General features: G+C 44.4%; 1 protein-coding gene across 1 annotated transcript; it reads right to left on the reverse strand.

The window, feature by feature from the left end:
* Positions 1 to 608: 608 nt before the first annotated feature.
* On the reverse strand, positions 609 to 8,958 carry RFXAP (regulatory factor X associated protein). Its single transcript, XM_069758956.1, has 3 exons — positions 8,446 to 8,958; positions 6,351 to 6,458; positions 609 to 4,746 (listed from the first exon to the last, which is right to left on the reverse strand). The coding sequence occupies exons 1-3, from the start codon at positions 8,872 to 8,874 to the stop codon at positions 4,639 to 4,641; spliced, it is 645 nt and encodes a 214-aa protein (XP_069615057.1). The 5' UTR covers positions 8,875 to 8,958; the 3' UTR covers positions 609 to 4,638.
* Between the last annotated feature and the right edge of the window lie 63,131 nt (positions 8,959 to 72,089).

The following is a 72,089-nucleotide window of genomic DNA, read 5'->3' on the forward strand; positions in this document are numbered from 1 at the left end:
GAATTATCTGGACATGTGAAACCGGCCTAAGGCAGGACTGCAATGATGTTGAAATGTGTTTTGGGGGTTAAAGTTCATTTTCTGGGCAAATATTGACTTTGCAAGTACAGTAATTGCTGTTAAGCTGATCACTCTGACATTCAGGAGTTTATGCAAATTGCCATTAGAAAAAATGAAGCAGTAGACTTTGGAAAAATTAATATTTGTCTCATTCTCAAAATTTTTGTCCATGACTGTACATTGTATATTGAAAGCTACAAATCAGTGGGGTTGGACTATGAGGCACAAGACAGCTAGTCTTTTAGTGATAATCTTCTGCTGACAAAACACATTTATGGAAATAGCAAAACACAGCCCAGTAAGTGATACACGGCTGGAATCAGGATCTCTGTCCCTACATTAAGCTGATCTCAGATTACAAAGAAAAACCTGCTAACCTGATTCCCTTAATCACCTGGAAAATGCTGGATTTATTTTTATAATTTAAAAGCAATACTTTTGTCTACACTTGTAGGACGCATATGCTAAATATGGAGCGAAAATGAGATGTGAATAGCGTCTAAGGTATATAACACAATAATAATATCAGTCAATAAATACACAAAATAAAAGGTACGTATGACTCTTTAATTCACTGTACAAAACTTATAAAATGTATGAAACGCGTCAAAATGTACAAAACCATAAAAAAATGGCAAAATGCCTCAGTGCAATCACAGCACTACAAAGTGAAGTCTTTACGGTAAATGGGCAGTGCGAGGCCGCGGTGAACAGGCTTCATTACTTGTGCGTAAAACTGCATAAACACATATATACACAACACATCACATATAATAATACAAGGAAGCACACTGTAGGGTGGATCATCAATACGATCGCATCAAAACAGTTTTGCTTTAGCCTGTGTCATGTGATTACGATCAGCGCTTCCATTTATGAAGGGATCCCCAATGTACTCCTCTTACGCGCAGTTATTATCATGTACACCAGAGTTCTTCCTCAACTTGTTCCTAAACCCACATCCTGGGCGCCACAGTCACTGAGCCCAAAACGCAACGTCATGATGTCACAGCGCCCAGTACGCAGCCAGGACGCCGGGCACAGGAGTGAGGACCGGCTGCACGAGAATGGATGCCAGATTACGGCAATACCGATCGCTCCTTTCTAGGAGTGACAACTAAAGAGGTAAGGCTACGTTCACATTAGTCTTGCGGTGGTGCGTCGGGCGCCACCGCGGCGACGCATGCGTCATGCGCCCTTATATTTAACATGGGGGCACATGGACATGCGTTTGCATGTGTTTTGCGATGCATGCATCTTTTTTTGCCGCGTTAGGGCGCAGAGGACGCAGCAAGATGCATTTTTTTTGCGTCCAAAATCCGGCAAAAAAAGAACGCATGCGTCGCAAAACTATGCGTTTTACATGCGTTCTTGTTTGCGTTGTGCGTTGCGTCGCCGACACAGCAGCGCACAACGCAAATGTGAACGTAGCCTGATTTTGGATGGTTTAAAAAAAAAAAAAAACGGAGCGGTGAATATCTCCTTATAATGAGGCACTTTAGGACTGACTGATGCAAAAATGTATTATACTAGACTGTATTTTTTGGCCCCGATTCATCACTGCCTGCTGTTTTTTTTGTCTAGTTTTCTATGTTTTATGCCTTTTATTTGTTAGCACTCAATTCATTATTGTATTTGCACATTTTTAAATGTATTTTCTATGTGCTGTCGCCTGTTTTTTTATTCAACTTTGCGGGTGAAATGTAAAGATCCCTGATGATTTCATCTGATTCATAAGCTGTCACTTTTTAAAAAGTCGCAAACTTTGCCGGAACTCTCCTCCAGTCCCCTGATGTAGTTTTATGCAAGTTTTTCAAAAGTTGCATCTTTTTGGTAAAGATGTTGACTTAGGCTACTACTTTCACACTTGCGTCGGTACTCGGCCGTCACAAAGCGTTGGCGCGACGTACCGCCAGAAGTGTGTCCGTTCACATTTCCATCTGTAGTCCCGAGAGGAAAGAGACAGATTTCCTTCCGGGCATGCGCAGTCAGAAAAACAGGATACAACGCACAGAAAAACGTTTCCTTGAATGTTTTTTCCCCCCCGACGGCGGGCTGCCAAATTCCGACGCAACCAGTGGACGATGGACAAAACGTGTGGCCATACGTCACGATGCGTCACTAATGCAAGTCTATGGGAAAAAAGCGCATCCTGCTGGAAAATTTGCAGGATGCCTTTTTTTCACAAAACGACGCATTGTGACGGGGAGTGCCCGACGTAAATGTGAAAGTAGCCTTAATCATCCTGCATGGACACACAGGGTAAAGTGACATCTTTTGTAGCCTCTTGAGCCATTTTATTCCACCATAATGCAAATACTTGTGAGATTCTTCCGTGGAATATAATGTGGCCACAGATCAGTACAATAGTACAGTTCTGACCATACTGGATTTCCTCCCACCAGCCGGGTCTTGTATACTTACACCCACAGCGACATACTGCTTCTATAGACGCCACAGCTCACATTCTTGGATGCCACCGCGGTGACCTTACTAGACTATATAAGGTTTTCTGTAAACCTGAAAAAATGCGTTAAGTGGAAGTTGTCAGCAGCTTTTTGCTATTTAACCTGAGAGCAACATAATGTAGGGGTGGAGAGCCTGATTCCAGCAATGTGTCAATTACTGGGCTATGTTTTGTGATTTAAATACAATTATTATTATTTATGATTATAGTGCAATTTATTCCATGGTGCTTTACATGTGAGGAGGGGTATACATAATAAAAACGAGTACAGTAATCTTAAAAAATACAAGTCACTAATTTGTGCAGGAGGAGAGAAGACCCTGTCCCGAGGGCTCACAATCTGCAATCAGTGTTATCGGCAGATTATCACTGCTGGACTTGGTGTCTCGTGCCTGATGGTCCAACTACATCCCCACCGACTAGCAGCTTTCTATCTATACACTATACACAGAGAGCTGTCAATCAGTGGTGTGGGCGGGTGATACACAGCTCAGCTGCAACCAGTAAACTGACATCGCTGGAGTCAGAGTCTCTGCTCCTACATCATGCTGCTTTCAGATTAGAAAAAAACCTGCTGACATATTCCTCTTAAAGGGGTTATCCAGGACCATATTTTTCACTATGGGCCTAAGAACTATCAGGTACGTAGTTGCTAACTACCTGCCTGTTCTGCGCCGATCTCTGCCAGAACAGGGCAGTGACAGTGCACTTCTAACAATTATGTGGCTTCCACTAAAGTCATGACAGAGCAGTGGCTTCTCTTCCTCTCTGCTCTGTTGACGGGGCGTGACTACCTCACTGCAGAGGGACGACCATCAATCAGTCTGTCGTCAGTAGTCACACCCCGCTGTCAGGGAAGCCTGGAATAAGATTGGCTCTGTTGACATGGAGCAGCTTAATCGTCGGCAGGAACAGTCAGTGATCGCTCGGAACCGGCACCGGACAGAACAGGCAGGAAGTTAGCAACCATCTTCCTGTTAGTTTTTGGCTCATATTAAAAAAAATACTATAGTCCTGGATAACCCCTTTAAAGAGAATCTGTCACCACATTTGACGTATATAAACTATCAATATGGGCACACGGGTTATAGGCTGCTGAAAAAAAGTCCTACCTGTGTGTCTCATATCAGATGTGCTGTTGCTGAGAAATCCTCTTTTATCACTTTACATAAATGGGGAGGATGGTGCCTGGAGATAACTCTGCCTCCAGAGATTATTATACAAGAAGGGGAGATACCAGTGTGATGTGTAATGGCCGCTCACTGCAGAGCTGTGTGTGATTATACCGGACACATCTGCAGGTTCCTCTCGGCTTCCATTTTGGCAGACAGGGCTGTAATATTATTACAGTACAGCAGAGATGAGAGAGAAGCAAAAATGTATTTGGAAGAAGGCAAAGTTAATTTCTCCTGTTCTGTGTTAGATACTTGTCTCACACTGGTAACTCTTTCATGTAAAACAAGCTCTGGAGGCAGAGTTATCTTCCAGGCGGGGAGGACTTTTTTCAGGAGTCTATAGCCTGTATGCCCATATTAATAGTTTAGGTAAGTAAAATGTGGTGACAGATTCCCTTTAAGGACAGGGTCACACTTGCGAGTGAAATGTGAGAAACTCGCGCCAGTCTCTCGCATCAATACCTGGCACTACGGCTGGAACTCTGGACCGGAGCGTTCAGGTGCGCGGAAATCCATGCAGCCGCACCCTCTGGTCCCGAGTGCTGGCAGCAGTGCCGCTATTGAGGCGAGAGACTTTCGCGAGTTTCTCGCATTGCACTTGCAAGTGTGACCCCGGCCTAAGAGTGCAACTTCCATAAGACTGTATGTAGAGGATAGACAGACATAAACCATTCTTACATTAAATGACTGAGGCAATGAACATTTCTGCTTGGTACAAAGTCAATCTAACTGTGTAGTGAAAACACAATGGACGCCACATATAATAAATAGAGCTCGGAGAGACTTCTATCGGAGCAGGATTCTTGTACGCGACACACATCTTGCTTCGTTTCCCTTCTCTTCAGGCCTCTCTATTATTCTCATCTTGTAATAAATATATAAAAATGGATGCCGGCACATTAAATGACAACTAATTCATCCTACAGGGAAATCTGGTCAAAGTGAAGCTCCTTGAAAAGACTGCCGCTGTTCAAAGGCCTGGCGACTGAGGAGCTGCTGCTGAGTCTGAAGAAACTTCACGACTTCTGGACTCCTCAACAGAGACTGAAGAATGAAGAGAGACACGAGGCACAGTCAGGAAGCGAATAGGAAGTGTAAAAAGTATAATAAAAGGGTTGTATATAAGGTCTATAGTAAGACCACACACACAGATATCCTGAACCTACACGGGAGCAGAACGGGTGTCTGTTTTTATTTGGGACCCATGTACGGTAATTACATCTTTAACTCATCATAAACATGACTGCAGCTCTCATGTACACCCCTCCCCACACATTGCCATGTAATGACTGACAGCCTGCTCTCCTCACTGGTCTCCCTGCAGTGCTGTGTGATTACAAAGTGCTGGGAGCAGAGCAGACATAATTACCAACACTTCTTTAGCTTTCATCCCCCAGCAGTCAGTAATGTGTAAATCACACACAACTCTGCTGTGAGATCAGGGCTGTCTGTTATTACATGTATCACACAGGAACAAGCCTCTTCTAGAGCATTCAGAGAAGAGAAAAAAAAAAAAAGCAACTTTTTTTCAACTCTGCAGCCAATACTTTATGATGGGGCCAGTTGAACATGCTCAAACTGTTGAAAGATCCGCTTTAAAACTGTCATATTTTGGCAATTTTTTTGTTCTTACATATCACTAAATTTATTAAAAATAAAAAGCTTGCAATTTTTACACTGGCCACTGGGGCCCACTTAGTCTCCAAGTTCCTATTGTTTCAAGAAACAACACATGTACATAGCCACAATCCTATCTTTGTATTGAAGCATCTAATGAGCTTGTGAAAAGGCATTGTTAAATGAATGGGAAGGAAGGTGTTATCAGTGGTGTGCAAGAGCGTTATCTGTCACGATAATCCTGCCTCTGAAAACTCTACCTATAATAGTGTAACAGCCCCAGTAGCTACAGTGAAAATTGCAAGATTACCAATTTTGTTTTTATTAATAAAAATCGTTATATGAGGGGAAAAAAACTGGTTACAACGTGTAACACAAAACCCTGATTTTAAACCATAGTTCATTTTCGGATGAGTTTCCCTTTGAATAGAAAAATAAAACAAAAAGGCACCTATGGCGCCACTTATCCTACAGGGTTGTCCAAAAGTGTAAAAATCAAACTCTGAGGGGAACGCATAAAATAATAATAAAAAAAAATAAACAGTACCTGCCCGTTGAATCCAGTGCTGATGCCCTGGTGGTCCCTACAGCAATATATACGAACGTGGCCACTGCAGTCGATAACTGGGCTAGATGACAAGTGTCGTTCATTCTAGCGCTACCGCTGTGAAAGTGACTGGCTGCAGCGGTCATGTGGACGTATTGTATAAAACTCTCCCCAGGAAAATAAAGTCTGGAGGGTACCAGAGGAGCATCAATGCTGGAGCAGCGGAGTGAAACGATAAATCTTGCTTGTTGGTTTTTTAAAGAGCAATTGCTGCAGCTCTTGTCACCTCTTTAACTCTTAGTCAACGCCTTTAACGATGGCGAATGCTGCGGACGGTCAGGTCATCCCCAAAGACATCAGTGTAATGTATGACAGAACCCAGGCCGCTGGGTGGGCTGACCTGCCCCCCGTCAGGATGAACTAGGAGGTGATGTAAAGTCGGAGTACTGCAGTCTATTACACTATACACAGCACAGACACGTACCAGTCTTTTCTGGTTCAGCACTTGTTCCAGTAACGTGGGGCGAGGGGGCCGGTCCCCCACCGATCCAGTCCTTTGTTTTGTAAGAGACACTGAACACTCGGCAGTTTCCTACACAGAAAGAAGAAGAATCTCATGATCAGAAGATACGTGCGGATACACAGTGTATAATACATGATGCCGGCTACTGCTCACACATACAGAGGTGGGACTGCGGTAGAGGACCAGACCCTGGACCACCAAAAATGGGACCCTCAGCAACACATGTGCTCCGTACAAGGGGTCATTTCGCTATACAAACACACTTCAGTGCTGCAGAATTAACCCTTTCACCATCTTGAGTTTCTGTTTTTGATCCCCTTCTTCCCAGAGCCATAACTTTTTTTATTTTTCAGTCAATATGGCCACGTGAGGGCTGGCTTTTTTGCAGGAGATTTTGTACTTTTGCACTACACCATTAGTTTTTACATATCGTGTACTGGAAAATGGGGAAAAATTCCAAGTGCGATGCAAATTGCAAAAAAAGTGCAATCCCACAACTGCTTTTTTACCATGTTCACTAAATGCTAAAACTGAGCTGCCTTTATGATTCTCCAGATCATTACGAGGTCGTAGATACCAAACATGTCTAGGTTCTTTTTTTATTTAAGTTTGTCATGCCAACGCAATGGCGATCCACGGTCATGTGACACGGTCGCCAATGGGCACGATTAGTGATGTGCTATCGGCGCGACCATTTGAAATGACGCTGTCAGAGATTGACAGAGGCATTTAACATGTTAACAGCTGCGGGTGGATCGCAATTCCACCCGCGGCTGTTAAGGGCGCACATCAGCTAAAGAAATCCGCTGACATGTGTCGGAAAAGTCTTAAAGGGACTCTGTCACCTGAATTTGGAGGAAACAATTTTCAGCCATAGGGGCGGGGTTTTCGGGTGTTTGATTCACCCTTTCTTTACCCGCTGGCTGCAATATTGGATTGAAGTTCATTTTCTGTCCTCCATAGTACACGCCTGCGCTGTGCAATCTTGCCTTGTGCAGGCATGTACTACGGAGGACAGAGAATGAACTTCAATCCAATATTGCAGCCAGCGGGTAAGGAAAGGGTGAATCAAACACCCGAAAATCCCGCCCCTATGGCTGAAAATTGTTCCCTCCAAATTCAGGTGACAGAGTCCCTTTAAGTCTAAGGTTGAAAAGGGGTTAAACATGGACTATGAACCAGGGCAACGGTCTTTTCTCTGATAGGACTTGTGCACACATTGCAGATTTTTTGCTTTTTTTAAATATGCGGATTTGTCCTATTTTTTCCTTGTATATTTGGAGCTGATTGAATTCTGCAGGTTGTCAGTTCTTTCAGTGTTTCCGCTGCAGATTTCATCCATACTAAGGAGTGGGGGGGAAATCTGCACCAAAACTCTCCTCTTTTACACAGTGTTTTTCCTGCCAAGAGATGCAGAAATTTCTCCACCAAATACTTCACGTGTGCACACACCCCTATTCCTCCTGGAAATGGATTAACTGATTTAATGGGGTTGTCCGGTCCAAATCGATAAGTGTGCAGGTTAATCTGATCACAATATGAGATGTCACAGCTCACCTCCTCCCCCTCCCTTCACAATGTCCCATGCCAAGATTGGAGGCCGTATCCTGAAGGTTATAGTGACCGGGGAGAGCTGGACCCACTATAACACTGCTGGGGCCTCCTCCACTAAGAACCAGATGCCACCAGGGGCGCCCGCCTCTGCCCTGTGCCTGTGTGCAGCATGGCTGCCAACCTGAGCTGTATATTTCTCTGGAGAACGCAGGGAGCAGTTGCCCATCGCAACCACTCAGATGACATCTTCCAAATGCAAGAGGAGTTGTTGCCCATAGCAACCAATCAGATGACTGCATTCAAATGCAGGGGGCAGTAGAAATTGCTCATAAATACCAATCAGATGACACCTCTCAAATGCAAGGAGTAACCACATTAGCTTTCATGTATCAGGGAAGGGGCGCAGTTGCCCGCGGAGACCAATCCAGTGGCAGCTTTCATCTGCCCCCGTGTGTGTGTATGAGAGCTGCCCTGGCATTGGCCGCTGCCCTGGCGCACACACCTCCAGCTTGCTGGTGCAGGACATGGCCTGGTCGCTCTTCTTCTTGTTCTTGTACTTGTCCTTGTACATCTTGTTGCGGTGCTTCTTGCACATCCAGGGCTTGCGCTGCTTGGCCACCTGGCTGGTGCTCTCCTGGCAGCCCTGGTACGTGCACATCTTGGTCACCACGTTGTCATTGTCGCCAGAGTTGTCGTCGTCCTCCAGTTCCTCGGGGCTGGCCGTGCTGTCCCGGGGGTCGGAGGTGTCCAGCGCTTCTCCGCTCTCGTCCTCGGGTTCTGCAGGCATCATGGTGTAATACACCACCCGCGTGTCCCCGTCCGCCGAGTACTGGCCGTACTGCAGCTCCTGCCCGCTGCCGCCTTCTCTTTCCGGCGGCTCCGCGGCTAAATCCTCTTCATCTTCCTCCCGGGACACGGACGGCGGCTCCATGGTAACGGATTACCGGGACCGTCTGCAGCAGCGCTTTGTTTACTTCCGCCTGTGCCGCAATGCTTCCTGCGCATGCGCTTCTCTGCCACACGTCACCTGATCCATCCAGTCAGGACTGCAGTGCTGACATCTAGTGGTCAACTTCATAACTGCAACATGATAGTTGAGGTTCTTATTCTTCATATTATTTGAGTTATTTTTTATTATTATTATTTTTTATTTATATAGTTAAAGGGATTGACCATCCTGGTTGTTTATTTTATCTAGCAGGGGCTGGCTGGAAAATTTTAGCCTGGGGGGGGGGCAAACACAAAGCAGTGACACATGATTAGCAACCTATCCTTATTGGCTCTGATTCATTAAAGGGGATGTCTGGAACTAAACTTTAGTGAATGCACAGGTCGCTTATTTTTTCCTAGCAGATTCAAACGTGATCGACAATATTGAAGTCGTTTGAAGTTTGTTTCCCAGCCACTTTACAGCAGCTGAGGAAGAATGATGGGCACAGAAGGATCACTAGTAGATCAATCTGTCCCCATACGGTATCATGTTATCAGCAGCACATCTGCAGTTTACACCGGCGATGTGCTGCTGAGATCAAGGATTCTTGTTCCGGGATAAAAAATCCAGTCACTAGATGAATAGATAGCATTTTGCTTGTTTAGTACTGTATAATACACCCCATAGTCCTCCATATAATAAAATACACTCCTTAGTCCTCCATAAAAATTGCATTAAAAAAAATTCTACTCACCTTTCTTTCTCTCCCTTGAAGCAATGTGTCCTGTGCTGATGCCAGCAGCTGATTTCAACGTGTAACAGAACAAGACATCACTGCCATGCGCCCTCACAGGCAGAGATTAGCTGCTGGAATATTCGCTATTCAGGGACTGTGGGCATAGGGAGAAGTGACATGCATATTCTAGAACACCCGATGCGTTAGAATCGGGCCACAATCTAGTATAATGTAATGCACCCCATAGTCCTCCATATAATATAATGCACCCCATAGTCCTCCATATAATATAATGCACCCCATAGTCCTCCATATAATATAATGCACCCCATAGTCCTCCATATAATATAATGCACCCCATAGTCCTCAATATAATGTAATGCACCCCATAGTCCTCCATATAATGTAATGCACCCCATAGTCATAGTAACATAGTAACATAGTTAGTAAGGCCGAAAAAAGACATTTGTCCATCCAGTTCAGCCTATATTCCATCATAATAAATCCCCAGATCTACGTCCTTCTACAGAACCTAATAATTGTATGATACAATATTGTTCTGCTCCAGGAAGACATGCAGGCCTCTCTTGAACCCCTCGACTGAGTTCGCCATCACCACCTCCTCAGGCAAGCAATTCCAGATTCTCACTGCCCTAACAGTAAAGAATCCTCTTCTATGTTGGTGGAAAAACCTTCTCTCCTCCAGACGCAAAGAATGCCCCCTTGTGCCCGTCACCTTCCTTGGTATAAACAGATCCTCAGCGAGATATTTGTATTGTCCCCTTATATACTTATACATGGTTATTAGATCGCCCCTCAGTCGTCTTTTTTCTAGACTAAATAATCCTAATTTCGCTAATCTATCTGGGTATTGTAGTTCTCCCATCCCCTTTATTAATTTTGTTGCCCTCCTTTGTACTCTTTCTAGTTCCATTATATCCTTCCTGAGCACCGGTGCCCAAAACTGGACACAGTACTCCATGTGCGGTCTAACTAGGGATTTGTACAGAGGCAGTATAATGCTCTCATCATGTGTATCCAGACCTCTTTTAATGCACCCCATGATCCTGTTTGCCTTGGCAGCTGCTGCCTGGCACTGGCTGCTCCAGGTAAGTTTATCATTAACTAGGATCCCCAAGTCCTTCTCCCTGTCAGATTTACCCAGTGGTTTCCCGTTCAGTGTGTAATGGTGATATTGATTCCTTCTTCCCATGTGTATAACCTTACATTTATCATTGTTAAACCTCATCTGCCACCTTTCAGCCCAAGTTTCTAACTTATCCAGATCCATCTGTAGCAGAATACTATCTTCTCTTGTATTAACTGCTTTACATAGTTTTGTATCATCTGCAAATATCGATATTTTACTGTGTAAACCTTCTACCAGATCATTAATGAATATGTTGAAGAGAACAGGTCCCAATACCGACCCCTGCGGTACCCCACTGGTCACAGCGACCCAGTTAGAGACTATACCATTTATAACCACCCTCTGCTTTCTATCACTAAGCCAGTTACTAACCCATTTACACACATTTTCCCCCAGACCAAGCATTCTCATTTTGTGTACCAACCTCTTGTGCGGGATAGGTACAACCATAGCCAGTATATGGATGGAAGTAAGATATAACACCAGACAGGAAGTATATATAAAACGCCTTTATTAAATACAGATGGCAAATAAATGTATATTTTAAATACTCATAAAAAGTGCGCACAAGGACAAAAATTTATATTTACCGAGAATAACAACAATTATTATAAAAATTTATTTAAAAGAATATGTAAAAAAAATGGAAAAAATAGAAAAAATAGCTGACCCCAACAGTATCTTCATATAAGACCGAGGGTGTGGCTCCCACACAATGTATATAACTAAACAAAAATCTATATATATTTTATAGCAAAACAACAAATTATGATGAAAGTGCAGAGTAAAATAAGCGACACAGAAAATCCGTGTATAATTAAACACAACCACCGATACACCACTTCACTATATAATTATATCTATGTCACAATGGAAATATATACTTGTGAAATTTAAAAGTGACCAGTGCTCCGTGGAAGAAAAGAATGTGGACTACAACCACACTATAAGGACAAGAACACCCACAACCAAAATATAGACCAATACCAGGTAAAACGCCTAGGCAGAGAATAGATATAAAATGCCTTTATTATGTATAACTGGCAATTAAATATATTTTAATAATACATAATTTGTGCGCAAAAAAACAAAGGAATTATTAATCAATAAAAACATATAAAATCAATATATATATACAATACAAGGTAAGATACTACAGCGGACTGACCCAAGAAAAATTTCTAATTAGTGCAATATTGTTAATGGGAAATGTAAGAACACCCACTGAAAGTGGCCATATATCAAAGAAATGTACATAGGATGACAAATGGATATCAGGAAATGACAAAAAACTATATATAAAAAAATAATAATTAAAGAAGTAAAAAAGTAAAGAAATAATCTATATATATATATATATATATATATATATATAAAATATATAATGTGAAAAAAAGCCACAATAAATACTAAGAAATTGGGTAAAAAAATCCCCAAAAGAGGTATATGAGGAGCAGCTGTACTACTAAAGTGCTCAGTGGTAAAAAATATCTATGTATATATAAGCAATATTCAATAATAAGGTGCAATCTAGACAAAAGAAATTTTTTTTTAAAAAAATGACAGTGCATAAGTACCATATATAACCATTTAGCTCCAAGATGTATGGAATATACCCGAATAGACAGCTATAACAGATAAAAGCTGTAAAGGGATGCAATCACTTGTGCAATACTGGGCTCTAAATCGGGAATTATATACTAAATACCAGAAGAGAGGATTACACCAAACGTGTACCACACTAAACTAAGTGAATAAAGTGCTGTACTATAAACAAAAAACGAGACTTATCATTCCTGAAATCAAATATGGCCAAGGTATATGTGGCTCTTACTGACAAGCTCCTCTGGATTAGCACACACTCCTACAGACTCACTCCCGCAGGTGTCCCACTACAAGATGCTAATAAGTATAAGTGGTATCAAGCGCACCGTACCTTATCCAAAAGGGGTCAGGGTCAGTCCGGTCCTTTGTGTAAGCGCACCCCGACGCGCGTTTCGGATTAAATCCTTCGTCAGGGGGTGACTTATAGAGCGCCTGAGCGCTATATATATAGTATGTCCCCAAACTAGCATCATCGGCCCGGGTGTGGGTGGCGCATTCGCAGTCCTTTCGTTTCCGGAATCCGGACCGCCCACATCATGCAGCCGGATGTACGGGGGCAGAGTACCCGACATCACCATAACTACAGAGACGCAGGGCGGCCGAATCCCTTCACGCCGACCACGCATGCGCACCACCGAAGAGCCGTGTCTAGAATAGGTAGGAGCCGAAGCAGGACAACGTCAGCCACAACGACTGTAATACAAGGCAGATAGGGTTAGCTAAGGACAGGCCAGGTATATATCTAAACCACGGAATCTCCTTGCTGCACTGTATATAGAAATATAAGTAGAGAGTAACCAAATTACTCATAGTCCATATATAGAAACAATGCAATAATTGATGGATGTCACTCTAAACCCAGCCAGTATATAATAGCGGGTTATTACACCACCACACAATATCCTAGCTACATAGTATGAAGATAAAGGACCACGTGTAAAGGTGGTTACTCCGTGGTAATCCTGTCAATCTGCATAAAACAATAGGTTGTTTACCACACAAATAATAAAGAATAGCCAAGGAAGTTTATGATGCCAATAGAAATTAAGTTAATGGTAAAAAAGTTCCAAATCGAAAACTAGATTTTACGGCTCAATTGTAGAAAATTAATAAATATGAAAAAATCTGAAATTTTTTTTTCCTACAATGATGCATAGAGCTCTCTATAGTTCAGGGAGAAACCAAATAAGTATCCCAGTGTATAGGGGGGGGCTAAGGTCACGCAAATTAAAAAAATATATTTTTTTATATATATATGTGTATAAATGTCATATATAAACACAAGGTATATTCAACAGTGTCATAACCTCCTGTATGTGTAAAAAGATGTACAATACAATATAAGGACAAGTATAATATATTCCATTTTCCATAGATGTCTGGCTTGACTCAGAGCAGAATCATCACCCTCATCCGAAGCACACCCACATAGAGTCTTCCTGAACCACAGATCCCCTGATGACAAGGAACCAAGAAAAATTGACCTGCAGGTAAGTAGATCTAAAATGAATTAAAACATAGGGTTAAAATATAATCAACATAATCTAATAAAGATTAGAATGGGAACAAAACATAAAAATTACAATGATAAAAAGACATAAGTCAAGAAAACAAGATAAAAGAGTATATAAAACTGATGGTTATTTATATGTAAGGAGCAAAGCTCAAATTTTCATTTAGTCCCTTAGGTGACACCGTATCCAGCAGCCAAATCCACTTGGTCTCCTTTTTTGCGAGGGGCACACCAATTTCGCCTCCACGTTCATTCAATGTAACCGTATCTATCCCTATAAATTTTAAACCAGACGGGTCACAGTTATGATGGATCCTAAAATGTTTTGGAAGGGTTTTTAATTCAGATATATCTTCCATGTCTCTAGCAGCCTGTATACCACGGACGTGTTCACGAATGCGCACCTTGAACTGTCTTGTTGTCATCCCCACGTATATCAATGAGCATGGGCATACGGCATAATAGATGACAGCTTTAGTGCCGCATGTAATGGCATGTTTAATTTTGAAAGTGCGATTGCCGCTTGAATCAGTAAATGTATGGGCCCTTGCCACATTCGGGCAGGCTACACATTTACCACATGCTTTACATCCATTTAGGCGACTCACATTGTCCAGAAAGGTAGGGATTGTTGGTTTAAAGTCATAATGGCTCTTCACCAAACAATCACCCAAATTTCGAGATCTGCGATATGTGATATTAGGTCTATCACCTACATATTGGGAAAGAATGGGGTCCGCTTGTAATATCCCCCATGATTTAGAAAGTTGGGATCTCATCATTTCAGTCTGACCACTATATTGTGTGATAAATCTAACTTTTTGGTTAGTTTTTTGTGGTCTACTCCCATAAAGTGCCTGATGTCGGGTGATATTTTTGGCTCTATTATAGCCCCTCTTGATTGATCGCCGGCTGTAGCCCCGCTCAATAAATCTCTCTTTTAATGCCACTGATTGTTCCTCAAAATCTGTATCACTGGAACATATTCTCCGCAATCTTAAAAATTGGCCAATGGGGATAGCATTAACCATCGGGGGAGGATGAGAGGATGTTGCATGTAGCAATGAATTGACCGCTGTAGTTTTACGAAAAACCTTTGTAGCAAGACAGTCATCCTCATTTCTATATATCTGCACATCCAAAAATTCCATCTCATTTGGATCAACTTTATATGTCAGATGCAGATTCCGTGAATTGTGGTTCAGCTGTTTCATAAATTCCTGTAATAAATCCACTAGACCCTGCCATATAAAAAATATGTCATCGATGAACCGCACCCACAAAGGGATGCGGTCCACCGAAGGCATAAGTCCAGACATAGTTTTGTATCATCTGCAAATATCGATATTTTACCGTGTAAACCTTCTACCAGATCATTAATGAATATGTTGAAGAGAACAGGTCCCAATACCGACCCCTGCGGTACCCCACTGGTCACAGCGACCCAGTTAGAGACTATACCATTTATAACCACCCTCTGCTTTCTATCACTAAGCCAGTTACTAACCCATTTACACACATTTTCCCCCAGACCAAGCATTCTCATTTTGTGTACCAACCTCTTGTGCGGGATAGGTACAACCATAGCCAGTATATGGATGGAAGTAAGATATAACACCAGACAGGAAGTATATATAAAACGCCTTTATTAAATACAGATGGCAAATAAATGTATATTTTAAATACTCATAAAAAGTGCGCACAAGGACAAAAATTTATATTTACCGAGAATAACAACAATTATTATAAAAATTTATTTAAAAGAATATGTAAAAAAAATGGAAAAAATAGAAAAAATAGCTGACCCCAACAGTATCTTCATATAAGACCGAGGGTGTGGCTCCCACACAATGTATATAACTAAACAAAAATCTATATATATTTTATAGCAAAACAACAAATTATGATGAAAGTGCAGAGTAAAATAAGCGACACAGAAAATCCGTGTATATATATGCCAGACTGCACAGACCAAAGTGCAACGTGCCAAAATATATAAATGAGAAAAAAATGGGGGTAAAAACACCAATATATCATGTGGTGAACAATACTAAAGTGCAAAATAGGTGTGCAAAAATTATTTCCAAGACAGGTGATAAAACAATCACACAGAGATGGTCTATCTGGTCTAACTACCTGCTACGGTGTAAGCAAATAAGACAATGAAAGTGCCAAAGTGCAATATAGCCAAATATGGCAGAGAAGGTGCGTGGTATGATATTATATCTAATTAATTCGAGCAAAAATGCTGCTGACTCTCTATTCAGGTGGGGGCAATAGAAGCCACTCAAGTCCGCAGATGGCCAAGAGAACTGCAGCAGCCTGAATAATCCTAACGTGGAAAATAACAACAAGGGGAGCACACTATACCTCAATTAAATAGACCGGGTCAGCGGGGTCAGCCCAGTCCTCATACGAACGCGCCCCGACACGCGTTTCGGATAGCGTTTGCGGCACGGTATCAAACGCTTTGGAAAAATCAAGATATACCACGTCCAATGACTCACCGTGGTCCAGCCTATAGCTTACCTCTTCATAAAAACTGATTAAATTGGTTTGACAGGAGCGATTTCTCATAAACCCATGCTGATATGGAGTTAAACAGTTATTCTCATTGAGATAATCCAGAATAACATCCCTCAGAAACCCTTCAAATATTTTACCAACAATAGAGGTTAGACTTACTGGCCTATAATTTCCAGGTTCACTTTTAGAGCCCTTTTTGAATATTGGCACCACATTTGCTATGCGCCAGTCCTGCGGAACAGACCCCGTCGCTATAGAGTCCCTAAAAATAAGAAATAATGGTTTATCTATTACATTACTTAGTTCTCTTAGTACTCGTGGGTGTATGCCATCCGGACCCGGAGATTTATCTATTTTAATCTTATTTAGCCGGTTTCGCACCTCTTCTTGGGTTAGATTGGTGACCCTTAATATAGGGTTTTATTTTTTTACTATTGATATAGTTGAAGAACAGTTTGGGATTAAGGCCCCTTCACATTTAGCGACGCTGCAGCGATACCGACAACGATCCGGATCGCTGCAGCGTCGCTGTTTGGTCGCTGGAGAGCTGTCACACAGACCGCTCTCCAGCGACCAACGATGCCGGTAACCAGGGTAAACATCGGGTAACTAAGCGCAGGGCCGCACTTAGTAACCCGATGTTTACCCTGGTTACCATCCTAAAAGTAAAAAAAAACAAACAGTACATACTTACCTACCGCTGTCTGTCCCCGGCGCTGTGCTCTGCACTCCTCCTGTACTGTCTGTGTGAGCACAGCGGCCGGAAAGCAGAGCGGTGACGTCACCGCTCTGCTTTCCGGCTGACCGACACTCACAGCCAGTGCAGGAGGAGAGCAGAGCACAGCGCTGGGGACAGACAGCGGTAGGTAAGTATGTACTGTTTGTTTTTTTACTTTTAGGATGGTAACCAGGGTAAACATCGGGTTACTAAGCGCGGCCCTGCGCTTAGTTACCCGATGTTTACCCTGGTTACCAGTGAAGACATCGCTGGATCGGTGTCACACACGCCGATCCAGCGATGTCCACGGGAGATCCAGCGACGAAATAAAGTTCTGGACTTTGTTCAGCGACCAACGATCTCCCAGCAGGGGCCTTATCGTTGGTCGCTGTCACACATAACGATTTCATTAACGATATCGTTACTACGTCACAAAATGCAACGATATCGTTAACAATATCGTTATGTGTGAAGGTACCTTTAGTTTTACTCTCCTTAGCAATGTGCTTCTCTGTTTCCTTTTTGGCAGCTTTAATTAGTTTTTTAGATAAAATATTTTTCTCCCTATAGTTTTTTAGAGCTTCAATGGTGCCATCCTGCTTTAGTAGTGCAAATGCTTTCTTTTTACTGTTAATTGCCTGTCTTACTTCTTTGTTTAGCCACATTGGGTTTTTCCTATTTCTAGTCCTTTTATTCCCACAAGGTATAAACCGCTTACACTGCCTATTTAGGATGTTCTTAAACATTTTCCATTTATTATCTGTATTCTTATTTCTGAGGATATTGTCCCAGTCTACCAGATTAAGGGCATCTCTAAGCTGGTCAAACTTTGCCTTCCTAAAGTTCAGTGTTTTTGTGACTCCCTGACAAGTCTCCCTAGTGAAAGACAGGTGAAACTGTACAATATTGTGGTCGCTATTTCCTAGATGCCCGACCACCTGCAGAGTCCTCCATATAATATAAGTCCTCCATATAATTATAGTCCTCCATATAATTATATTATAATTATAATTATTATAATTAATTATATTTAATTATAATTATAATATACATTTATTTAATATATATTAATATATATTTAATTATAATTATAATTAATTATTATAATTAATCCATTATAGTCCTCCATATAATATAATGCACCCCATAGTCCTCCATATAATATAATACACCCCATAGTCCTCCATATAATATAATGCACCCCATAGTCCTCAATATAATATAATGCACCCCATAGTCCTCCATATAATATAATGCACCCCATAGTCCTCCATATAATATAATGCACCCCATAGTCCTCCATATAATATAATGCACACTCCATAGTCCTCAATATAGTATAATGCACACTCCATAGTCCTCAATATAGTATAATGCACACTCCACAGTCCTCAATATAGTATAATGCACACTCCATAGTCCTCAATATAGTATAATGCACACTCCATAGTCCTCAATATAGTATAATGCACACTCCATAGTCTTCAATATAGTATAATGCACACTCCATAGTCCTCAATATAGTATAATGCACACTCCATAGTCCTCAATATAGTATAATGCACACTCCATAGTACTCCATATTGTATAATGTACTTTCTATAGCCATAGATCTCAATATAGTTTAATGCACTCCCCATAGCCCTTCATATAGTATGATGCACTCCCCATAGTCCTCCATATAGCATGACACACTCCCCATAGTCTGATGCATGCCCCATAGTCCTCCATATATGGTGCACTCCCTATAGTCCTTCATATAGTATAACGCACTCCCCATAGTCCTCCATATAGTATAACACACTCCCCATAGTCCTCCATATAGTATAACGCACTCCCCATAGTCCCCCATATAGTATAACACACTCCCCATAGTGCTCCATATAATAAAATACACTCCTCAGTCCTCCATATAGTATAATACACTCCCCATAGTCCTCCATATAATAAAATACACTCCTTAGTCCTCCATAAAAATTGCATTAAAAAAAATTCTACTCACCTTTCTTTCTCTCCCTTGAAGCAATGTGTCCTGTGCTGATGCTAACAGCTGATTTCAACGTGTAACAGAACAAGACATCACTGCCATGCGCCCTCACAGGCAGAGATTAGCTGCTGGAATATTCGCTATTCAGGGACTGTGGGCATAGGGAGAAGTGAATATTCATTATGTTTAATAGCGGGCACACGTGATCGCCCAGCAGCAGCAGGAAGCCAGCGGCTGCTGCTAACATTGTGCCCGCTATTAAATAATAATAATAATAATTTTATTTATATAGCGCCAACATATTCCGCAGCGCTTTACAAATTATAGAGGGGACTTGTACAGACAATAGACATTACAGCATAACAGAAATCACAGTTCAAAATAGATACCAATAGGAATGAGGGCCCTGCTCGCAAGCTTACAATCTATGAGGAAAAGGGGAGACACGAGAGGTGTATGGTAACAATTGCTTTAGTTATTCGGACCAGCCATAGTGTAAGGCTCGGGTGTTCATGTAAAGCTGCATGAACCAGTTAACTGCCCAAGTATGTAGCAGTACAGACACACAGGGCTAATAACTGCATAAAGTGTATGAGAACATAATGCGAGGAACCTGATTATGTTTTTTGTTTTTTTTGTTTTTGTTTTTTTGAATGGGCCACACAGGGATAGTTAGGTTAATGCGTTGAGGCGGTAGGCCAGTCTGAACAAATGCGTTTTTAAGGCACGCTTAAAACTGTGGGGATTGGGGATTAATCGTATTAACCTAGGTAGTGCATTCCAAAGAATCGGTGCAGCACGTGTAAAGTCTTGGAGACGGGAGTGGGAGGTTCTGATTATTGAGGATGCTAACCTGAGGTCATTAGCGGAGCGGAGGGCACGGGTAGGGTGGTAGACTGAGACCAGAGAGGAGATGTAGGGTGGTGCTGAGCCATGGAGTGCTTTGTGGATGAGGGTAGTAGGGGTAGTAGTTTTGCACTGGATTCTGGAGTGGATGGGCAGCCAGTGTAATGACTGGCATAAGGTAGAGGCATTGGAGTAATGGTTGGTGAGGAATATGATCCTGGCTGCAGCATTCAGGACAGATTGGAGCGGGGAGAGTTTGGTAAGAGGGAGGTCGATTAGTAGAGGGTTACAATAGTCCAGACAAGAATGAATGAGTGAAACAGTAAGAGTTTTTGCAGAGTCGAAAGTAAGAAAAGGGCGAATTCTAGAAATGTTTTTGAGATGCAGGTAAGAAGAGCAAGCCAGTGATCGGATGTGGGGGGTGAATGAAAGGTCAGAATCAAGTATGACCCCAAGGCAGCGGGCATGTTGCTTTGGAGTAATGGTGGAACCGCACACGGAGATGGCAATGTCAGGCAAAGGTAGGTTAGTAGAGGGAGAGAACACGAGGAGTTCAGTTTTTGACAGGTTCAGTTTCAGATAGAGGGAGGACATGATGTTAGAGACAGCGGTAAGACAATCACTAGTGTTTTCTAAAAAGGCAGGTGTGATATCAGGAGAAGTGTATAATTGGGTGTTGTCAGCATAGAGATGGTACTGGAAACCAAATCTACTGATTGTTTGTCCAATAGGGGCAGTATACAACGAGAAGAGGAGGGGGCCTAGGACTGATCCTTGAGGAACCCCAACAGTAAGGGGAAGGTGAGAGGAGGAGGAACCAGCAAAAGATACAGTGAAGGATCGGTCAGAGAGATAGGAGGAGAACCAGGAGAGAACGGTGTCCTTGAGGCCGATGGATCGGAGCATATTGAGGAGGAGCTGATGATCCACAGTATCGAATGCTGCAGAGAGATCCAAGAGAATTAGCATGGAGTAGTGACCATTAGATTTAGCTGCTAGTAGGTCATTAGAGACTTTAGTGAGGGCAGTTTCAGTAGAGTGTAAAGAGCGGAAGCCAGATTGAAGAGGGTCGAGAAGAGAGTTATCTGAGAGATAGCGGGTAAGACGGGAGTGGACCAGGCGTTCAAGGAGTTTAGAGATGAAGGGAAGATTAGAGACAGGTCTGTAATTAGCGGAACAGTTTTAGTCGAGGGATGGTTTTTTAAGTAATGGATGTATGATGGCATGCTTAAATGAGGAAGGAAAAATACCGGACGTGAGAGAAAGGTTGAATATTTTTGCTAGGTGAGAGGTGACAGCCGGGGAAAGGGACTGGAGGAGATGTGACGGAATGGGGTCACTGGTGCAAGTCGTTGGGCGAGAAGATGCAAGGATCCTGATTATTTCTTCTTCTGTAACTGGTTCAAAGTCAGAGAGTGAACTAGATGCAGTGGGGGAGGGAGGACAGTGCATGGTATGAAGAGATTGGGAGATGATTTCCTGTTGAATGTGGTCAATTTTTTCTTTGAAGTAATTGGCCAGATCCTCAGCGCGGAGATCCGTGGTTGGGGCCTGCACTCTTGGGTTGAGTAGGGACTGGAAAGTGTCAAAGATTATGAATATTCACTGCACCCCATTTCTCCCACCTCTCGGTGCTGGCTTCAGTGCATAGAGGTGAGAGGGACTATGGGGGTGGGGAGCAGTAAATATTAATTTTCTTTACCAGCGGCACACATGTAAGACGCAGCAGCCGCTCCTGCTTCTTGTGAGCCGCTGCCGCCTCCCCATCCACAGCCAGAATAGGTACATATATAAGACACCTAGCCCCCCCCCCCCCCCCACACTCACTCACTTTCTTCTAAATTTTGGAAATAAATACATCTTATAGTCCAAGAAATAGGGTAAATCTAATTACCACACTGTTTGGTCACTGGATATACAGCATAAAGGAAGTCACTTGCTAATTGTTAGGCATCAGGATTAAAGGTGCGCAGCCACCAGAATCGCATCGATGCCACATGTAACTCACACCGCTGACCATGTATGTCCTCTTTGAGAACTTTATGTGACTAAAGTATTCATGATTCGCTGAGCTGGATCTTTCTACTTTGTGACTCTTCACTAATATCACTCCGAGATTTATAACTATAGAAAATAAAATTCAGCCCCTCGTTCTCAAACAGTTTTATTAAAATACATATGTAAATAATGCTAACAAAAAGGAGAAAGATATAAATATATTTATACATGCAAATGTAGAACAATGAACTTTACAAACAATATTTAGAATTAAGTCGCGTTGGAGATTAGTGCCAATGAAAACAAAAACTTTTTGTACCAGAGTCCTCAGCGCATTAGTTGTAAACATTTTTTAAAACTCGGATTTCTCTATTTACCATGAATTTCTTTCTGGTTGAATACATTGGAGGACACAAGAGTGTGAGTATATGCCCTGCCACTAGAGGGCACTCTATCTTATAGCTACACCAGGATTAGGGAGGTGGTGTCCACGTGAGCCATCTAGACCTCCCGGAAGGAGAGATGTCCCCCCAAGCTGAAAAGATGAAGTGACTACAGCAGCTGCCTGTGGGGCTCCCAGCAAGATAACAAGGTGACTGGAAAAAATTAAGAGGCCAAAAGGAGCAAAGGTGCAGGAGCTGTGAAACCATGCTGCATGCCCAAATGGCGATGCTGACAGAAGGTTCCTGGGTCTTCTGTCTAGATATTTGCCAAGGAAAAAAGTAGTGCCAGAACAGGGAAAAAGAGGCAGCAAGGGCGGCGGAAGCAGTGGAAACACCGGCTGGAGCCCAGGAGAACGAGGCAGGAAGGGGAGCTGGCAACAGTGCACACATCGGCTGGAAAGACTGGAAAAGTGAGGACAGGGAGTCGGGAAAGGTGAGGACAGTGGGGGGAAAGAGGAAAGGAGAGGAGGAGGGAAAGGGGAGGATGGGGAAAGACAGGAAAGGAGAGGAGGGGAGAAAGACGGGAAAGGAGAGGAGGGAAAAGACGGGAAAGAGGAGGAGGGGGAAAGACAGGAAAGAGAAGGGGGAAAGACGGGAAAGGGGAGAAGGGGGAAAAGATGGCAAAGGAGAGGAGGAAAAAGACAGGAAAGGAGAGGAGGGGGAAAGACGGGGAAGGGGAGGAGGGGAAAAATGAGAATGGGGAGGAGGAGGGAAAGATGAGAAAGGGGAGGAGGGGAAAGACGGGGAAGAGGAAGAGGGGGAAAGAGGAGGAGGGGAAAGACAGGAAAGAGGAGGAGGGGGAAAGATGGGAAAGAGGACGAGGGGGAAGATGGGAAAGAAGAGGAGGGGAAAGACAGGAAAGAGGAAGAGGGGAAAAGATGAGAAAGAGGACGAGGGGGAATGACGGGAAAGGGGAGAGGGGGAAAGAGGAGGAGGGAGAAAGACAGGAAAGGGGAGAGGGGAAAGACAGGAAAGAGGAGGGGGAAAGATGGGAAAGGGGAGAGGAGAAAAGACGGGAAAGAGGAGGAGGGGAAAGACAGGACAAAGTAGGAGGGAGAAAGATGAGATAGGGGAGGAGGGGGAAAAGATGGGAAAGAGGAGGAGGGGGAAAGACAGGAAGGAGGAGGGGGAAAGACAAGAAAGAAGAGGGGAAAGACAGGAAAGGGGAGGGGGAAAGACGGAAAAGAGGAGGGGGAGACTGGGAAGAGGAGGATGGGTGAAATACGGGAAAGGGCAGGAGGGGAAAGACAGGAAAGTGGAGGGGGAAACAGGGAAGGGGAGAGAAAGACAGGAAAGGGGAGGTGGTGGAAAAGACAGGAAAGGAGAGGAGGGGAGAATGACGGGGAAGGGGAGGAGGAGGAAAGATGAGAAAGGGGAGGAGGGGAAAAGATGGGAAAGAGGACGAGGGGGAAAGACAGGAAAGGGGAGAGGGGGAAAGATGGGACAGAGGAGGAGGGAGAAAGACAGGAAAGGGGAGGGGAGGAAAGACAGGAAAGAGGAGGGGGAAAGACTGGAAAGGGGAGGGGGAGACAGGAAGGGGAGGAAAAGACAAGGGGAGGAGGGGGAAATATGGGAAAGGGGAAGAGGAGAAAAGACGGGAAAGAGGAGAAGGGGAAAGACAGGACAGATGAGGAGGGGAAAGATGAGAAAGGGGAGGAGGGGGAAAAGATGGGAAAGAGGAAGAGGGGGAAAGATGGGAAAGATGAGGAGGGGGAAAGACAGGAAAGAGGAGGAGAGGTAAAGATGGGAAAGATGAGGAGGGGAAAGACAGGAGAGGGGGAAAGACAGGAAAGGGGAGGGGGAAAGATGGGAAAGGGGGGATGGGTAAAATATGGGAATAGGGAGCAGGGGAAAGGCGGGAAAGGGAAGGGGGAGACAGGGAAGGGGAGGGAAAGACTGGAAAGGGGAGACAGGGAAAAGACAGGAAAGGGGAGGAGGGGGAAAAGATGGGAAAGGGGAGGAGGGGGAAAGACGGGAAAGAGGAGGAAGATGAGGAAGGGGAGGAGGGGAAAAGACGGGAAAGGGGAGGAGGGGTGAAAGACAGGAAAGGGGAGGAGGGATAAAAGATGGGAAAGGGGAGGAGGGGGGAAAGATGGGAAAGGGGAAGAGGAGAAAAGACGGGGAAGAGGAGGAGGGGGAAAGACATGACAGAGTAGGAGGGAGAAAGATGAGATAGGGGAGGAGGAGGAAAAGATGGAAAAGAGGAGGAGGGGAAAGACAGGAAAGAGGAGGAGGGGAAAGACAAGAAAGAGGTGGAGGGGTAAGACAGGAAAGGGGAGGGGGAAAGACGAGAAAGAGGAGGGGGGAGACTGGGAAGAGGAGGATGGGTGAAATTAGGGAAAGGGGAGGAGGGAAAAGACAGGAAAGTGGAGGGGGAGACAGGGAAGGGGAGGGAAAGACAGGAAAGGGGAGGTGGGGGAAAAGACAGGAAAGGAGAGGAGGGGGAATGACGGGGAAGGGGAGGAGGAGGAAAGACGAGAAAGGGGAGGAGGGGAAAAGACGGGAAAGAGGACGAAGGGGAAAGACAGGAAAGGGGAGAGGGGGAAAGATAGGACAAAGGAGGAGGGAGAAAGACAGGAAAGGGGAGGGGAGGAAACACAGGAAAGAGGAGGGGGAAAGACTGGAAAGGGGAGGGGGGAGACGGGAAGGGGAGGAAAAGACAAGGGGAAGAGGGGGGAAATATGGGAAAGTGGAAGAGGGGAAAAGATGGGAAAGAGGAGGAGGGGGAAAGACAGGACAGAGGAGGAGGAGGAAAGACGAGAAAGGGGAGGAGGGGGAAAAGATGGGAAAGAGGAAGAGGGGGAAAGATGGGAAAGAGGAGGAGGGTGAAAGACAGGAAAGAGGAGGAGAGGTAAAGATGGGAAAGATGAGGAGGGGAAAGACAGGAGAGGGGGAAAGACAGGAAAGAGGGGGGGAGACGGGAAAGGGGAGGATGGGTCAAATATGGGAAAAGGGAGCAGGGGGAAAGGCGGGAAAGGGAAGGGGAGGGAAAGACTGGAAAGGGGAGACAGGGAAAAGACAGGAAAGGGGAGGAGGGGGAAAAGACGGGAAAGGGGAGGAGGGGGAAAGAGGGGGAAGATGAGGAAGGGGAGGAGGGGGAAAAGACGGGAAAGGGGAGGAGGGGTAAAAGACAGGAAAGGGGAGGAGGAGTAAAAGATGGGAAAGGGGAGGAGGGGTAAAAGATGGGAAAAGGGAGGAGGGGTGAAAGACAGGAAAGGGGAGGAGGGGAGAAAGACGGGAAAGAGAAGGAGGGGGAAAAGACAGAGAAAAAGGAGGAAAAAGGACAGGAAAGCAGAGAAAAAAGACAGGAAAGCAGAGGAAAAAAGGACAGGAAAAGGGAGGAAAAAAGACGGGAAGGGGGAAAAAGACAGGAAAGGGGGGTAACAGGAAAGGGGGGAAGCCAATAGAAATGGAGAGAAGGGGTTTTGGAGGATTATCTCATCTATCTGACATTAGATGTCTACAGTGTCACCCTTTTGGTGGCCTCGCCCGGATTTGTGGGGACACGAACACTTTACTTGGTGAAAAGATGACAAGTGATGGAATCGGACGGAATGGCATCTGCAGGAAGGTGCACTACTGTGGAGACGGCATAAAATAAAGAGAAATCATGCAAAAAACTCAATACAAGTAATGCCTGATTTCTGTGGACAATAGGCTAAAATTGAGCTGATCCCCAGCATGCAGTCCCACGCAAGTAAAAGGACCCCCTCCTTCCCCACCCCCTTCCTTCCCCACTCAGACCCCCAGCCAGCACACAGCCCCACGCAAATAAGAGGACCCCCAGCATGCAGCCCCATGCAAGTAATAATTCTAATTAGAACCCCCTAATTCCCCACACAGACCCCCAGCATGCAGCCCCATGCACATAACATGACACCTTCTTCTCCCCATGCAGACCCCCCTGTATTTGATAGGACACCCTCCTTCCACACGCAGACCCCCCAGCATGCAGCCCCATGCAAGCAACAGGACCCCCTACTTCCCCACACAGACCGTTGGAAGTAACAGGATCCCCTCCTTCCCTACTCAGACCCCCAGCACGTAGCTTCATGCAAGTATTAGCACCCTTTAATTCCCCACGCAGACCCCCAGATATGTGTCTGTAGCTGGTGAAAAAGTAAATATGGTGCAGGAATAGAGGTTGTAATTCAGCAATTGTAAGAACCCCTTAGGGAAATCCGCTATTTTTAATAATTTTTGTTGGCCCTCATAGAAGAGAGAAAAGTGTATGAATGTCTGGAGAATGTTTTCTAGAGAAGTAATATATTTTGGTGATAAAGGTGGGAGGCGTTTCATGTTATTTCTGCTCTTAGGTAGTGTATAGTTTGAGTGTCAGCGAGAAGAGGTCTTTTTGGCTCCTTCAGCAAGAGCGCCTCATTTTTGTCCATATTTAATGAGTATCTTGATAGGCGACCCAGACCTTTAATATATTTTCGCAAATTCAAGATTTTTTTTGAGGTCTGAAATTATTAGGATTAAGTCATTTGTGTATGCGGCAACAGAAAACTTCTCATTGCTAAAGTTAAAACCCCTGAATGCCGACAAGGATGACACATGGAAGAGAAGGGAACAAGAAAAAAAATAAAATAATGAATAATAAAAAAAAGAATAATAATGATGCGCACACCTCAAAATAAACAACGATATATATGTAAAAATAAAACATTTTATTGAGACAGTATCCATAAAATTATAGAACCAAGTGCACAACATGACTCTTTATAACAAAAACGCCAATCCTGGTGTAAACGTAGCATGATAATACATATATAATATCTTTCCTGGTAATAATGCGCAAACTGCATAATGCTGGTGTCAAAGAAAGTATAACAAGGAATTGGCAGTAATAATGCACAGAAAAAGTAATCAAAAGTTATACAGTATAGCTGTCAGGCATATAATATCCATAAATATATATGCAATTTGGAAGCAAACCCAGCCAAGGCAGGAAATGTATTCCCTGGCAGCAATGCACAATAATGGCAATGACGCATAAAGTGATGTAAAAAAACTGTATAACAAAATAATGACAATAATAATGTACAGAGCACTCGATGCAGTGTAACTATCAAATATACAGAGTCCATAAATATATATGCAATTTGACAGCAAACCCAGCCTAGGCAAGAATCTATATAAGTAGATTTGTTCAATCAACAATAAAAGAATATCAGTTATCAATAATAGAGAGAAAGAGGATTAAACAAACCAGATACAATAATGAGCTATGGCCCTGTACAAGGGCAAGTTCACCCAAGAGAGGCCATGGTACGGATTATCCCAGACACCCCACGCGTATCGCTGTGGAAGAGAAGGGAGTCAATAGATAAGCTAAAGTAAAGCGGGATAGGGGAAAAATATAAAAAATTGAGAGTCCTCAGTGGTTGATACCTTTTAAAGGGAACCTGTCACCCCGTTTTTTGAGATTGAGATATAAATACTGTTAAATAGGGCCTGCGCTGTGCGTTACTATAGTGTATGTAGTGTACCCTGATTCCCCACCTACGCTGCGCAATACATTACCAAAGTCGCCGTTTTCGCCTGTCAATCAGGCTGGTCAGGTCGGGTGGGCGTGTTCACAGCGCTGTTTCTTCCTCAGCTTTACGTTGGTGGCGTAGTGGTGTCCGCATGTTGAGGTGACTAATCCACTGTGGGCACGTGAACAAGGAGCGCGCAATCTGCGCTATCACCCCCTGTCATCGGTGGGGGCGGCCATCTTCCTGGGGCCGCGCGTGCGCAGATGTAGTGCTCTGCTGCACGGGGCTTCAGGAAAATGGCCGCGGGATGCCGCGCGTGCGCACAAGAGATCGCGGCGGCCATTTTCCCAAAGCCGAGATGCAAATGTTAGCCTACAGGTAGATCTATTCTATTTTCTTTTATTGAGTGGCAATAACAATTCATCCTTGTTCTGAGTTTTTGCCCTATCTCCCCCACATACAGACCCTCAGTTGGACATTTGGTGCATATACCGTATATACTCGAGTATAAGCCGACCCGAGTATAAGCCGACCCCCCTAATTTTGCCACAAAAAACTGGGAAAACTTATTGACTCGAGTATAAGCCTAGGGTGGAAAATGCAGTAGCTACTCGTAAATTTCAAAAATAAAAATAGATGCTCCATACCGTTCATTATTGCCCCATAGATGCTCCATATACAACTGTGCTATATAGAATGCTCTATACCGTTCATTATGGCCCCATAGATGCTCCATATAAAGCTGTGCCACATATAATGCTCTGCACCGTTCATTATGGCCTTATAGATGCTCCTTATAAAGCTGTGCCATATATATATTGCTCTGCACCGTTGATTATGGCCCCATAGATGCTCCTTATAAAGCTGTGCCCCATATACGGTATATTGCTCTGCACCATTGATTATGGCCCCATAGATGCTCCTTATAATGCTGTGCCATATATAATGCTCTGCACCGTTCTTTATGGCACCATAGATGTGCCATATAAAGCTGTGCCATATATAATGCTCTGCACCGTACTTTTTGGCCCCATAGATGCTCCTTATATAATGCTGTGCCATATATAATGCTCTGCACCGTACTTTTTGGCCCCATAGATGCTCCTTATATAATGCTGTGCCATATATAATGCTCTGCACCGTTCTTTATGGCCCCATAGATGCTCCTTATATAATGCTGCTGGTGCTGCCATAAAAAAAAAAAAAATCACATACTCACCTCTCTTGCTCAGGACGCCGGTGCTTTCAATAATTACCTGCTCCTCGTGCGGCTCCGTCTCCAGCACTGACGCTCAGCAGAGGGAGCGCACTGACTATGTCACCGCGCCCTCTAACCTGAGCGTCACTGCCAGGAGACGCTGCAGACGGAGCCGCACTGGAGCGAGGAGCAGGTAAATATTGCGCAGCGCTGTGCTCCCCTTACCTGCTCCTGGCGCGGTCCCTGCAGTCCCTGGCTTCCCCGGCGCTGCAGCTTCTTCCTGTAATTGAGCGATTTACCGATCATTTACAGCAATGAATATGCGGCTCCTCCCCTATGGGAGGTGGAGCCGCCTATTCATTTCTGTAATGAGCGGTGCCATGTGACCACTCAGTACAGGAAGAATCTGCAGCGCCGGGGAAGCCAGGGACTGCAGGGACCGCGCTGGGAGCAGGTAAGTATAACTACACAGCCCCCGCTCCCCCTCCCCTGCTGACCTACCGGTATATGACTCAAGTATAAGCCGAGAGGGGGACTTTCAGCCCAAAAAAGTGGGCTGAAAATCTCGGCTTATACTCGAGTATATACGGTAATTAAGTTCACTACATTAGATGTGATGCAACTGAAAGTACAAGTATCTTGCAATCCTGATGTGAGTTGGGAATCTTTATCTTGTTCATGGTCATTAAAATTGGTTTACGAGTGGTTTCAGGTTGGACAATTATGGCTGATAGAGATCCCACCCAGTTCCCTCAGTGATAGTTTATATTTTTGCTTTCTTTTTTTGCCACATACCAGTGCCCTGTTGAAATGTCTGTACTGTATCTACCCGAGTATAAGCTGAGATTTTCTGCACATTTTTTGTCCTGTAAACGCCCCTCTTTGGCTTATACTCAAGTGAGGGTCCCAGAAGATTGAGGGGGAGCGGCAGCGGCAGAGCAGCGAGTCACAGAGGCAGGAGACGGATGCTGCGGCCAACTCCTGTGCCTACTGCTAAAGAGAAATTAATATTCACTGATCTAGCAGTGATTATTCATTTCTCTGTAATAGCGCACACAATGTCAGCTGCAGCCGCCGGCTTCCTGCGCTGCCGGGCGATTACGTGTGCCCGCTACTTAAGAGAAATTAATATTCACTTCTCTCCACTCCCATGGGAGTGGAGAGAACTAAATATTCATTTCTCTTAAGTAGCGGGCACACTTGACCGCACGGCGGCTGCAACTGACACTGTGAGTGCTACTTAATAGCAATGAATACTCACTGCCCTCCAAGCACACAGTCCCGGCGTGAATAGCAGTGAGTAATCCGGCAGCTGTGCTCTGCTTGTAAGCAGCGCATGATGTCCCAGCCATGCGCTGCTTAGTCTTTGCCTGATGAAGAGACCTGTGTAGTCTCGAAAGCTTACAATTTGTTACCATATTTTCAGTTAGCCATTAAAAGATATAAACCACTGAGGACTCTCAGTTCTAAATATTTTTCTATCTACTGGCTAACACGGTACCAAGATATATTTCTTTCCTGTATTGCATGATGAAGGAATTCACTGTTTCCTAGAATTATCTTCATGGAACACAGATAAGTTATCCTACTTTTTGCCTGGGATGTGTGGACTTGCTCTTTTTAGATTTTTTATGTACCTGATTTTGTTTACTTTTTCTCAGTGGGTTATGCTTTCTGATTTTAATATGACGACCTTTTTCAGAGGCCCAGTGGAAGCATTGCTGGAAAGCTCAGTTTTTATTTGACTTTCCACAATCCTAAGGGACATCATTAGTCGCCCACCAGGGCCGTGGGGTACCCGGTACCGGGTCCGGTGTTCACAGGGGGATTTACGGTGGGGACCCGGTCCGTGGCCCTGGGCGCCCATGTAAAAGGGATAATTGAATAAAGTTTATGTTCGTGACGCTACCTGTGGTATTCGGTCAGTGGGGACCGACGCTGCTTAAAGGGGTCCTCTGGGGTGATGTTATGGCAGCTAGATGGTATAAATTCCCACAGGTGAAGTATACCCCAGGGATCCCGGTGTACAGATGAGGATGGTGAATGGTGCAGTAAAAAACGAGGACACAGGATTGCAGTCTCTTTACCTGGTTTACTGTAGGCTTCAGGCAGCCACAGTCCAGGGTACCAGATACCAGGACAGGCAGGGTCCGGCCGGCTTCGAAGCGAATCCAGAATCCCCTTTACCAGGTGGAGTTAAAAGACTTCATCTAGCGCGGTGGTGTTGTAGTCCCTTACTGCCTATGGCTTCTGATAAGGTCCTCACTGTTCTTCTCTGTCCCCCATATAGGATAGGACAATACCTGTATGACAGGTAACTCAAGCTTTTTTTACAGGGACTCTATCACGCCCCGGGCTCTATGTGTTACTGTGTCTTCAGGTGTGTGTGGCGGACAGGTAACATGGAGTGTCCTGCCGGTCTCTGCTATAAGTCGTAGAGTCCCTTACAACCTCGGTGTTCCGGCTTCCGGTTATCTGCGCCTCAGAGGGAGGTAGCCCATTCGCAGCTGGACTCCCCTGATATCACTCTCCTGTGCTTCACTCTCCTTCACGCTCGCTACAATCTTTTCTGCTATTGGTATTATCTCTGTCCAGGAGCTGCAGCACTTTCTCGTGGCTGTACTTCTCCTCATACGTTCTTCCTGCCTCAGAATGCTCCAGTCTGCTTCCTGGCACTTTCTGACTAACTTTCCCTCCAAACCACAATATATATAGGGGAGCCACCTAGGAATAGGATCAAAAGCTCCCCCTTGTGGTCTGGAGTGTGAACATGTTGTGTGCATTGTGATTACCTGATAAAGAGATATCCTTCATCGCTTCCATGCTTAACCTCACTCTCCCTGTGAGGAAAGCAATGTTACTGTGATGACCAGGACCCTGGGGCGCCACACATCACTTGTAGCAAATGTTGATGTCATGATCTGTCCATCTCTGCATCATCCATATTTTTACGGAGTTTTACAAGAGATGTTCAGTGAACAACACTAATGTGTGTGACCACCATAAACACCAGACTCATGTTCAAGGAGTTCGTATGTTCTCTACATGTTTGCGTGGGTTTCCTCCAGGTTCTCCATTTTCCTCCTACACTGCAAAGGACATACTGAGAGGGAATTTAGATTGTGAGCCCCAATGGGGACAGAGATGATGTCAGTAAAACTGTGTGGGATTAATGGTTCTTTATAAATTAATAAATTAAATAAGAAACTTTAATGGGTTTTAATTTGAGATTATAAAGATTTACTTATTTTTGTTCAAATTGATTGATGTTAATATACTGCAAGCGTGAGAGAAATTTTTATTTCCTCCTTTTTTCGTACTTTGTTGAGGCCCATTGTGATTAAACTATGTCAAGATCCTACAGCATTCAGTAATGTTGGTGGCATTTAATTCTCAACATCCTCTAAATGATTTTGACTTTATTTTGACTGATTTTGTATTTATTCAGAAACTATCTTTATGGTCAAAACATTAGATTGAAATAATTGCATCGTATTAGAACAGTTCTTAATACAAAGTAAATACACAATATCTTGAAATGAAATCTTAAATAAAATCTTGAAATAGTAATACAGGAGATTTTTTCCCTGTACCATGTTGTCCAAAACTGGAATTTTTGCTCTGTGTTCTAATGAAAAAATGATTAAGGGGAGACCGTATTTTAAGTACTGGTAAAATGGGGAGATTCTGACTGTCCTTGTCACAGATGGAGTACCATCAATTTGGCAGAAATACCTTACCATTTTGAATATGCTAGACACAAATTACTGTAAATATGTCACGGTTTCACCCCTCAGTGTGTCTGGGATGCAGTTAGCAGCTCAGCCATCCAATCTGGTCAGAAGTCAGGAGGGTATGTCGTAAACAGTGTGTCACTGCCCTACATGTGTGCATGATCTGTCACTGCCCTTCATGTGTGCATGGTATGTCACTGCCCTTCATGTGTGCATGGTATGTCACTGCCCTTCATGTGTGCATGGTATGTCACTGCCCTACATGTGTGCATGGTATGTCACTGCCCTACATGTGTACATGGTATGTCACTGCCCTTCATGTGTGCATGGTATGTCACTGCCCTACATGTGTGCATGGTATGTCACTGCCCTACATGTGTACATGGTATGTCACTGCCCTACATGTGTGCATGTGGAGCGCCCCCACGTCAGGGCAATGGGGTACTCGGTACCGGGCCCTCCTTCTGGTCTCAGTGGGGATGTCACGGTGGCTTGTCCGTGGCCCTTTGAGGGGCGTCCAATAAAAGGACAAAAGTTTATAGGATAATGTTCGTGACGCCACCTGTGGTATTCGGTCAGGGTGACCGACGCTGCTTAGGGGTCCACTGGGGTGATGTTATGGCAGCTAGATGGTATACCTTCCCACAGGTGAAGTGTATCCCCAGGGCTTCCCAGTGTGTAGATGGTGGATGGTGAGAGCGCAGTGAATAACGAGGACACAAGGTTGCAGTCTCTTTACCTTTACTGAGGGCTTCAGCATCCACAGTCCAGGGTAGGGACCACAGGGTAGGCAGAGTCCGGCCGGTCTGAAGGAAATTCCAGAGTCCCCTCATCCAGGTGGAAATCAGAAAACACAAAAGCGCACAGAGAGGTAAAAAAATACTCTGTTGTAAAAAAGTCACAGTAAATAAGCAAGTGCAAGTCAAAAAATGAAAAAATACAGGGTATTTAGTTAATACGTTTTTTTGCAAAAAAAGTATGTTAAGCTGCTCCACCAATCGCCAAGGTATACCCATAATAGAGCAGTCCTGTCTAATGTATATAATCCCTATCTGATGTATTTAAAAACCTGATCATCTGTATAGTACCTGTATGTTTTACAAAAAACGTATTAACTAAATACCCTGTATTTTTTCATTTTTTGACTAGCACTTGCTTATTTACTGTGACTTTTTTACAACAGAGTATTTTTTTACCTCTCTGTGTTCTTTGGTGTGTGAACAGGTTCCTACAGACTTGTTCGCTATGCAGGTGGCCCATGTGTTTTTGGTTTTATAATTGTTCTCTTATTTCTACAAGACTGGGGAGTTCACCACTCCTCTGTGGGTCATTTGCATTGTAGCTGTTCCATCTCGCATGTTCAACGTGGATATTTTCTCTCTGAGCCCTGTTCATACAGGTACTATACAGATGATCAGGTTTTTAAATACATCAGATAGGGATTATATACATTAGACAGGACTGCTCTATTATGGGTATACCTTGGCGATTAATGGAGCAGCTTAACATACTTGTTTTTGCAAATAAAGTATTAACTAAATACCCTGTATTTTTTCATTTTTTGACTAGCACTTGCTTATTTACTGTGACTTTTTTACAACAGAGTATTTTTTGACCTCTCTGTGCGCTTTTGTGTTTTCAAGTTCTTTGGTGTGTGAACAGGTTCCTACAGACTTGTTCGCTATGCAGGTGGCCCATGTGTTTTTGGTTTTATACCAGGTGGAAATCAGTAGCCTTCCTCTAGTGCCTGAGTGTTGTAGTACCTCCCTGCTGAGCTTCTCGGTGAGGTCCTCACATCTGATGTCGGTGTTCTAGGTGTTCTGTCTCTTTCTCTCTGTCCCCCAGATGGTATGGATAGGACAAACCCGCATGACTGATGGCCTGAGGCTTTTTACAGGGACCCTAGACACGCCCCAGCCCCCACAAGTTGCCACCGTGCCTCCTGGGTGTAAGGTCGGGCAGCTAACGTGGAATTAACTGTCCTGCCAATCTCTGAAGCAAGGCTTGGAGACGATTGCTCCATCAGTGTTCTGGCTACTAGCTTCTGCGCCTCAGAGGGAGGCAGCCTGTTGCAGGGCAACTCCCTCTGGATTCCTCTCCTTGTGCTATGACTTCGTTTCTCACTCTCAGCAACGCAATTCTCTTTGTGTCCTTTCTTAGGATGCTGCCACACGTCGGGGCAGGTGCAGCTCCGTAACCCTCTATCTAGGCCTCTGACAGGATCCCACCCCTGTCAGGGACCTCTCTGTCTGCAGCTCTTAGGTGTTCCTCCTTCCCCCTGTCTGCCTGACAGGTGCTGCCTGGGTGAAGCCCAATCAGATTCTGCCTGGGTCAATGCCCAGCTTCTGCCTAACTTCCTATCCAGACCACCAGTTTTACCTAATTGTGAAGAATGCCCTACTAAATAAGAGCATAGCTCCCCCTGGTGGACTGGAGTGTGAAGCGTGTTGTGTGGTTTGTGATACCTGGTAAAGAGATCTTCTTTATTGCCTTCAGACGTAACATCACTCCCCCAGGTGGAAGAATGACATTACTGCAACGAACAGGACCCTGGGGCGCTGCACTCCCCCCCCTCACCCCCCGTTAAATCCAGTACTCCCAGACTGGGAAAAGAAAATAACAATACATTAGCAAAAGACATGCAAATTTTTGAAATGCTATTAAACAAGTTAATATAACTATGCTTCCGTTTATGGGAGGTGAGGATACTTGAACGTTACAAACAATAACATATTTACATTGTGCGTACGACTTTTTAAGGCAAGTTGAGAACAATTACTATCTATCTATGAAACACAATTACCCATACAGGTATACTATCTACTAAGTGCAAGTACTCTCTAAGGGTACCGTCACACAGTGGCATTTTGATCGCTACGACGGCACGATTCGTGACGTTCCAGCGATATACTTACGATCTCGCTGTGTCTGACACGCTGCTGCGATCAGGGACCCCGCTGAGAATCGTACGTCGTAGCAGATCGTTTGAAACTTTCTTTCGTCTTCTAGTGTCCCGCTGTGGCGGCATGATCGCATCGTGTAACAAAGGTGTGCACGATATTGTATACGATGTGCGCATAGTAACCAACAGCTTCTACATTGCAAACGCGTCATGAAATTATCTCTCCAGCGTCGTGCATTGCGAAGTGTGACCGCAGTCTACGACGCTGGAGCGATAATGGTGCGATGCTGGGGCGTCACGGATCGTGCCGTCGTAGCGACCAAAGTGCCACTGTGAGACGGTACCCTAAGAGTATACTATCATTAAACCTCAAAGTGCAAATCAACATTTTCTTTATTTTTCTACACATGCAGGACTATCTATCAACCGCCACGGGCTCACTGCATTTTCTTCAGTTTATTCACAAGTGCATCATCTTCAAACATTTTCTATTCTATATCCTATCCACTATGCAAACATTATTACTATCTACTTTCTCTTTATTGCATTAACTCACTATCTATTATATTACCTTCTTATCAAAGTGTAACAAGTAACCAATCCCTTTAAGGGTAACTCAAGTTTCTTCTGAGGTAGTGCATGTTGGCATATGCAACAGATTAGAACTTATTATAAGTGAAAGGAGGACTTTATACTAACCAGACAGCAGATGGCGATAGTGTGTAAAGTTATATACTTGCTGTAATGTGTGGAGGGAAGCTCTCAGTTGTTGGTTGTTTTCTTACTTTCTGTTTTGCTTTTCTTCATGAATGTGTTGTGTTCAGTGCACGGACTGTGTGACACTGAATTGTATCTCATGTTTATCCAGTATGAAGTAAATACTGTTTACTCAAGATATCTTGCTGATTGAAGCTCTCCTAAGTACAGCGGTGACTGCAAGAAGACCCACTCTGCAACAGGTTATGGGCCCAGGCACCCCAGGCACCCCAGACACTACAGGTCTGCACTACAAGCCCAGGCAGAAGGATTCTGGTTTATAACCCCAGATAACGGAGCACACAGATAAGCTCTGTAAACAGAAGGAAATAAATCCAGATACAGAGTGACAGAGGAATTCATGATCCCAGGAGCTGGATATAATTGCAGAGAATTCACAGGACATACAGGAGAATATCTTCAGTACAACTCTCTAAACAAGTAAGACTATATAAAGATGATGAGTACCACAGAACTGAAATTTACAGTAGCTAAACTGAATAGTGAAAATTATCAGTTATGGAAATTCAAAGTAGAGATGTTGTTATCTAAGGATGATCTATGGGAAATAATTGTTACAGCAAGACCAGATCAAGATAATCAGACATGGGATAAGAAGAATATACAAGCGAGAGCCACCATTTGCTTATTAGTGGATGATGCTCAATTAATACATATAAGAAATGAAGAAACAGCTAAGGGAATGTGGGAAGCATTAAGAAAACTGTATGAAAGACCTAGCTTGAATCACAAGTTATTTTTATTAAGAAAGCTGTACAGTATGAGATTAAGTGCAAATGACGATATGCAGAAGCACATATTCTCAATGATGGAAGTGATATTACAGCTAAGATCTATTGGTGAAGATATTAAAGAAAGTCATGTAGCAGCTATATTGTTGTGCAGTTTACCAGATTCGTATACAGCCTTGATAAATGCCCTTGAGACGAGACCAGAAACTGACATTACATTAGATTTTGTGAAAACAAGACTAATAGATGAATATCAGAGAAGAAAAGAACAAAGAAATGATTCTTCTACTGAAAAGGACAGTGAAAACGCTCTTAAAGCTACAGAATTCCAAAAACTGATAATAAAGAGACAAGAGAATGCTTCAGATGTAAGAAAAAAGGTCATTTAAAGAAAGACTGTACCATATGGAAAGCAGAACAACAAAAATTACAACATAAAAAGCATACAGAGAAAGTAAAAAACACAATTTCCGATTCATGTGAGAATAATTGGAATGGCACATTTAAAGTAACAGACAAGAAATCATCACTTGGTTAGTTTATTGATTCAGGAGCAACGAGTCATATGACAAGTGACAAGAATTTCTTTACTGATCTTGATTTAGATAAGAAAGAAGCCATTTATCTCGCAGATGGAAGCAAAATAACCGCAGAAGGTATCGGACAAGGTATGCTAAATTGTTCAAACAAGTTCGGGCAAGATTCAAAGATACTTGTACAAGATGTTCCAAAATTGGAAGGCAGATTATTATCTGTGAAACGTTTAACAGCAAAAGGACTTACAGTGAAATTCAAAGACAATGAGTGTGCAATTATTGCAGGAAACAAGGTGATAACCAAAGTCAAGGCAGATGAACAATTATATCATTTTGACACACCAAAGGAACAGATGAAGGTATGTACACATGATCACAAAAACTGTATTCACATGTGGCATAGACGTCTAGGACATAGACACCCTGACAGTGTAAGGGAACTACAGAGAAAAGAATTGACAAAAGATTTAAAGATATCAGATTGCTCAAATACAATAAGATGTGAATGTTGTTTAAAATCCAAAGCCACAAGGATATCTATTCCAAAAGAAAGTGAGATGAAAAGCGAAAGACCACTTGATTTGGTGCATACTGACGTATGTGGACCCATGAAAGTGACTACATCAGGAGGCAATAGATACATGTTGACTTTTATAGACGATTACGCAAGATACACAGTCACATACTTAATTAAAAACAAAAGTGAAGTTTTTGATAAACTTGTAGACTATGTAACAAGATCAAGTAACAAATTTCAAAGGAAGCCAATTGTCATCAGAAGTGATAATGGAGTTGAATTTACAGGTCACAGAATAGAAGACTACTTAAGACAAAATGGAATAGAACACCAGAAAACGGTTCCATACACACCTGAACAAAATGGAGTAGCAGAAAGAAAAAACAGAACTCTAACAGAGATGATAAGATGTATGCTGACAGATTCCAAACTACCAGAGAAATATTGGGGTGAGGCAGCAATGACAGCTACTTATCTACAGAACCGACTTTTTTGCAGAAAACTGACGAAAACTCCATATGAACTGTGGCGCAAGGTATGAAACCAAGTGTCAATCATTAAAAAGTTTTTGGTTGTAAAGTTTTCATATTCATTCCAACAGAAAAACGTTCCAAACTTCAAAACAGATCCATGGAAGGAATATTTGTTGGATATAGTGAAAATTGCAAAGGATACAGAATCCTAGATCCCAAAACAGACAGAGTTACGGTGAGTAACAGTGTGACATTCATTGAAGATTTAAATGAAGACATTATGATTTCAGTTGAAACAAAAAATGAGAAAACCAATAATGACACAACTGAAGAAATATCTGATGATAAAGAAGCAGAAGTTAATGAAGAACAAAATACTGAAAGTGAAGAATCACAACTACAAACAGACACAGAACCAAGACGTTCAATGAGAGAGAACAAAGGAAAACCACCGAAACGTCTCTCATACAAGACAAGCACAAGAAAAATCTATGAGCCTACTTCTTGGGAAGAAATATCTAAACTTCCTGTAGAAGAAGCTAATACATGGATAGAAGCAACAGAAACGGAAATTAAATCCATGCAAGATTCAAATACATGGACACTAACAGATTTACCAGAAGGAAGAAAAACCATAGGATGTAAATGGATTTTTAAAGTTAAATACCAAACAGATGGCACAGCTGAAAGATACCGAGCAAGACTCGTAGCTAAAGGGTATTCTCAAAAATATGGAGAAGACTATGATGAGACATTTGCTCCAGTTGTCAAACACACTACAATAAGAACTTTACTTACAGTTGCAGCAATGAAACAGATGCAACTGAGACATCTGGATGTAAAGACAGCTTTTCTGAATGGAGATTTAACAGAAGACATTTATATAGAACAACCTCCAGGATTCAAAGATGAAAGAAATCCAAACAAAGTTTGTAAACTACAGAAAAGCATATATGGTTTAAAGCAAGCAGCTAAAGCGTGGAATGACAAAATCACGGAAGTACTTACAAATGAAAAATTTCAAAGAAGCAAAGCTGATCCATGCTTATACACAAAAAGGCTGATTAATAGATGGATTTACATACTCATATATGTAGATGACATTTTGATTTGTTTTTAACAAGAAAGGGATAACGAAAACATTCTAAAAATCCTGAAGCAACATTTCGAAATCAAAGACTTGGGAAATGTAAAACAATATCTAGGAATACAAGCAGGGCCGGCGTCAGCACCCGGCGCACAAGGGCAAATGCCGGGGCCCTAGAGAGAGAGGGGGGCCCACTCACGCTGTCATAGATACAGCTGGGAGAGCAGAGCAGGAGAACATGCTCTCTCCGCCCACAAAGTCACACTGGCTGCGTTCTCTTAACCCCTATGTGCCAGCTCTCACACAAGCATCTTCTCACTCAGTCGGTGCAGCCAGGCAGGCACACATAGGGGTTAAGAGAAGGCAGCCAGTGTGACATTGTTTGTGGGCGGAGAGAGCACGTTCTCTGCTCTGATCTCCGCCCCTGGCTGGCTGCAGTGCTGAACTTATGAGGCAGATTCCGGAGCTCCTACCACCAGTGCCTGAGTGAGTGCTATGGTATCCAGCAGTCGTTGGACTTGTGGCTCAGTCTGCTGCTGTCTGTCTCCGCTGCCTAAAAATGTTGGTGATGTCTGGAGGAGCAGCTGGTGGGGTGCAGCCTGCAACCTGCAGCCACCCAGAACCACAGAATACATGCATGCTGCACCAAACCTGCACCAGTGGGGTAGGAAGAAGCGTAACCCCTTCCCATCTGTATGAAGGTTATTGCTGAACCTTAAAGATAACAATCCGACCCGCTTAAATGGGGTTAACCAGATGCCAGGAGGAAGGGGAGCTGCTGCCATGGATAAAACTGAGCTGTGGGCTGTACGTTGGGGCCCTGTGGCCCCAGGCTGGTGACTGGAGGGACTCTGCCCAGTGCTGGCATGTGGGTGATTTCTGCTCCGAAGTCTCAGCTTCTCTCCTCCACATCACACTGTGCAGTCACAGCAACATTGGTTGTGTCTGTCCAGGTCCCAGCAGCTGCCACTGCTCCCACCAAGGACATGGCATCACTTAACCCTTCCCCTGCAGCCACCGGCAACAAATCCACATTATTCCTCGATTAAATCAGGTTCCAACCCAATAGAGGAGCAGACATTTCCTGCTGCCATTAGGGTCCGGGAGGGGGTGACCTGTGACATTGGCTGCCCTGCTACTCTGTAGTGGGGAGTGACAAGGGTAACATGGGGTAACGATGAAGGAGAAATGCACAGGATAATAGCGAGTGCGACAGAGGGCAGTGTATGGTATGGAGCAGTCAAGGGGTGGGCTGCAGGATCCCCCCATACTGTACATGACTGCTCGGGACAGGGAGGCGTTTAATGAGCTTCTAATGGCAGGGCAAGAGAACCTCCAAAAGCAGATGAGTGGAAGCATGTGACCATAAGAAGCAAGAAGACCATGGAGAAATCACCAACCACACAACTGAAGGACCGATATCAAATCTTTGTAGAGGATGAAGATGGCACACCTAAGGATGAAGCAATACCAGCAAGCAAAAAAGAAAAGGGCACACAGCAACAAGTGACAGCAAAAAGTACAGCCAAGAAGCAACGAAGAGTGGTGGTGGTGGGAGACTCACTACTGAGAGGCACAGAAGCAGCCATCTGCAGACCGGACATAACTGCAAGAGAAGTATGCTGCCTTCCAGGTGCGATGATCAAGGATGTGACCGATAGGATACCAAAGCTCTTCAGCTCCAAGGACGTCCACCCATTTCTTCTGATACATATTGGCACCAATGACACGGCAAGGAAGGACCTACCGACAATCTGCAAAGACTTTGAAGAGTTGGGGAAGAAAGTAAAGGAACTGGATGCACAGGTAGTTTTTTCTTCTATCCTTCCAGTAGACGGGCATGGCACCAGGAGATGGAACAGGATCCTTGATGCAAACAACTGGCTAAGACGATGGTGCAGACAACAAGGATTCGGATTCCTGGACCACGGTGTGAATTACTTGTACGATGGACTCCTCGCCAGAGACAGACTACACCTCAACAAACCTGGGAAACACACATTCGCCAGAAGACTCGCTACACTCATCAGGAGGGCGTTAAACTAGAAGAAGAGGGGACGGGAAGAAAAACATTAGACTTGAACAAAGAAGATCCAGGAAAACATACTCAGAAGGGAGGTAAGAACATTTCTAAAACAATCCACAGCGAGGAGATTGGAACAAAACAAAATCCTCTAAACTGCATGCTCGCAAACGCCAGAAGCCTGACAAACAAGATGGAAGAACTAGAAGCAGAAATATCTACAGGTAACTTTGACATAGTGGGAATAACCGAGACATGGTTAGATGAAAGCTATGACTGGGCAGTTAACTTACAGGGTTACAGTCTGTTTAGAAAGGATCGTAAAAATCGGAGAGGAGGAGGGGTTTGTCTCTATGTAAAGTCTTGTCTAAAGTCCACTTTAAGGGAGGATATTAGCGAAGGAAATGAGGATGTCGAGTCCATAAGGGTCGAAATTCATGGAGGGAAAAATGGTAACAAAATTCTCATTGGGGTCTGTTACAAACCCCCAAATATAACAGAAACCATGGAAAGTCTACTTCTAAAGCAGATAGATGAAGCTGCAACCCATAATGAGGTCCTGGTTATGGGGGACTTTAACTACCCGGATATTAACTGGGAAACAGAAACCTGTGAAACCCATAAAGGCAACAGGTTTCTGCTAATAACCAAGAAAAATTATCTTTCACAATTGGTGCAGAATCCAACCAGAGGAGCAGCACTTTTAGACCTAATACTATCTAATAGACATAATAACAAATCTGCAGGTGGTCGGGCATCTAGGAAATAGCGACCACAATATTGTACAGTTTCACCTGTCTTTCACTAGGGGGACATGTCAGGGAGTCACAAAAACACTGAACTTTAGGAAGGCAAAGTTTGACCAGCTTAGAGATGCCCTTAATCTGGTAGACTGGGACAATATCCTCAGAAATAAGAATACAGATAATAATTGGGAAATGTTTAAGAACATCCTAAATAGGCAGTGTAAGCGGTTTATACCTTGTGGGAATAAAAGGACTAGAAATAGGAAAAACCCAATGTGGCTAAACAAAGAAGTAAGGCAGGCAATTAACAGTAAAAAGAAAGCATTTGCACTACTAAAGCAGGATGGCACCATTGAAGCTCTAAAAAACTATAGGGAGAAAAATACTTTATCTAAAAAACTAATTAAAGCTGCCAAAAAGGAAACAGAGAAGCACATTGCTAAGGAGAGTAAAACTAATCCCAAACTGTTCTTCAACTATATCAATAGTAAAAGAATGAAAACTGAAAATGTAGGCCCCTTAAAAAATAGTGAGGAAAGAATGGTTGTAGATGACGAGGAAAAAGCTAACATATTAAACACCTTCTTCTCCACGGTATTCACGGTGGAAAATGAAATGCTAGGTGAAATCCCAAGAAACAATGAAAACCCTATATTAAGGGTCACCAATCTAACCCAAGAAACCGGCTAAATAAGATTAAAATAGATAAATCTCCGGGTCCGGATGGCATACACCCACGAGTACTAAGAGAACTAAGTAATGTAATAGATAAACCATTATTTCTTATTTTTAGGGACTCTATAGCGACAGGGTCTGTTCCGCAGGATTGGCGTATAGCAAATGTGGTGCCAATATTCAAAAAGGGCTCTAAAAGTGAACCTGGAAATTATAGGCCAGTAAGTCTAACCTCTATTGTTGGTAAAATATTTGAAGGGTTTCTGAGGGATGTTATTCTGGATTATCTCAATGAGAATAACTGTTTAACTCCATATCAGCATGGGTTTATGAGAAATCGCTCCTGTCAAACCAATCTAATCAGTTTTTATGAAGAGGTAAGCTATAGGCTGGACCACGGTGAGTCATTGGACGTGGTATATCTCGATTTTTCCAAAGCGTTTGATACCGTGCCGCACAAGAGGTTGGTACACAAAATGAGAATGCTTGGTCTGGGGGAAAATGTGTGTAAATGGGTTAGTAACTGGCTTAGTGATAGAAAGCAGAGGGTGGTTATAAATGGTATAGTCTCTAACTGGGTCGCTGTGACCAGTGGGGTACCGCAGGGGTCAGTATTGGGACCTGTTCTCTTCAACATATTCATTAATGATCTGGTAGAAGGTTTACACAGTAAAATATCGATATTTGCAGATGATACAAAACTATGTAAAGCACTTAATACAAGAGAAGATAGTATTCTGCTACAGATGGATCTGGATAAGTTGGAAACTTGGGCTGAAAGGTGGCAGATGAGGTTTAACAATGATAAATGTAAGGTTATACACATGGGAAGAAGGAATCAATATCACCATTACACACTGAATGGGAAACCACTGGGTAAATCTGACAGGGAGAAGGACTTGGGGATCCTAGTTAATGATAAACTTACCTGGAGCAGCCAGTGCCAGGCAGCAGCTGCCAAGGCAAACAGGATCATGGGGTGCATTAAAAGAGGTCTGGATACACATGATGAGAGCATTATACTGCCTCTGTACAAATCCCTAGTTAGACCGCACATGGAGTACTGTGTCCAGTTTTGGGCACCGGTGCTCAGGAAGCATATAATGGAACTAGAGAGAGTACAAAGGAGGGCAACAAAATTAATAAAGGGGATGGGAGAACTACAATACCCAGATAGATTAGCGAAATTAGGATTATTTAGTCTAGAAAAAAGACGACTGAGGGGCGATCTAATAGCCATGTATAAGTATATAAGGGGACAATACAAATATCTCGCTGAGGATCTGTTTATACCAAGGACGGTGACGGGCACAAGGGGGCATTCTTTGCGTCTGGAGGAGAGAAGGTTTTTCCACCAACATAGAAGAGGATTCTTTACTGTTAGGGCAGTGAGAATCTGGAATTGCTTGCCTGAGGAGGTGGTGATGGCGAACTCAGTCGAGGGGTTCAAGAGAGGCCTGGATGTCTTCCTGGAGCAGAACAATATTGTATCATACAATTAGGTTCTGTAGAAGGACGTAGATCTGGGGATTTATTATGATGGAATATAGGCTGAACTGGATGGACAAATGTCTTTTTTCGGCCTTACTAACTATGTTACTATGTTACTATGTTATTAATTGGGTCATTAGGGTTTGTGGAAAGGATTCAGCATCAGGTCCCTCATTAATGCCCGAGCCGCCTGTTACTTTGTAGCACAGATCTGTTGGGGCCGCAAAACCAAACAACGTTGTTTATGTAGAAAAGTCTTTGTTTCATAGAAAAACTCAAAACAGAAAAGCACCTCTCCTGTATATATATACTGCACAGCACCTCTCCTGTATATATACACTGCACAGCACCTTTCCTCCTGTATATATACACTGCAGAATTTACAATAGCTGTCACTCATGTAAGAAGTGAAATCTGGCATTGTACTATACATTTCTCTGCCGTATCTGTGCATCATAAATCGGGGTATGTGTTAAAGGGGGGCCCACTGAACAAGTAAACCAAAAAGAAAAAGTATTACTGCACAAAAGCTGCACACCATAAAATAAGTAGATAACAAAAGATAAACATAGACTGATTTTATTCACGGATCAAAACATACAACATAAATAATAAAAACATAATTAAAAACATGAAAACAACATCATGAACACACAGGGAAATGCGTATAATGACTCAGTATAATGAGCTAACCCAACAAAGACCGTTGGCTCATGGGGTGTTGCGCAAAAATTTATAATGTCAAAAGGACAGTGCTGAAATTTAGCTCGTATGGCCGCTACCACAGACCAAAAGCGAGCAAAAATAAATAAACGCACAACAACGTCCAAAGCAAAGAGCAGCAACTAGCCAAAAAGGACATATACAGGGCAGCCTATACAAAATGATACCACTGAGACACAGCATATAAACAGGAGAAACCTCCCAAATGTATACCACCTGGTGACGTGATGCCCCACGCGTATCGCCCGGCGAACCGGGCTTCGTCAGGGGATGCATGTTGGCCCGTGCACCAGCCTTAAATAGTGTCTGCTAGATAGCAGATAAGGTTCCGGTGTGTACCGGCCGGCACCGCGAAACCGGAAGTGAGCGCTAACCATAATGAGTGTTGACACCTGAGAGCCCAGCGCAACCATGCGCAGAAGACTCGGGGGGGGGGGGGGGGGGGGCGGGAGAAACCAGCGAGCACAAACCAAGGTGGGAGGTCCGTGAAATCCTGACAATACCGCACGATCATGCCGAGGACCCAGCGCTGACATGCGCAGAAGGACCAGGGGGAGGAGGAGGTGTCAGTAAGCACGAACCAATGTAGGAGATCCATAAAGTCCCGACAATGCAGCGCGATCATGCGCAGAGGGGAAGAGCAGAAACAGACACAGCGCAAGCGCCAGTGAAAGCCAATGAAGAGAATGCAGACATGCGCAAATGAAGGGGCAGAAGACATAGACAGCCCCAACACTAGAAATAGGGAGCCTGAAGTATTCTAATGGAGCCACATGTACGTGCGCAAAGAGGGGCAGAAATAGCTAATATATATACTGCATAGGCGCCCGCAGGGGCCACCAGTATCAGGGCCAGGAAACATGCGCCGATAACAGGAACAACTACCCCTAAATGCAATGAAGTTAGAAATAAAGCGCAGCAAATAGGAAACGGCGTAAATACCTAAAAGAAAAGATACACCTGTAGGAGAACAAGGATCACTGATACACATAACCCAGTAACAACGGACCAAGCATCCCCCGGGGGCAATCGAACATGCACACAAACCTACAACCTCACAAATCAAAATAAGATGGAAATATTGAGGCGGTCCCCATAGTGCCCAAACGAAACTTTATTGAACAAGAGTAACAGTGTAATAACATAACACATACAGAGTTCCATAAAATATAATGATACCAACACAGCAATATGCATAATATATCCAACATGTTACACATCTATTGTTAGAGAGGACATATAATAGGGCAAAATGGGACCAATAAGGTCAAGTGTGCGCAGTGCTGAGAAACAGCACCCCCCCATGAGCCAAAAAATGCATAAAGATGTAAATAAAACTTGGCATCTGACACACAAAATTATGGAAAAGGAGGCCCATTTGGGCTCATACGCAAAATGCCATATAATAGCACCCCCATGAGTCAAGGTCCAAACGAGATCTAATTCCGACCCATATGGAAAAGAATGCGCAGTGCTGAAAAAACGGCATCCCCCATGAGCCCAAAAATACATAAACATGTGATAAACTTGACATCTGAACCACAACATGTAGGAGGGGGTCCATTATGGCCTCATATGCGCAGTGCTAGATAGTAGCACCCCCATGAATCAAGATCCAAACAAAATCTAATAAGACTTGGCAATGGTATCCCATAAAACAATGTAGCCTAGATGTACAGCAGCATGTTTTATGATAAAGGATAAATATATAATAGTCGGGACCCAAAATGAGCCCAGGTAATCATAATGGATAGTGTCCATAAACCCAATTGGGCATGTGACACAGAACCCGCTGAGGAACACACACTAAAATCTGCAGAGTCCATAGTCCACGTAGGGAAGCGAAGGTGAGTATACCTCATTTATAATATGAGATAGACGGAGGCAGTTTCCAAAATGGGCAAGAACCTCCAAACCCAGGCTCATCCATAGTAGACCAACACATAAGGGAACGTTCATCCGAGGAATCCAGTAAATAGCAGCTCTTCGTTAAGACCTACGGGAGTAATGGAACCAAGATTAAAAATCCACCTCGACTCCATGCGCAGAAGTAATTGTCCATATGCACCGCCCCTATTGGTTGTACGCACTCTGTCCAGTCCAATAATTTTAGTGCCCAGAGTCCGGCCATCATGATGTACCAAAAAATGGGATGCTACCGGAGTGAGTACTTTGCCTTTCAAGGAGTCACTACGTGCCAAATTAATGGTAGAGAAGTGTTTTTGCACTCTACGTCGTAACTCCTGAGAGGTCTGGCCAACATAAACCTTACGACAAGGGCAGATAAGAGCGTAGATGACAAAAGTCGTCTTACAGTTAATATAGGTGCACAACCTATGTCTGCTCTGATTGATAGGGTTCACAAAAAAACTTCTAGTGGGGCACATATATGGACAAATATTACAATTGCCACATGCAAATGACCCACGAAGATCAATGCCTCGATTAAGCCTAATGGTTTGCCTTTGATAGTGACTATTTGTCAAGAGATCCCTAAAGTTAGGGGCTCTTCTGGCTGCAAGTTGTGGTCGGTCCCCCACCACTCTTGATGTGGACAAGTCAGTGGTAAGAATATCCCAGTGCCTCTGCAGAATAGTTCTGATCTGTGACCAATTATTATTATAACTGGTAACAAATCTGGGCCTACTGTCCCGTACCTTGTTCTGAGGCACCAACAGCGACTCTTGAGTATGCCCATTAGCCCGCTGAAAGGCTGCAGAGATACTTCTCCGTGGATAATGTCTTTGACGGAACCGATTAGTCAGGTTGAGAGCTTCTTGGTGGAAGTCCTCATCCGAGGTACAATTTCTCCGTGTTCTCAGGAACTGCCCAACGGGAACACCATTCCGGGTATGTACAGGATGGAAACTCCTAAAGTCAAGAAGACTATTGGTAGCAGTCGGTTTCCGGAATAGTTTGGTGAAAAGAGAGCCATCCCTGGCCATCACTTGTAGGTCCAAAAAAGTCACTGTGGTAGAGGAGAAGGAATACGTAAGCACAATATTATGAGGATTCCTATTGAGAAGAGTGACGAAATTGTGACACTCATCAATACTGCCCGTCCAAATGAAAAAAATATCGTCGATATATCGACTCCAATGGCAGACATGCCGCTTAAACTCCTCTAGGGGGTACACCATGGTGGCCTCCCACCAACCCAAAAAGAGATTGGCGATGGCCGGGGCACAGCGCGCCCCCATGGCCACTCCAGAGATTTGTAGATAGTAGGACCTATCAAACAGGAAGAAATTGTGCCCCATAATAAATTCAAGCAGATCAACTATTAGAGAATCATGCATTCGATCCGAATGCCCCAACTGGTCCAAGAAATACAAAGTGGCAGTGATTCCGTCCTCATGGCTGATATTGGAATAGAGCGACTCAACGTCGCAAGTGACCAATAGAAAGTTTGAAGGTAAAGACACTTCACGACAAATACGAATAAAATGTGATGTGTCCAAAACAAAAGATGGTAGATTTCTAGTTAGGGGCTGCAAAAAATGGTCCACATACATGCAAGCTTTTTCACAGAGACTCCCTATCCCAGCTACGATAGGGCGGCCCGGAGGTCTCTGTGAATCTTTGTGGACCTTAGGTAACATGTAAAATGTAGCTGTAATAGGGACCTCTACCCACATAAATTCAAACTCGTGATGACTAATGATGCCAAGATCCCTTGCCTTCTCCAAGAGCTGTCTAAATTTCCCTGCAAATACAGCCGTAGGGTCCGATGGCAACTTCCTATAAAATCGACTGTTGCCAAGTTGTCGGTGGGCCTCTTCTAGGTAGAGGGAATGTGGCCACAAGACCACATTACCCCCCTTATCAGCTTCTTTGATAAGGAAGTTAGTATTAGACCTAAGATCTCTAAGGGCCCGCCTCTCGTCACTACTAAGATTACCCGGCACAAATCTGCTGGGTCGTAGGGCTGCAATGTCCCGTTTGGCAAGCTCAAAAAACACTCGAATGGCAGGGACTAAAGAAAAAGGTGGAGCTACTTTGGATTTGTTTTTAAAAAGGCGAGAATCCTTACCATCATCAAGGCTATTTTCTTGCAGGAGTAGTAGAAGGTCACGAAAAACCTGTTGGTCAGTCTGATCCAATCCCTCTGTCATGTGTGGTCTACTGTGTAACACCTGTAAAAGAAGACGTCTGCAGAATAAATACAAATCCTTTACCACTGTAAATTTATCCAATTCATGGACCGGGGAAAAGGTTAGACCCCGTTGCAGCACAGAAAGTTCACTCGGAGACAAGATATGGTCTGATAGATTAACTACCTGTAGTATATCACAAGGTACCTGGGCGGAAGCAGCAGAAGGGATTAGGGGTCCTGGAGTCATTACTTGCGTTGAGCCTTGTAAGGCCTCTTGAACGTGGGCTGACGCCCCCCGTACCTCGTAATCCGTGAAGGTAGAAATGTGGCGCCTCCGCCCCCTTCGAGTCCAATGTCTGGATCGCTTTCTGCTGAAGATAAAAAATCACTCTCCGACGTACCAGTTGTCATAGTAGTGTGTTTGGACTCATTACTTTTTTGAGGTTGGAAACCTTGCCTCCTGTTTCCCTGATGTTTCCATTTAAAGGCTTTTTTGGAGTCAAAATCATTGCGGTCCCTAAAGAATTTAGATTTCTTCTTGGCCATCACCTCACGGTCATATTTGTCTAGGCCCTCTTTAAGTTTGACCTTGAAGGGCTGCACTTGTTTGACATCATCAAAATTCGCCATCTTAGCTTCTAAGTCTTTGATGTGGCTTTTGGTTTGAACTAAAAGTTCACGATCATGTTCCAAAAGCATATTCATAATGATGCTGGAGCACTTCAAAAGACCTTGTTCCCATATGTCACGAAATCCCGGGGAGGGCTCCCACGCCGGAAAAATAGACACTCTAAGACCACGAGGGGCAATCCCCAGCTTAACATATTCCTCAAGACTGCGTATATTCCACCAGAGTCTGATCCCAGCCCGGTGTGCCCCCAATAGCTCCGAGGCAAGTTTATTGAAATCTGAATCAGGTGAGCTCTGTTCCTCAGATGAAAAAACATTCATGGATTGAGCCCGCCATGCGGCTTCTCGAGCCTCCCAATCCATAGCTCACAGCACTGACTAGCACAGCCGGAACCTACAAGATAAATAATAAAACACATGCACTCAATATAGAGACATGCACACAAAGTAGATTATTATTTCCAAATAGAACGCGTGCCAGCCCAAGAAAGAAGCCCACCATAAGGTGAGCATAGAGCATATAATGAATCTAAACGATTAGGGCGCACAGCTATATAGATCAAATAAAAAGTGCTGAGGGTGCAAAACAACAGTAATAAAAACTGAACAAGTAAACCAAAAAGAAAAAGTATTACTGCACAAAAGCTGCACACCATAAAATAAGTAGATAACAAAAGATAAACATAGACTGATTTTATTCACGGATCAAAACATACAACATAAATAATAAAAACATAATTAAAAACATGAAAACAACATCATGAACACACAGGGAAATGCGTATAATGACTCAGTATAATGAGCTAACCCAACAAAGACCGTTGGCTCATGGGGTGTTGCGCAAAAATTTATAATGTCAAAAGGACAGTGCTGAAATTTAGCTCGTATGGCCGCTACCACAGACCAAAAGCGAGCAAAAATAAATAAACGCACAACAACGTCCAAAGCAAAGAGCAGCAACTAGCCAAAAAGGACATATACAGGGCAGCCTATACAAAATGATACCACTGAGACACAGCATATAAACAGGAGAAACCTCCCAAATGTATACCACCTGGTGACGTGATGCCCCACGCGTATCGCCCGGCGAACCGGGCTTCGTCAGGGGATGCATGTTGGCCCGTGCACCAGCCTTAAATAGTGTCTGCTAGATAGCAGATAAGGTTCCGGTGTGTACCGGCCGGCACCGCGAAACCGGAAGTGAGCGCTAACCATAATGAGTGTTGACACCTGAGAGCCCAGCGCAACCATGCGCAGAAGACTCGGGGGGGGGGGGGGGGGGCGGGAGAAACCAGCGTGCACAAACCAAGGTGGGAGGTCCGTGAAATCCTGACAATACCGCACGATCATGCCGAGGACCCAGCGCTGACATGCGCAGAAGGACCAGGGGGAGGAGGAGGTGTCAGTAAGCACGAACCAATGTAGGAGATCCATAAAGTCCCGACAATGCAGCGCGATCATGCGCAGAGGGGAAGAGCAGAAACAGACACAGCGCAAGCGCCAGTGAAAGCCAATGAAGAGAATGCAGACATGCGCAAATGAAGGGGCAGAAGACATAGACAGCCCCAACACTAGAAATAGGGAGCCTGAAGTATTCTAATGGAGCCACATGTACGTGCGCAAAGAGGGGCAGAAATAGCTAATATATATACTGCATAGGCGCCCGCAGGGGCCACCAGTATCAGGGCCAGGAAACATGCGCCGATAACAGGAACAACTACCCCTAAATGCAATGAAGTTAGAAATAAAGCGCAGCAAATAGGAAACGGCGTAAATACCTAAAAGAAAAGATACACCTGTAGGAGAACAAGGATCACTGATACACATAACCCAGTAACAACGGACCAAGCATCCCCCGGGGGCAATCGAACATGCACACAAACCTACAACCTCACAAATCAAAATAAGATGGAAATATTGAGGCGGTCCCCATAGTGCCCAAACGAAACTTTATTGAACAAGAGTAACAGTGTAATAACATAACACATACAGAGTTCCATAAAATATAATGATACCAACACAGCAATATGCATAATATATCCAACATGTTACACATCTATTGTTAGAGAGGACATATAATAGGGCAAAATGGGACCAATAAGGTCAAGTGTGCGCAGTGCTGAGAAACAGCACCCCCCCATGAGCCAAAAAATGCATAAAGATGTAAATAAAACTTGGCATCTGACACACAAAATTATGGAAAAGGAGGCCCATTTGGGCTCATACGCAAAATGCCATATAATAGCACCCCCATGAGTCAAGGTCCAAACGAGATCTAATTCCGACCCATATGGAAAAGAATGCGCAGTGCTGAAAAAACGGCATCCCCCATGAGCCCAAAAATACATAAACATGTGATAAACTTGACATCTGAACCACAACATGTAGGAGGGGGTCCATTATGGCCTCATATGCGCAGTGCTAGATAGTAGCACCCCCATGAATCAAGATCCAAACAAAATCTAATAAGACTTGGCAATGGTATCCCATAAAACAATGTAGCCTAGATGTACAGCAGCATGTTTTATGATAAAGGATAAATATATAATAGTCGGGACCCAAAATGAGCCCAGGTAATCATAATGGATAGTGTCCATAAACCCAATTGGGCATGTGACACAGAACCCGCTGAGGAACACACACTAAAATCTGCAGAGTCCATAGTCCACGTAGGGAAGCGAAGGTGAGTATACCTCATTTATAATATGAGATAGACGGAGGCAGTTTCCAAAATGGGCAAGAACCTCCAAACCCAGGCTCATCCATAGTAGACCAACACATAAGGGAACGTTCATCCGAGGAATCCAGTAAATAGCAGCTCTTCGTTAAGACCTACGGGAGTAATGGAACCAAGATTAAAAATCCACCTCGACTCCATGCGCAGAAGTAATTGTCCATATGCACCGCCCCTATTGGTTGTACGCACTCTGTCCAGTCCAATAATTTTAGTGCCCAGAGTCCGGCCATCATGATGTACCAAAAAATGGGATGCTACCGGAGTGAGTACTTTGCCTTTCAAGGAGTCACTACGTGCCAAATTAATGGTAGAGAAGTGTTTTTGCACTCTACGTCGTAACTCCTGAGAGGTCTGGCCAACATAAACCTTACGACAAGGGCAGATAAGAGCGTAGATGACAAAAGTCGTCTTACAGTTAATATAGGTGCACAACCTATGTCTGCTCTGATTGATAGGGTTCACAAAAAAACTTCTAGTGGGGCACATATATGGACAAATATTACAATTGCCACATGCAAATGACCCACGAAGATCAATGCCTCGATTAAGCCTAATGGTTTGCCTTTGATAGTGACTATTTGTCAAGAGATCCCTAAAGTTAGGGGCTCTTCTGGCTGCAAGTTGTGGTCGGTCCCCCACCACTCTTGATGTGGACAAGTCAGTGGTAAGAATATCCCAGTGCCTCTGCAGAATAGTTCTGATCTGTGACCAATTATTATTATAACTGGTAACAAATCTGGGCCTACTGTCCCGTACCTTGTTCTGAGGCACCAACAGCGACTCTTGAGTATGCCCATTAGCCCGCTGAAAGGCTGCAGAGATACTTCTCCGTGGATAATGTCTTTGACGGAACCGATTAGTCAGGTTGAGAGCTTCTTGGTGGAAGTCCTCATCCGAGGTACAATTTCTCCGTGTTCTCAGGAACTGCCCAACGGGAACACCATTCCGGGTATGTACAGGATGGAAACTCCTAAAGTCAAGAAGACTATTGGTAGCAGTCGGTTTCCGGAATAGTTTGGTGAAAAGAGAGCCATCCCTGGCCATCACTTGTAGGTCCAAAAAAGTCACTGTGGTAGAGGAGAAGGAATACGTAAGCACAATATTATGAGGATTCCTATTGAGAAGAGTGACGAAATTGTGACACTCATCAATACTGCCCGTCCAAATGAAAAAAATATCGTCGATATATCGACTCCAATGGCAGACATGCCCACTGAGACTCTTTCGCCTGGTGCCCTCGAAAATCTGGAGCCGGCCCTGAATACAAGTAGAAAGAGAAGAAGATGGAAGTTTCCTACTGAATCAAAATCACATGATTCAAGACATAACAGAAAAATTTGGATTAAAGGATGCAAAAACAGTAAAGTCTCCAATGGAAACTAATTATCTCAAAGAGATGAACAGCAATAGGAAAACTACTGTATCTAGCGACCATTACAAGACCAGACATCACAGCAGCAGTAGGAATCCTGAGTAGAAAGGTATCAAAACCAAGTAAAGCTGATTGGAATGCCGTGAAGAGAGTAATGCGTTATTTGAAAGGAACTAGTAATGTTAAGCTGAAATTACCCACAAGCGATGATTGCATTTTAACAGGATATGTTGATGCAGATTGGGCTGGAGATCCAACTGACAGAAGATCTACCAGTGGACATATTTTTTTCCTCTCAGGTGGACCAATAAGTTGGACAAGTAAGAAACAGTCAATTGTGACACTATCTTCAACAGAAGCAGAATATGTTGCAGCAGCACATGTGAGTCAAGAAGTACTGTGGTTAAGACAATTGTTGACAGAATTAGGACAACCACAGTTGGCACCAACAAAACTAAAAGAGGACAATCAACGATGTCTTGTTCTTGCTCAGATGGAAAGAGTCAATCCAAAAACCAAGCATATTGATGTCGAATATCATTTCTTGAGAGATCATCAGGAACAAGGAGTCTTGAAGTTAGAGTACTGTCCTACTGAAGAAATGACAGCAGACATTTTCACGAAGCCGTTCAATGCTGATAAACATCAGAGACTAATAAAAAAGTTGGGTTTGATTGAATAAGTCCTTACTGTTGAGAAAGGGTGTGTTGGCATATGCAACAGATTAGAACTTATTATAAGTGAAAGGAGGACTTTATACTAACCAGACAGCAGATGGCGATAGTGTGTAAAGTTATATACTTGCTGTAATGTGTGGAGGGAAGCTCTCAGTTGTTGGTTTTTTTCTTACTTTCTGTTTTGCTTTTCTTCATGAATGTGTTGTGTTCAGTGCACGGACTGTGTGACACTGAATTGTATCTCATGTTTATCCAGTATGAAGTAAATACTGTTTACTCAAGATATCTTGCTGATTGAAGCTCTCCTAAAGGTTCCTTCACACTAAGCAACGCTGCAGCGATACCGACAATGATGCCGATTGCTGCAGCGTCGCTGTTTGGTCGCTGGAGAGCTGTCACACAGACAGCTCTCCAGCGACCAACAATCCCGAAGTCCCTGGGTAACCAGGGTAAACATCGGGTTACTAAGCGCAGGGCCGCGCTTAGTAACCCGATGTTTACCCTGGTTACCATCGTAAAAGTAAAAAAAACAAACACTACATACTTACCTACCGCTGTCTGTCCCCGGCGCTGTGCTTCTCTGCACTCCTCTGCACTGACTGTGAGCACAGCGGCCGGAAAGCAGAGCGGTGACGTCACCGCTGTGCTTTACGGCTGACCGGCGCTCACAGCCAGTGCAGGAAGCAGAGCGCCGGGGACAGACAGCGGTAGGTAAGTATGTAGTGTTTGTTTTTTTTACTTTTACAATGGTAACCAGGGTAAACATCGGGTTACTAAGCGCGGCCCTGCGCTTAGTAACCCGATATTTACCCTGGTTACCAGTGAAGACATCGCTGAATCGGCGTCACACACGCCGATTCAGCGATGTCTGCAGGAAGTCCAGCGACCAAATAAGGTGCTGGACTTTTTGCACGACATCACAGCAGGATCCTGATCGCTGCTGCGTGTCAAACACAACGATATCGCTAGCCAGGACGCTGCAACGTCACGGATCGCTAGCGATATCGTTGTGAAGTTGTTTAGTGTGAAGGTACCTTAAGTACAGCGGTGACTGCAAGAAGACGCACTCTGCAACAGTGCAAACAATCACATCATCAATATTCAAGTCAGTTTTAGCAACAAAGGTGACGTGATGCGAGGGACCCGTGACGAACCCTCGAACGTTTGTCTTGGGTGGGCTACAAGACGTGTAATCCTGACCCGGAATTCTGTTGCACCAAAGGGTTTTTCTTCAGGTCTGTAGAGTAAAGCAATTATTACAGCAAGATTTAACAGCAGTTTCTGTTAAGAGGCAGTCTCTGTAAAAGCCTCCTTTGTAAAACCAGTAGGAAGCACCTTTAAGAAGGTGCAAACTATGTACAGGCAGTTCAGGAATCATTCACCATCCATGATCCTGCAGTCTTTGGCAAAAGAAAAAGGCAACTTTGTAAACAAAGGATCCCTTTAAACAGGGGATCCCTTTAAGAGTTAACCCTAGACGGGTTTTTAAAGCAGCAAAAAGGAAATGTTTTTAAGAACTATATACATTCTGCCAGTGTTCCGAGGCTTTATTGCAGTTCTGGAGGTAGTACCGGCGGGGGTAGTCCCTTTGGGTACTGTTGACTACCCGGTACTACATAGAGGACATCCACACTCCTGATGGGAGTCTGTGTGCTCACAGTTCTTTGCTCCACCAGGGCACCAGCACATCTGGAGCACAGAATGACAGGTGCTCTTTCAGGAATGGCGGGGGTTTTTGTTTCTATCACCTGGCCAGATGAGGGCAGTGTTGGGCAATGTGGAGCCTCTGATGACAACGGCTCCGAGTCTCTAGGTGGCGATGGCAGGGAGTCGATGGGCACTAGGAGGGTCTCGTCAGTGGCCGGGGCAGGTTCGGATCGCTTACCTGCCGCCGCGGTGTCTCCGGTGCTGGTCTCCTCCACTGCAGGTGGCGGCTCCGTCGGCTGGCTGCGCTGCTGCTCCTGGATGCTGGCAGCTGCGCGGTGCCAAGATTTCCGGAGCTGGCGGCACAGCTCCTCGACTTCCGCGCTGAGAACCTCGGGGTTCATACAAGGCGGTGGGGCCTCTTCGGCTTCTGATTGATGGACAGCACTGCGGTTATTCTCCCCCTCCTCCTGTTCTGGAGGGCGGTTCCTTCTTCCTCCACCATCCCAGACTAGGAGGTGGATTCCTTTGGTTGATGGGCATATTTTTCTGACGTAGTAGTATCTGTGAGGGGCTGGCTCCATTTTCACGCCGTTCTCTCAGGCTATGCCCACAATGACACGCCCCACTCCTCCTGCACGCCGCACGGCGCTGTAATGGCGGTGGTTTTGGCGTGAATTTTTGGCGGTCTTTTGGCAATACACAGTCTTTCAGCACAAACAGTTCAAATACGATTCTGGCACAGTTCTTAGGCGCACATGACCCGATTTTCAGGCTTAAGTAGATCCTGTTCGTGACGCCAAAGTTGGATCGCCCCCACGTCAGGGCAATGGGGTACTTGGAGTCGGGCCCTTCGGTTCTCGTCAGGGATGTCACGGTGGCCTGACCTGGTCCGTGGCCCTTTGAGGGGTGTCCAATAAAAGGACGAAAGTTTCTAGGATAATGTTCGTGACACCACCTGTGGTATTCGGTCAGGGTGACCGACGCTGCTTAGGGGTCCGCTGGGGTGATGTGATGGCAGCTAGATGGTATACCTTCCCACAAGTGAAGTATGTCCCCAGGGCTTCCCAGAGTGTAGATGGTGAATGGTGAATGCTGTAAGACGCAGTGAAAACGAGGACACAAGGTTGCAGTCTCTTTGCCTTTACTGAAGACTTCAGCGTCCACAGTCCAGAGCACCAGATCACAGGGTAGGCAGAGTCCGGCCGGTCTGAAGGAAATTCCAGAGTCCCCTTATCCAGGTGGAAATCAGTAGCCTTCCTCTAGCACCTGAGTGTTGTAGTCCCTCCCTGCTGAGCTTCTCGGTGAGGTCCTCACAACTGATGTCGGTGTTCTGTCTCTTTCTCTCTGTCCCCTAGATGGTATGGATAGGACAAACCCATATGACTGATGGCCTGAGGCTTGTTTATAGGGACCCTAGAGACGCCCCAGCCCCCACAAGTTGCTACCGTGCCTCCTGGGTGTAAGGTCGGGCAGCTAACGTGGAATTAACTGTCCTGCCAGTCTCTGAAGCAAGGCTTGGAGACGATTGCTCCCTCGGTGTTCTGGCTACCGGCTTCTGCGCCTTAGAGGGAGGCAGCCTGTTGCAGGGCAGAACTCCCTCTGGATTCCTCTCCTTGTGCTATGCCTTCGTTTCTCACTCTCAGCAACGCAATTCTCTTCATGTCCTTTCTTAGGATGCTGCCGCATGTCGGGGCAGGTGCAGCTCCGTAACCCTCTATCTAGGCCTCTGACAGGATCACACCCCTGTCAGGGACCTCTCTGTCTGCAGCTCTTAGGTGTTCCTCCTTCCCCCTGTCTGCCTGACAGGTGCTGCCTGGGTGAAGCCCAGTCAGATTCTGCTTGGGTCAATGCCCAGTCAGCTTCTGCCTAACTTCCTATCCAGACCACCAGTTTTACCTAATTGTGAAGAGTGCCCTACTAAATAAGAGCATAGCTCCCCCTGGTGGACTGGAGTGTGAAGCGTGTTGTGTGGTTTGTGATACCTGGTAAAGAGATCTTCTTTATTGCCTTCAGACGTAACATCACTCCCCCAGGTGGAAGAATGACATTACTGCAACGACCAGGACCCTGGGACGCTGCAATTTTCTACGGCCGTAAAATACGGCTGCGAAATATACGCCAGATAGGAGCTGCCCCATAGAGAATCATTGGTCCGTGTGCAATGCGTTGTTTTTGCACCTCCCATACGTCTGTAAAACTCTCTAGTGTGATGCCGGCCTTAGAGGTTTTCAGTTAATGATATGTCCGTGCTCTGGGGCAGGACTGTAGGCAGAGTCTTATCTTCCTGCTCTAGGCCGGAGAAACCAAGGAAAGACCTGCCCACAGGCCGCCCCGAAGCACAAACATGTTCCTCGTCATAGAGACAGGCTGTTTGTGCTTCGGTGGTATAATGGTTTTCCAAAAGGTTTTGCTGTACTTTTGTTCACAGCTTCTAATTTTAAATCAGTTGATGATCATCCATCCGTAGTTCAGGATAAGATATTTTAGGAATTAGAGCCCTTTTTTTATACCCTCCCTTTGTAAAGTTTAGAGTCTCACCTTTAAGTTTAGTCCCTAAAGAAGAACCTAATAGTTTTAGAATGCTTAAACGACTGCATAGATAAAACATTTGCCTAGTTAAATATTTGTCTATTGACAACGCAGTTGCATTATTGCATATGCACATTTGCTACTTGTGAAAGTTTATATAAAAGCAGCTTTGGTTACTCACAATTGATCAGGTTGTTTTTTCATCTTTAGGTTTTCAGTTTGAGGAGCAATTGTTATTTGATAAATGCCTTTCAGGTAGTACAGACTTTTCTCCACTGGGTGGCAGCAGAGGGCCAGGCTGTAGGTGGTATGGTTCACTACCTGGATGAATTTTTAATTTATCGACACCTGAATCCCCAGAGTGTTAGGTTGCCGTCACACTGGCAGTATTTGGTCAGTATTTTACACCAGTATTTGTAAGACAAAACCAGGATTGGGTGATAAATGCGGAAGTGGTGATGTGTTTCTATTATACTTTTCCTCTATTTGTTCCACTCCTGATTTTTGCTTACAAATACTGATGTAAAATACTGACCAAAATACTGCTAGTGTGACGGCAGCCTTAGGCCGGTTTCACACGTCAGTGGCTCCGGTACGTGAGGTGACAGTTTCCTCACGTACCGGAGTTTTCACGGACCGTGTGTCCGTTTGGAAAACACGGAGACATGTCAGTGTTCGTGGGAGCGCACGGATTACATGGACCCATTAAAGTCAATGGGTCCGTATAAAACACATACCGCACACGGACATTGTCCGTGTGCAGTCCGTGTGCCGTGCAGGAGACAGCGCTACAGTAAGCGCTGTCCCCCCCCCATGTGGTGCTGAAGCCGCCATTCATATCTTCTCTGCAGCAGCGTTTGCTGTAGAGAAGATGTGAATAATCCTTTTTTTTTGTTTCTCGTGTTTAAAATAAAGATCCATGTCCCCAACCCCCTCCCACCCCCTGTGCGCCCGCCCGCTGTTATTAAAATACTCACCCGGCTCCCTCGCTGGCGCTGCTTCCTGTCCTGGCCGCACCTTCTACTGTATGAGCGGTCACGTGGGGCCGCCGATTACAGTCATGAATATGTGGCTCCACCTCCCATAGGGGTGGAACCGCATATTCATTACTGTAAATGAGCGGCCCCACGTGACCGCTTATACAGTAGAAGGTGCGGGGGGTGAATCAGCACAGGTGGAGGAGTGGTCACAGGGAAGCATTTGCACAGGGGTTGTTTGGTGGTCCAGGCTGGTGCGGTGGCCTCCGATAAATCCTATCCCAGGCTGGTGCGGCGGAGTTGCTCTGGGGTTTCCGGTGGTTCTGCCGGTATTTTGCTACAGGTGCTGCAGTGATGCTCTGTGGTGCGGTGGGGCTCCACCAGCATTTTGTGAAAGCCCGGAGGCCCCAGTGCCGCGATGCGGTGGCCCGTGGGAAAATGTCTGCTAGGTCTGGCGCACATATAATATAGAGATATGGTGCGCAACCATAATAGATATACTAGCAGGGAGGGGCAAAAAGGGCCGGTAGTAAACAACAATATGAACAAGGAATAAAGAAGAAAGCACTACCGTAACGCCCGCACACTACACCACACAAATATAAGAAAATATAACAAACTTTATTTAATACATAAACACAAAAATTAAAACATGATTAAAATACATAGGCACCCTTTCCACAAAGCCCCCAACATATGTGCTACAAAATAAACAGAATACTAATGGAAATCAATGCATTGAATAAGCAATCATTGTAATGCACAAGACAATACATGTATAATTACAAACAACCTCCAAATGCACCAAAAACCAAAAAATATATATAAAATGCAAACATAAGAGGGGTAACATTCCCTAGAAACCTATGAGTGATGGTACAGCAGGTGCAGTCCTGCAGCCAAAAAATATATATATATATCACCAAGCAAACACCTCACAGCTCAGCATGCAAATGATGAAATCCAAGCCATACGCTATAAGGTGTATAGGTGGCCAAAAGGCCACAACCTGTATAAAACAGACAGTAATAAGTCTAGGTAAGTATGTGGATCGCCCCCAGACACAGGGCCACGCGTTCTCGGTATCAGGCCTCTCTGGTTCGGTTCTGAGGCTGTCACGGTGGCTGACCCGGTCCGCGACCCTGCTAAGGGGCGTCCAATGGAGGTGGTGGTACAGTCTGTCAGGGGTTCGTGACGCCACCTGTGGTGTTCGGTCAGGGTGACCGACGCTGCTGTGGGGTCCACTGGGGTGATGGAATGGCAGCTGGATGGTATAACTTCCCACAGGTGAAGTGTGTCCCCAGGGCTTCCCAGGTAAAGTGGATGGTGATGGTGTGAGGTGCAGGCAATAACGAGGACACAGGGTTGCAGTCTCTTTACCTCTTTACTGAAGACTTCAGGATCCTCAATCCAGAGCACGTTTAACAGGGCTATCAGAGACCGGCCGGTCCGATGGGCACATCCACAGTTTCTTTCGCAGATGGAAATCGTTGCCTACCACTAGCGCCTGTGTGTTGTAGTCCTACCCTGCTGAGCATTCGGAATAGTCCTCACAACTGCTGTTCTCGTTCGTTCGTTCTCTACAGCTCTCTCGTTCTTTGGTTCCAGATGTTACTAGTTTCTAACGTCCCCCAGGTATGTTATGGATAGGACGCCACCCGTTTGACGGGAAGGCTCGGAGCTCTTCCGGGACCCTAGAGACGCCCCTCTCCATGCGTTGCCCCCTATGTCTTCGTAGGTGTAGTAAGGTAGACAGCCAACCTATAATTGACTGTCCGGCGGAGTTTGAAGTAAGGCCTGAAGTCAGTTACTCCTACGGTGTTCCGGCCACCGACTACGCGCCTCAGTAAGATGTTGCCTCTCTCTCTCGGCACGACTCATACTGGCTCTCCTTTGTGCTTGATCTCGTTTACACTGTTCCACAATATCCTTCCCTTCGTGTCTCTCTCCTGGATACCGCCGCAGGGTGTGCAGGCGCGGTTCCGTTTCGTTCTGTTCTGTTCACTAGGCACCTGCCAGGTTCCCACGCCTGACAGGGACCCCCCTGTGCCTTCTCCCTGCAACACCCCCTGCCACGGGATGTTGCCTGGTTCCAACCCAGTCAGCTTCTGACTAACTTCCTCCCCAGCCCCTAGTTTTACCAATGTGAGGAGTGGCCCAATAAATAAAGCCTTTTTCTTTTGATACCTGGTCAGGAGAACTCCTTAGTGCCATCAGATGTACCGCCACTCTCCTTAGCGGCAGAGTGCCATATTGCAACGACCAGGTCTCTGGGGCGCTACATATGGCAGAGATAATAGACTGAGCCAACCACCATAAATGAGGCGGATAAAGCAATGCTGAGGTGCCAGGACTGAGAAGCCGAAATGCCAAGGAACCACCCGAGGGGGGAAAAGAAAGATGGAATACCGGGAAGGGCGCCACTACACTGACCCAATGCATATCGCCGTAACTCGTACGGCTTCGTCAGGGGAAGCATGTGTCTAAGCTGCCAAAAGAACAATAAATACCTGAGCGGGTGATTGGTGCATGGGACGCCGTGGTGATGGCTGAAAGCCCGAAGGGGAGGCAGGCAGGTCCAGAAGTAGATTGTGGTCGGGCGCGCTGTACTGCGCATGGGCACAGTGAGTTCAAGAGGAACAACACCTGCATAGTAGGAAAGACCCGGAAGACGGTCTGCTGTCCATAGCACGAGAGTGCGCATGGGCAGCAAGACCCACAGAAGGGGAGCGCGTGCATGAAAGGAAATGCCAATGCACGGCCCTCCCAATGAATACAGGAGAACCGACGCCTGCGCAGATGGATGAATACAAGAGCGGTCCGCTGTCCATGGCAAAAAAAAATAAAAAATTGCGCATGGGCAGCAGGACCCGCAAAGAGACGCGTGCGCAACATACAGTGCAATTGCATGGACCTCCTGAATGGAAGAGTCAAATAGAAATAACAGCGAAGGCGCAGCTCCCGGGAGACTCTAAAGTGTGCAAATGTAAAAACAATGAAAAACACACTGTAAACAAAAACATATATAGAGACATATAACACTAAGGACCACCAACGTCACATACATAAAGACAAGGACGAACCAACCGTAATGATACAAATAGACAAAAAACAAATATATGAAAATAATAATGAGGCTAGACAGACATGAACATGACAGGACAAAATGATTGAAAAATGTGTATAATGCATATTTAAGTTACCCCCAATAATTCAAAGATATAAGTAGAAACTACTACTAAGATTATATAGAAATATATGCAAATATAGAGACATAATATGGTCCAGTATAAAGTTTATTCACATGAAGTACATGCATGCGAGCCACCCAAGAAGGTATATACCCCAGCCCCCTAGTGACCACATTAATAAGTCAAGTATAGAAAAAATGATTAAATAACAAGGTCACAGGGGCTTTTAAGAGGTCTAAGGTGCATTGGAGGTAAAAACTATATAGGTATGTATATCAAAAGCAACAGGGGATAATAAAAGGGCAATGAAAGGCCCAGCATAGTATCAATGCAGAGGACTAAATACAGTAGACGGCCATATCATGATCAAAAACATGAACCCAAATAAGCCAAATGTTCCCAACGTCACACAAATCTCCAATAAATAAGTCCCGGATACATGAGGCAACAAAATGGCCCAAATATTGCACTATATATCCAAAAAATGGGATGATCTGAAAGCCGTACTATGGTGGCCGTTCAACCAGTGTATAGGGGAATATACATCTATAAACCATATAGGTCCATGTCACAATCCAAGTGTATTGAAAGATGGTACGTAAAGCAAATTGATTAAAAACGCATATCCGGATGAAATGTCAGCGTCTCAATATAAAACAAAATCCAAAGAGCCATATGATAAATCCAAGGTCCACTCCACTGGTAATCCAAAGGTCCAATAGGAAATAATGGAGGATCATCCATCTGGAATGACATATTGAGCCTAGGTACAAAAAACAGAAGAAGAAAAAGGAATAAGACCCCAAAAAATCATCAATCTGTATAGAAATATTAGGAGGGCAGCCCTATCCAAGGAAGCCAGTGAATTATAACTCTTCATTGAGGCCCATGGGAATAGTGGTATTTAGATTGAAAATCCAATGGGATTCAGAACGTAAGAGTAATTTCCTTGGGCACCCCCCTCTATTATGTGCCATTAGTTTTGCATGAATGGTGGGCAAGATAGTGAGATGCCACTGAGGTAAGTAGTTTGCTCTTTGATTGGTCCACTGAGGCCAGGTTAATAGTCGAAAGATGTTTTTGTATTCGCCGTCGGAGTTCTTGGGACGTCTGTCCCACATACACTAATCGGCATGGACATATTAGGGCATAGATGACACAATTTGATTTGCAATTAATATAATTCGTCAATCTGTATCTCGTCCCATCCCTTGGATTGATGAAAAAATCCCTATTGGTACTCATATATGGGCAAATGCTACAGTTGCCACAAGCAAAGGAGCCCTTTAGAGTTATGCCACGATGAAGCCTCACCGTCTGTCGAGTGTAGTGGCTCCTAGTAAGGAGGTCCCTAAAATTCGGAGCCCTCCTAGCCGTGAGTACTGGTGATTCACTGACAATTTTAGTGGTCTGAAGGTCTGTGGTCAGAATGTCCCAGTGCCTCTGAAGGATACCTCTCACTTGTGCCCAATGGGTGTTAAAGGTGGTAATAAAATGGGGTTTCGAATTCTCGACTTTGGGCTTAAAAGTGAGTAGAGATACCTGAGTTTGGGACCATTCATAGGCTGCCGAAATACATTTTCTTGGGTAGTTTCTACCCTTAAGCCTAGATGTCAATTCCCGTGCCTCCACATGGAAATCATTATCCTCAGTGCAATTACTCCTAGCTCTTAAGAATTGCCCGATTGGCACACCTCTCTCAGTGTGGGCAGGACGAAAACTCCGATACTCCAAGAGGGAATTGGTCACTGTTGACTTCCGATACAGACGCGTGGAGAGTGATCCATTCTCCATTGTGACTTGAAGATCCAAGAACATCACTGATGACTAGGACATAGAGTAGGTCAGGTCGATGTTATGTAGATTTTGGTTCAAGGCCTCAATAAAAACCTCACATTCGCCCGATGTGCCTGTCCAAACAAAAAATAAATCGTCAATGTAACGTAGCCAATAGCGTACATGAGATTTAAAGAGTGCAATAGGGTAAACCATGGTGGCCTCCCACCACCCCAAGAAGAGATTAGCGTGCCCCCATGGCCACTCCCGAGACCTGCAAAAAGAATGTTCTATCAAACACAAAATAGTTGTGTTTCAAGATGAAATCCAGTAAGTCCACTATAAAGCTGTCATGCATTCTGTCAGAGTCTGAAACCAAATCAAGAAAATGTAACACTGCCGCAATCCCATCGCCATGATCGATATTCGAGTACAAAGACTCAACATCACATGTCACTAATAGAGTCCCTGCGGGCACAGACATGTGCGAATGAAGTGTGAAGAGTCTTGTATGAAAGATGGTAAGTTTTTGACCAGGGGTTGCAGAAAAAAATCAACGTACACAGATGCCTTTTCACATAAACTCCCGATACTAGCCACAATAGGGCGACCGGGAGGTTTGACCAGATTCTTGTGTACTTTGGGCAGCATGTAAAAGGTGGCTGTGACAGGGCTTTCAACCCACAGGAATTTGAATTTCTGATCCCGAATGATCCCCAGTTCTTTGGCCCTATCTAGGAGCCTCCTGGACTTGACAGAGAAGGGTCCTGTAGGGTCTGATGGAAGTCTCCTATAGAATTTGGTATTCTGTAATTGTTGGTTAGCTTCCTCCAAATACAGATGGTGTGGCCACAAGTCCACATTACCCCCCTTATCCGCCTCCTTGATGACAAATAACGCATTATTTTTTAGGCTAAATTTAGCCCTTCTTTCCAAGATGTTAAGATTATTAGGTAGGGAGGATCGTGGAGACAATGAAAGTATATCTTTTTGATCAATTCAAAGAAAACCCTGACCGATGGGACCAAAGAGAAGGGGGGATCTGTGATGGACTTATTCCTATGGAGAAAGCGGCCCTTACCTGTCACCGTGGAATTTTCCTGCAACAAATCCAATAGATCCTGTAAGACTTGCTGGTCAGCCTGATCTGCATGATCAATCAATTGCGGTTTGCTATGTAGGACTTGAAGAACCAAACATCTGCAAAAAAGATAAAGATCTTTAATGAGAGTGAATTTATCAATCGGTTGGACAGGCGAGAAGGTCAAGCCCCTTTGAAGCACAGAGGTTTCGATAGGGGACAGTTGGTAATCAGAGAGATTAATAATACACAACGCATCATTTTGTTCCTGACCCCCAAGAGAGGGCTGCGCAGAGTCAACTGGGACATCTACTTGTGAAACTTCCTGCGTTGATTGCGAAATGCTGGTCTCTGTCCCTTGCTTCGTGTCATTCGCATGAATGTATTGTCGTTGTTTCTTCCCTCTTCTGGTCCTCTGTCTAGGTCGCTTTCGACCGATGACAAAAAATCACTACTGGACATGCGTGTGTCCTCTGTCTGTGTAGGTTCCCGGGTGCCCTCCCTAGTTTTACGTGATGTGGATTTGAACCATGGATTACCATGATGTCTCCACCGAAACGCTTGACCCTGTTCAAAGTCCCTCCGATCTCTCGCAAATTTGGACTTTTTCTTATGCATGACCTCCTGGTCAAATTTATCCAGAATATCCTTTAATTTGAGTTTGAAAGGTTGTACCAGAGTAATATTATCATAAGTCATCGATTTAGTTTCCATGTCCTTAATTCTGCTCTTTGTGCTAGAGAGCAGTTCTCTGTCATGTGTAAGCAACATATTCATGACATTGGAGCAGCGCAGTAAGCCCTGTTCCCAGGTTGCTCGAAATTCTGAAGATGGCTCCCATGCCGGGTAAATGGATATCCTTAATCCACGTGGTGCTATATTAGATTTAAGGTATTCTTCCAGGCTGTGGATATTCCACCACAGCCTGATACCAAGTTTCTGTGCTGCTGTTAACTCAGAATTCAACTGCGAAAAATCTGAATTATGAACCACCGTTTCCATGGATGAAAAAATGCTGGAGGACTGAGCCTGCCAAGCCGCCTCACGAGAGTCCCAGTCCATACTCCTGCGTCCACCAAAACACCCGTATAACTGAAAAAAAAATAATAATAAGAGACAATTATGATAAACAACTAAATATCTTAGATAAGTCACCTATAACCAATCCAAATCTATAATAGGACGAGTGCAGCTTTAGAAGAAAATGCCACCCAACCAGGGAAGGCGAGAAACTAGCACATATAATATAGAGATAAGGCGCACAACCATAATAGGTATACTAGCAGGGAGGTGCAAAGGTCCGGCACATGCTCAGATTGAGATTTTGGCAACGAGATCTCAATCTGAGCATGCGGAGCCCCCAGCGGCCATTTTCCCGGAGGCCACCGCATTGCAGCAATGGATCTGCGGGGACCTCCGGGCTTTCACAAAATGCCGGTAGAGCCCCCCGCACCGCAGAGCACCACCACAGAGCACGACCACCGCACCACAGAGCACGAACAGCATTGGCCCGGGACCACCGCAACAGTATTTTGTAAGTATATTCTGATTATAAGACGCATCCCCATTTTCCTCAAAAAATTTTTGGGAAAACGGTGCATCTTATAGTCCGAAAAATATGGTAATTGGGCAGTGAAGAAAAACTCTACATTTTTACCACCAAAATTTTGATTTAGTCCCAGATTTTACATTTTCACATGGGAAGTGGGTAAAAATGGCACCAAATCTGACCCACAAATTCTGCTGAATGTGGAAATACCCTGTATGTGGCTGTACAGTACTGCTTAGCCATACAACAAGATTCAGGAGAGTCAGAGTGCTATTTTCCTCCTGAAGCACAGATTTTGCTAGAATAGTTTGCAGACACCACATACAGAGCCCCTAAATGCTAGAAGAATCTCCCCCGTACCCCTTTGGGAATTTATCTACAGATGTAGTAACAATTTTGACCCCATGGGTATTTTCCAGAAACAAGCAGCAGTGGATATTGCTGAGTGAATATTGTAAACTGCCATTGTAGTGACCAATACATTTTAGTGACCAGCTTATGCTTCTGGAGACATGAACCTGTAAATTAGGTGGGCTCTAATCGCTACAGAAATGACAAACATGTAGACACTAAATGTGGTCTAGGCACACTATGGTGCTCATAAGGGAGGGGACATTTGGATTTGGGAGTGCATAATTTGCTGGATTTCTTTTGGTAGGTGAGGAGCTGTAGTGCTTTTCCAGAACGTTTGTACCAAAACTTACTGTGATCTTTGGGAGGCAGAATGAAAAAATCAACAGCACTTGAAAAATTGGTTTTAATTTTTTTACGCTGTTCCTCATGCAGTATAAGCGATTAGACAACTTTATTCTTTGGGTCGGTGTGATTATAGCAACACCAGATTTATATTGTGTTTTTATGTTTGGCTGCTGTCACATCCTAAAAAACAATTTTTTTATTGCAAAAACTAGTTTTTGTATCACCATATTTTGATAGCTATAATTTTTCCATATTTTTGCTTTTTTAAAAAAAATTAAGTTATGGTTAGAGTTAATGCAGCGCCCCAGAGACTTGGTCGTTGCAGTATGACACTCTGCCACTAAGGGGAGTGATGGTATGTCTGATGGCACTGAAGGAATTCTCCTGACCAGGTATCACCAGCACACATTACACTTCACACTCCGGCCACTAGGGGGAGCAAAAGGCTTTATTTATTGGGTCACTCCTCACACTGGTAAAACTAGGGGTTGGATAGAAATTTAGTCAGAAGCTGACTGGGTTGGATTCAGGCAACATCCCGTGGCAGGGGGTGTTGCAGGGAGAAGGCACAGGGGGGTCCCTGTCAGGTGTGGGAACCTGGCATGTGCCTAGCGAACAGAACAGAACGTTACGGAGCCGCGCCTGCACCTCTTTGCGGTGTTATCCTAAGAAAGGAAGGATATTGTGGAACAGTGTAAACGAGATGAAGCAAAAAGGAGTACCAGTAGGAGTCGTGCCGTGAGACCGAGGCAACATCCTACTGAGGCGCATAGCCGATGGCCGGAACACCGCGGGAGTAACTGACTTCAGGCCTTACTTCAAACTCCGCAGGACAGTTAATTATAGGTTGGCTGTCTACCTTAAATTTCCTAAGAAGACATAGGGGGCAACAGTGGGAGAGGGGCGTTTCTAGGGTCCCGGAAGACCTCCCGGCCTTCCCGTCATACGGGTGCGTCCTAGCCAAAACATACTGGGGGACGAGAAACTAGCAACATCTGGAACTAAAGAGAGAGAGCTGTAGAGAACGAACGAACGAGAACAGCAGTTGTGAGGACTATTCCGAATGCTCAGCAGGGTAGGACTGCAACACACAGGCGCTAGTGGTGGGCAACGTTTTCCATCTGCGAGGGAAACTCTGGAAGTGCCCATCAGGCCGGCCTGTCTCTGATAGCCCTGTTAAACGTGCTCTGGATTGAGGATCCTGAAGTAAAGAGGTAAAGAGACTGCAACCTTGTGTCCTCGTTATTGACTGCACCTCACACCATCACCATCCACCTTACTGGGAAGCCCTGGGGACATACTTCACCTGTGGGAAGGTATACCATCCAGCTGCCATTCCATCACCCCAGCGGACCCCACAGCAGCGTCGGTCACCCTGACCGAACACCACAGGTGGCGTCACGAACCTCTGACATACTGCACCACCTTTATTGGACGCCCCTTAGCAGGGTCGCGGACCAGGTCTAGCCACCGTGACAGCCTCAGAACCGAACCAGAGAGGCCCGGTACCGAGAACGCATGGCCCTGTGTCTGGGGGCGATCCATTAATGTCTAGCCTTTATAAGCCCATATTAGCCCCCGTGTAATAAACTAAGGGGGCACATGGCATTATAAGGCTATTGGTGTGTATATGTGTGACTAATCCTGTTTGTGTTTCTGAGTTCCTTCTGTTGCTGGCCAGATAAGGAACACCTGAAGAATATTTTGCCAGAATCCAGGAATCCCAGAATTGGTGGATCAGCTAAATGAGACAGTGAACTTTGATATTTACCCCCCCCCCCCAACTTGCTGTGTAGCTTGCTGCTAATATATTCACTGACGCTCCCGCATTACCAATTCCATCTATGTTTTGTGCTCTCATAGCTTATGAAAATGACAATGAGGCGCTGCAGTGTATTAAATAAATTCATAAATAAGTCTCACCTGGGATTAGTTGCAGAGCAGAGAAACTTCTTCCACTTTTGCAGAAAAAAAAATTCTCTGTACAATTTAGCAGTTTTCAAACACTTTCCCGTCTTGCAGTTTTCCGGCTTCCTTACTGTTCTTATCCCATTCATCTCCTGTGCACTCAATTTTCTGCCTGACTTATTATAAGGAGAAAAATTTAGTAAACTAATCCTTAAGGCTAAAAGAATTCTCGGGCAATTTCTTCTATGTGTGTAATTCTGAACATCCATCGCTGGGACTCTCACTAATTTTTTAATGTCATACTTCAAGGATTTCACTCTATTGAGACGAATTACAGAGAATTTGATGACTCAGCAGCAGATCAACAGATGTATTTTATTTTTGCTTGAAATTATTTTTTGCTAAAAATTCAAGGCACAGGTTGTAATAGTTTGACAACTTAGGAGTTGCAAAATTTAGCTCGATGTTGCGCTAATTTTTGATGCTTTTCATAGCGTTTATGGTAGAATTTTGGTGTAAAAGCTTTGATGGATTGGGCCCTTTGTTTTAATCCCAGACAATTTAATGATAAATAATGGTTAGCTCACGATTACATATCATATCCACTGTGCAAATCCTAGAAAATAATGAGTAATAATAATATTGACAATTTACATTCTGTTAAAAGTGACCCAGTGAAGAGTTATGCAAAAGAAGTAGATGAGAAGGTGCAGTGACTGCCCGGCCGAGATGTGGGTGCACCGAGCACCTCATTAGCATATCTGAATAAAGAACGATCATGCAGGGTTATAAAATCAGCTGAGTGTAGCTCGCTGTTTGTGTATTATGTGTGATGAAGTGAGTCACGGAATGAGTGAGTCACGGAAGCTGTGTGGCTCGGTGAGCTACTCTGTCTCCTCTGTTTTTGCAAATCGGGGTTAATCAACAACAGGGCTCACTTTGCTAAATATTTTTTTCTGCAACTCTAATTCATCTCTGTGGGAGTTGAAGAGTAGTGCGCTCAATTGTTTTTGGAACTCCGCCTTTATCACCGGGTCCTTTTGAAGCAATTATTCCTGTTGTCATGAAAGTCCAAGATGAGAATAACCTTTTAACAATCATTTTACTTTACTCAAGCGTCGAGAAAAGTATTCACCAGTTTAAATCCAGGTGCCCAGACCTCTTTATCCCCTGCCTACTGTTGATCAGCTGTAATGTTGGTAAGAACTAATGACTCCTTCTGGCCTCTGGCCTTCAAGAAGGTAGACATTAGCAACACTAAACCACCAGGACTGTTGACATTACCTCTTCACTGTCCTAAACCACTAGAAATACAGACTTCATCTCCTTGATGGTTGTACACAGGGGCTAGCTGGCACTTTTCAGCCTGGGTGGGCAATCAAAAGGTAGTGGCCCTTAAGTTCTGGTGGCCCACCTTTGGCCTGCTTATCTCTGGCCGCTACATTAAAACAGCAACAATAACTAGCTTTAAAAGCAGGCTGGTATATAGACATGGGAGCAGAACCAAGCTTACTGCCAACATAGATACTGCAACAAAACCAAGCTGACTACATAGTCATGAGAATGGAATCAAGATTACCACATAAATATCATATTTTTCAGACTATAAGACTCACCGGACCATAAGACGCACCCCAAATTTTCAGAAGGAAAATGGGGAAAAAAATTAATGCGTCATATGGGGGGTCCATTTTACAGTCCTAAATTCAGCTGAGGGGCTCGGCAGTGCTG

Source organism: Ranitomeya imitator, chromosome 3 (genome assembly GCF_032444005.1).
Source record: "Ranitomeya imitator isolate aRanImi1 chromosome 3, aRanImi1.pri, whole genome shotgun sequence".
Taxonomy (NCBI): domain Eukaryota; kingdom Metazoa; phylum Chordata; class Amphibia; order Anura; family Dendrobatidae; genus Ranitomeya; species Ranitomeya imitator.

Excerpts from the sequence above, each read along its gene's own strand:
- RFXAP (XM_069758956.1), bottom strand. The coding sequence starts at position 8,874 with ATGGAGCCGCCGTCCGTGTCCCGGGAGGAAGATGAAGAGGATTTAGCC. Across the intron at positions 6,459-8,445 it reads CCTGCACCAGCAAGCTGGAG|GAAACTGCCGAGTGTTCAGT; the intron begins GTGTGTGCGCCA and ends CTTTCTGTGTAG. Across the intron at positions 4,747-6,350 it reads TGCTGAACCAGAAAAGACTG|TCTCTGTTGAGGAGTCCAGA; the intron begins GTACGTGTCTGT and ends TTCATTCTTCAG.